The sequence below is a fragment of the Lichenostomus cassidix genome, unplaced genomic scaffold, assembly GCF_008360975.1.
Source record: "Lichenostomus cassidix isolate B80296 unplaced genomic scaffold, HeHo_3.0 HiC_scaffold_842, whole genome shotgun sequence".
In the NCBI taxonomy this organism is placed as follows: domain Eukaryota; kingdom Metazoa; phylum Chordata; class Aves; order Passeriformes; family Meliphagidae; genus Lichenostomus; species Lichenostomus cassidix.
Window position 1 is genome coordinate 1 of NW_028147857.1, and position 57,440 is coordinate 57,440.

At 52.6% G+C, this 57,440-nt stretch overlaps 4 protein-coding genes, 1 long non-coding RNA gene and 1 pseudogene across 5 annotated transcripts; 2 read left to right on the forward strand and 4 right to left on the reverse strand.

Moving 5' to 3' along the window:
- Window positions 1–11,990: 11,990 nt before the first annotated feature.
- LOC146420613 (uncharacterized) lies at window positions 11,991–14,925 on the reverse strand. Its single transcript, XR_014849094.1, has 3 exons — window positions 14,751–14,925; window positions 13,140–13,260; window positions 11,991–12,047 (listed from the first exon to the last, which is right to left on the reverse strand). It is a non-coding gene; the product is annotated as an uncharacterized LOC146420613 (long non-coding RNA).
- Window positions 14,926–15,543: 618 nt separating this feature from the next.
- LOC146420614 (uncharacterized) lies at window positions 15,544–18,548 on the reverse strand. Its single transcript, XM_085048085.1, has 4 exons — window positions 18,049–18,548; window positions 17,015–17,362; window positions 15,777–16,079; window positions 15,544–15,587 (listed from the first exon to the last, which is right to left on the reverse strand). Exons 1-4 carry the CDS (start codon window positions 18,500–18,502, stop codon window positions 15,544–15,546), a joined length of 1,149 nt encoding a protein of 382 aa, XP_084904211.1. The 5' UTR covers window positions 18,503–18,548.
- Window positions 18,549–36,692: 18,144 nt separating this feature from the next.
- Window positions 36,693–38,102, reverse strand: LOC146420615 (uncharacterized). The gene is made up of 2 exons (XM_085048084.1): window positions 38,061–38,102; window positions 36,693–37,872 (listed from the first exon to the last, which is right to left on the reverse strand). Exons 1-2 carry the CDS (start codon window positions 38,080–38,082, stop codon window positions 36,782–36,784), a joined length of 1,113 nt encoding a protein of 370 aa, XP_084904210.1. The 5' UTR covers window positions 38,083–38,102; the 3' UTR covers window positions 36,693–36,781.
- A 3,517-nt stretch (window positions 38,103–41,619) lies between these two features.
- LOC146420616 (endogenous retrovirus group K member 9 Gag polyprotein-like) lies at window positions 41,620–42,896 on the forward strand. Its single transcript, XM_085048086.1, has 2 exons — window positions 41,620–42,501; window positions 42,822–42,896. The coding sequence occupies exons 1-2, from the start codon at window positions 41,620–41,622 to the stop codon at window positions 42,894–42,896; spliced, it is 957 nt and encodes a 318-aa protein (XP_084904212.1).
- Window positions 42,897–47,532: 4,636 nt separating this feature from the next.
- Window positions 47,533–49,025, reverse strand: LOC146420617 (uncharacterized). The gene is made up of 2 exons (XM_085048088.1): window positions 48,643–49,025; window positions 47,533–48,455 (listed from the first exon to the last, which is right to left on the reverse strand). The coding sequence occupies exons 1-2, from the start codon at window positions 48,692–48,694 to the stop codon at window positions 47,533–47,535; spliced, it is 975 nt and encodes a 324-aa protein (XP_084904214.1). The 5' UTR covers window positions 48,695–49,025.
- A 4,179-nt stretch (window positions 49,026–53,204) lies between these two features.
- On the forward strand, window positions 53,205–55,724 carry LOC146420618 (serine/threonine-protein kinase pim-1-like; annotated as a pseudogene).
- Window positions 55,725–57,440: the final 1,716 nt, after the last annotated feature.

The following is a 57,440-nucleotide window of genomic DNA, read 5'->3' on the forward strand; positions in this document are numbered from 1 at the left end:
CTGTGCCAGGAAGTTGGCAAGAGCTTCAGCCGGAGTTCGGAGCGGGAGATTCCTGAGAAGCTTCATGAGACTAAGAAGCCCTATGAGTGTGGGGAATGTGGGAAGAGCTTCAGCCAGAGCTCCACCCTTATCTGCCACCAGAGGATCCACACAGGGGAGAGGCCCTATGAGTGTCCCGAGTGTGGGAAAGGCTTCAAACAGAGCTCTACGTTGACCCAACACCAATGGAGGCACCAGTAAGGGAAGCCCTGGGAGTGCCCCAAGTGGGGGAAGAGCTTTGTGCACTGCTCCGAATTCATACCCCTCGGAGGACCCAAATTGGGAAGAGCCCTGGTGACCCACACTGCCAGTGACCCAGTATTGTTGCCTGACCCTGGCCAAATGCCAGCGCCTACAAAATCTGCTTTCTCTTCTCTCCCCTGCTGCAGCTGTGCAGAGGGGAGGGAAATAAAAAGCCTTACACACACACACACACACACACACACATGGTTTATGAGTCGAGATAATGAACTGGGCGGGATGCAGTGAAGGGTAAAACAGGCTGAGAACTTAAAGTTGCAAAGTGATTTATTGGTATCCTAACCCTAAACAGAGTCAGAGGAGGCAAATGAGAACTAAAAATAAGCTCTTAAGACACTGTTTCTCTGCTCACCCCCCTCCCTCTTTCCCACCAATAGCACAGGGGGTTGTGGCGGGCAGGGTATGGGTTTTTTTGGTCAGTCCATGACCAAAATTTCTTCTGCTGTTCAGGGAGAGGAGTCCTCTATTTAGCCATGGGTCCCTCCCACTGGAGACAGTCCTCTGCAAACTTCTTTGCCGTGGGTCCAATCTCTCGAGCAGCAGCCACTGGAATCTGCTGCCCCATGAGTTCTTGTCCACAGGGTTCAGAGCTCTGAGCCCAGGCCAGGCTGTTTCCATCCCAAGGAACAAGGCCTTTCCCTGCACTGGGACTCCCACTGGATCACAGCTTCCTCCAGGCATCCACCTGCTCCTCTAGCGTGAGCACCTCCCCACGGGCTGTGGGTGGATCTCTGCACCCCTCGTGGACCCCATGGGCTGCAGGGGGACAACCTGCTTCACCATGGTCCTCACCACAGCCAGCAGAGGATTTTCAGCTCCGGTGCCTGGAGCACCTCCTCCCCCACCTTCTCCACTGACCTTGGTGTCTCCATGTTGTTTTCCCTCACATATTCTCACCTCCTCCTCATCCTCTGTCTAAAAAGAAGTGCTTGCTCACATTGTTTTGATTTCATCTTAAATATGATATCCCAGAGGTGTAACCAACATCTCTAATTGGCCCAGACTTGGCCAGCAGCATGTCCATCATCTTCAGAGCCATCAGAGATCGGCTCTGCTGGACATGGTGAAAACTTCTAGAACATTCACGCAGGACACACAGGAGCCATTTTTGTGCCCCTCCCCACCCAATAGCAAAAACTGGGCTAAGCAAAACCAACTCATGAACACAGGGGTGAGTTTTCTCCCAACCCTTCAGCCACTTCTTCAGGCCTACCACAACAGCTTTTGAAGGGTTTAAGTTTCCCCTAGATGCCAAAGATGGCTTGCTGATGTTCTGGGCTAAGCAAAACTTACATACTCAGGTTGGGAAGGCACCTGGCTGGTGGCTTCCATGTCCTCCTGATTCCCTGCGGCCACCTGGACAAACACAGGGGCAGGAACATCCATGGGGACTCAGATTGACATCCAAAATGCATTGGGAAGAGCTGATTTATTAATGTTACACCCTAAAAATGGTTACCTCCTGTGTAATTGTTTCTTCTGGTGGCATCAGGAAATGATGGATGATCTTGGAGGTCTTTTCCAACCTAAATAATTTCCTTCTTCACCTTGTCAGAACAACCAAAGCTGAGGTAAAATAAAGAAATTAAACAAAGAGATTTAAAGCTGCACTCTTTTACTGTGCATTTGGGGGTGAATTTGGGGTTGAGGGCTATATTCATGAGGATTTGGATGTTCTGGGGCTGCCCAGGCTGTGGGACAGGACAACAGTCTCATAGTTGTGCTGGCAGAATGTGTCCACCTGAGCCCATCTGTTCAGGAATTCTGTTTTTTTGTCCCAGTCCCTGGCCTGGGTCTCCCCATGTGGGGTGTGCCCCCCAAAGTGCCCAAATCACTGCTGAAGTGCCTGAGCTGCTCCCAGCTGTGGATGTTCCTGTCCACCAGCCTCTCCTGGTCAGTGCCATGGGGGGTGGGAGGGGGTTTAGGGAATCCTAGGGGGATTCGGAGGGGCTTTTGTGGCTTTTGGGGGCATTTCTGGTGCAGAGAGGGAGTTTGGCAGGCTCTGTGAGAGAGGTTTGGGGTCCTGGCAGGGCTGTGTGACTTGGAGAGAATTTGGGTGTGTGTAGGGGAAGATGGGAATGGGGTCATGGTGGCTCTTGGGCCCACTGATATTGCAGGAAGTGGTTTGTGACCCCCCATGCCAGTGTAACCCCCTTCTCCCTCCCCACAGGGCGAGGGGGTGCACAGCCCCCACCGGGGGATGACCCTGAGCCAGTGCCCTTTGTTTAGCACCAACCTGGGCTTGGGGCTGCAGAAGGAAGAGGCCGATGGGAAGCAGATCCTGCAGGTGGGACAGTGCTTGGGGTCAGGGCAAGGTCCTGCCCTGCACACCTGGCTCAGGTGTGACACTACCCCGGGAAGGGAGCGGGACATTCCCATCCCCACGGATCAGGGCTGTGAGCAGCACTTGGAGCACAGACATGGAAATAGTGGGAGGAACTGGGAGCACCCTGAGGGTGGGAATTATCCCCACCACCACCTTTCCAGGGCAGCCCTGGATCTGAGAAATGCTCGTTAGGCCTCAGCCTTGGCCAACAGCCCCTGGGCTCAGCTCCTCTGCAGCTGATCACAAACACTGTCTGCCCCCAGGCACTGCTGCTGTCCAACCAGCTCCTGCTTTCTTTAGGAGCAGCCTTGGGAACTGTTTTCCTTCCCTCAGTGGCACAACATCCCTGTTCTCACAGTGTCAGAGAAAGCTGTTGATGCGAAGTGCAGCCAGGATGAAACATTGCTGTGACTAAAGCCCATCTCTTGGGGCCCTATCAACAGGGCTCCAAAAGGAGCCCCTTGGAGCTCTCCTGGAGCAGTGAGCTCCCTCTGAGTGGGGCCTCTCCGAGCCGGGAACTCTCCCGTTTGCTGCACTCGGGGCATCCCCGAACAACGAGGGACCCTGGGCCGATCCCCCCACTCCTCCAGGCTCAACCCTTCGCCTGCTGGGGAGATGCAAAAGCATCCTCAGTGAGCATTTCCCTGCCCTCCAGGGCAATTTCTGACAGCTCCCTGGCACTGCCTGTGTCTGTCTGTGTGCACACACATGTGCCTGTGCTCTGGAAATGGGGGAGAAATGCTGCTCTGGGAGGTGTTGAAGTGCCTTGGATATCTGAGTGAGTTAGGCCTGTAAGTGAGGTTCAGTCATAAGGTATGAGCTAAGTGAAATGCTGCTAGGGGTTGTTCTTTTGCTAAGTTGTTAAGTTTAAGGTATATGTTAAGGTTAATGTAGAAGTTAAGTTCTGTTAAGTTTGAGGGCTGTTAAGCTCTTAGGCTGTATTCCTTTTATCCTTGCTCTCACTATCCTTTTGTCACACCTACAGACACAGACACACACAGGGACAGTTCTCGGTTCATTTCTGGTTTGATTGCCTGGTTTTGTTGTTGCTTTCTTCTCATGGTGTGCCTGAACTGTGCAGTCAGGAGCAGAGTGACTCTTGCCAAGGAACTTTGTTGTGCTGTCACTGAATATTAAATCTGGTTTTGCTCATCCTTTGCTGGGGATTTTTTAGGTGTTCTCAAGCCCTCGTTCGTAAGAGGGTGAAGGAGCCCTGGGCCAGGCTCTTGCCCTGGGGGACACAGGGACACTACTGGGGGTCCCTGTGCCCCTGTCCCATCCCCCAGGGCCCTGTCCCCCCTGTCCCCATGTCAGGCTATGGGGGTCAATCTCGTGGAACATCCTCTGGGGGAGGCTGTGGCACTGGGGGGCAGGGGGGACCTGGGGGGACAGGGGACCCTGCTGTGCATGAGCAGCGTTGGACTTGTCTGGGGGAACTGTGAGGGGGGCTGGGGCAGAGTGACCTCTCCAGTGATGTCATACAGTTACCCTGTGATGTCACACAGCCACCGTGTGTTGTCATAGCCCACTCTGTGATGTCACAGGCAACTCTGTGATTTCACACAGCCTTCACTATGGTCTCATGAAGCTGTCCTGTGATGTCAAAGCACATTGGATGATGTCACATTGCCACCCTGTCATGTCACACAGTCTACTCTCTGACCTCACAGCCTGCTGTATGATGTCACACAACCAACCAGTGATTCCACAGCCCTCTCTATTATGTCACTGATCACACCCTGCTCTAGGATGTCACAGCCTGCTCTGTGGTGTCACAAGCCAGTCAGTAATGTCACACAGCCAACTCTGTGATGCCATACAGCCACTCAATGATGTTACATAGCTCACTCTGTAACTGCACAGCCTGCTCTGATGTCATACAGCAACCCTGCGATATCACAGCCTGCCCTGTGGTGTCACACAGTCCCCTCTGTGATGCCATAGCTGCTCCATGACCTCACACAACCAATTCTGTGATGTCATAGTCCAACCTGTGACCTCACACAACCTACTCTGAGATGTCACACAGCCCCTTTCTGACATCACAGCTGCTCTGTGGCTCTCTGACACAGCCCCAGAGGTGCCCATGGCTATGACACAGCCCCCTCTGGGCCATGGCACATCCCCTGCCAATGCTGAGCACCTGTGAGCTCTGGGTGTGCCCTGCTGGTGTCCCTGAGATGGCCTGGCAGTGCCCCAGCCCTGCTGGGCTGTGCACAGGATCTGCTCCTGGGCAGAGCTGTCTCTCTGCAGCGCTGCCACTTGCCAGGAGCTCCACGAGGCCTTGCTCTGTCACATGGACTTTTGGTTCCATGAGGTTCTGTACTCTCAGCAATGGTCTCCTTAGTTCCAAAGTGTCACCACGGACCCTTGGTTCCATGAAGCTCTGCTGTGTAACAAGGCTCTCCTGGATTCCATGAGGAATACAAAAGCTTTGCATAAACAATGAGCAAGACCATGGACTCCTTGGATCTGTGCTGTCACAAAGGACAGTTGGTTCCATGAGGTCCCATACTGTCACAATGGATATTTGGTTCCACAGGGTGCCACAGTGTCACCATGGTCTCCTTGGTTCCACAAGGCCCTGCAGTGTCACAGTGACTCCCAGGTTCCATGAGGCTCCACAGTGTCACAAGGGCTCCATGTGCCCCAAAGTGTCACAGTGGTCTCCCTCCTGCAGCAACCAGCAGCAAAACCCACTACCAGGGCCAAATGCCTGGGAAGAAGGAGAAAGGGAGGCACTTTTGGAGTGATGGTTTTTGTCTTGCCAGGTCACAGTGACATGGGATGTGGCCCTGCTGTCCTGGAGATGGCTGAACACAGCCTGCCCATGGCAAGGGGGAAAAGACAACAACCTCTGTCCATGGAACTACAGCAGCAGAGAGGTCAGGCCCCAGAAGGCTGGGTTGAAAAGACTGTCACCAGCAAGGGAAACACCAATGCAGGACATTTTCTGGAAAGCTGACATTTCAGGGCATTCTTTTATACAGGGATGCAGCACCAAATAGCAAAATTGACAGTTTCAGCTTTCCGTATGCCTTGAGAACAGCTGGAGTCTTTTCAGCAGTGTGTGCTGTTCCATCCCTTGCTTAGGGTGAGAATGTTGGATCTCTCAGCAGGCTCTGCTCTCCTGGGGGCTGATCTTCCCAGGCAGGCTCTAAAAGCAGAATAAAACAGCAGCGCAAGGCACAGCACAAAGGAAGCACCGGGCTGATCCCATTAAAAGTGCCCTGCAGGGACATTTCACGGCTGACCCTCAGCAGCCCGGGCTGCAAACAAAGCCCGCTCGGGCCGAGCACAAGATCCCCACAGAGCCCTGAGCAACAGCTGGAGCCCAGCAGGGCCTTGGAGGAGGCAGGGCGAGCCCCGGGCCGGGTTCCAAAGGGGCTGCGGGGCTGGGGGCGATGGCGCCGAGTGCCCTGCCCGTGTGTGCCCTGGGCTCTGCGGCGCCACGGGGACACAGCCCGGGGCCGGGGCTCGGTCCTGCTGCCCCCAGGGCGCTGCCGAGGGCTCCCCGCCCGCCGGGGCCGGGGCGGCGCTGAGGGAGCGGCGCCGCCATTGCTGCCGCCATTGCTCAGGGGCGCTGAGGGGAGCGCGGCTCCCGCCAGCCCTGCTCGGCTGTGAGGGGAGAGAGAGAATAGAGAGAGAGGGAATGGAGAGAGAAAACAGACAGCGAGAGTAAAGATAGAGTAAAGACAGAGAGAATAAAGACAGAACGAGTGAAGACAGAAGGAATAGAGAGAGAGAATAAAGAGAGGGAGAATAAAGACACAGAGAGTAAAGAGAAAAACACAGAGGGGATAAAGAGAGCATAAAGACAGAGAGAATGAAAACAGAATGAAGGCAGGATATAGACAGAATAAAGACAGAGGGACTAAAGAATGAGGGAATAGAGAGAGACTAGAGAGAGAGAGAGAGAGAAAAGACAGAGAGGATAAAGGCTGAGAGAGTAAAGACAGACAGAAAAAAGAGGGGATAAAGACAGAGAGAATCAAGACAGGCATTGCTGCTATAGAAGGTCTGTGCAGTTCCCAATGCCTTCGGACACCTGCCCGAATGGCCGTCCTAAGGGTGTCACCATCACCACTTGGCTGACCCAGGGCCAACATCCCCTGTGGAGATACTGGGACCAAAGTTATGTGAGCTGTGATGCCAGACACAAGGGGTTTAGTCTCTTTGGGATGAAGAAACAAGTTTTTCTGTCCATTTGAGATAGAAAACAACTTTTGATTGCATCAATCTGTTGTATATGGCATTCAAAAGGCATCACAAATACTAAAAAGAAATGATGATAAATATCTGTGGTTTAAAAAACATAAAGAGGTAGTTAGAAGCAACATACATACTGACCAAAGATTAAATAAAAGAAAAACTATTGTGTTAAAAAATCTTATGCAGTTTTGTCAGTGATTGTTCTTGGTTTATAAAACTTTTAAATTTGTTTCCTCTGATCTGCATTTTTGTCTTGCACACATGAAGGTCTGTTGTCCATTCCAGAGAAAGGCATCCATTATGTGAAAAACGAGTTTCACTCTCCTGTTGAAATTTAAAAGTTTAATAAAGGACAATAGGGGATGTTATAAATTGGGTCTCAAAAACCAATCAGAGACGTAGAGCCAATTAAAGAATTTATTAATTGAGCAAGCAGATTGCAGCCAATTTACAGCGCTGGGCGGGCGCGGCGAGCCTCCCTGCTACGCCTGCAGCACCGCGCCTAAAGATTACAAGCCATCAATTTTTATAGCCCTTTTTACCCCCTCCCTTGAGTCCCCTCGTGGGTCTTGACTGGCGTTCTTTTGGGTGTCTCGATTGGCCGCAGAATCGTCGTTCTCTGCGTTGGTTGGTTGTGGTTTGGGGTACGCGGCTCTCGGGGGGGTTTCTTTCTTGCCAGCAGTTAGACTGTGTCCCGTGGGAATCACACAAGGCTTGCTGAGCGGCCTTGCGAAAAGAGTTACAATTGTTGCAAACCTGCAGCAGAAAGGTTTGGCTCTAAAACAGGAACTCTTTCTGTTAAAGCAAAACTGAAAAGCAGAGCTTAGCAAAAGTAAAGAATTAAAACTTATTGATTTTCTAAACGATTTCGTGAACTATACCTTCTGTAATTTATCACATACACCATACAGGTGACATTTGTTTTGCAGTTTGAATATGCAATGTTCATACACAATGCTTATACAAGCATAAATAGCAGCTTTAAATCCTAATTCCTTCTTCACACAAGGATGTGTAACCCATCAGAAATATTTAACAAGGAGCCATATTAGCTTTGGGCTTGATGGTATGGGTTGTTTAAAGTGTGTGATGAGTAATGGGAGCTCGAACAAATACCACTCTTTCTAATTTGGGTTTGTTCTTTATCAGCCCTGCTGCATAGAAATCTCTTCTTTACAGCAGAGACAAAATGAAATTCCTTAATACAGATGAGAATTGTGTAATTCAGGCGGATTAAAGGGGAAGTTCTCTGTTATTGTGAAAAGATAAACTAAATGACCTGTTTGATGTACATCCTGGGAGAGGCTTTGAAGTGAAGAGTGAAAAAGAAAAAATATTTTCCTTACGAAGTATCTTGAAAGAGTTTTTTTGGTTTATGAGAAGCAGCTGCACTGATCATGACCTCCACAATTATAAATGCACAACAACGACTTACTTGATTTAATCTGGCCACAATTCAGAGCTGCAATTCCCAAATCTCATCAAATAGGTTGTTATGCTATAATAACGAATGAGAGCAGAAATAGCAACATTTCTCATCACGGTTTTGGGTTGGAAAGGCCATTTAATTTATGCTCCCTCAGCTGCCAGCCTAAAGTATGCTGTGCAAACCTTAGGTGTACATTGGGACTTTATGTATTTTTTTAGCATCAACTTAGGTGCAAACCTGGTGTAAAACCCTCCACACATCACCCTGATTTCCAGTGACAGAACTACTCTGTTCCAGCACAAAACTGACTTTTCCTGCTCCAGCAGGGAACAGCCCCCATCCCCCGGTGCCACCCCATCCCTCTTCTCCTCAGGAGACACCAGCCCAAGCTGTCGGCAGTGTCCTGCCTCAGGTCTGAGCACAACTTTTCTGTCAACAAAGGATCTCCTGGACCCTGTGCAGACTTGGCTGTGCAGCCAGGATGGAGACCATCTACGGGGAGCAGTGGTGGCTTGCAGAGATCTCACAGAGCTGCATCCTGCACACTCTCTGTATGTATGGGCCAGACCAGGAGATCATGACCCAGAGCCTGCAGGACATCCTGGAGGAACACACAGTGCCACTGGTCCAGGGCACCACTGACATCATTGTGAGGCAGTGCAGAGAGGAGGCCCAGAGGCTTCTGTGCTCCCATGCTGCTGTGGGTGAGGATGACAGCCCAGCAGCCAGCAGCAGCTCCAGCAGCTCCAGCAGCTCCAGCAGCTCCAGCAGCTCCAGCAGCTCCTTGCCTTGGATGGGGACTCCAGCCAGCAGCCCTGCAGTCTCAATGGAGGAGGAAGAAGCTGCCACAACATAGGCTGCCCACCCCAGGGGTCACAGGCACCCCCAAATTGTGGCTGTGTCTGCAGGGTTGGACCAGTCCCAGGAGGAGCCAGAACAGGAGTGGGGATGGTGGTAGGTCCCTCTGCCCAGAGCAACAGGCCCACACCCTCTGTATCAGTATCATGTTGTCTATAATGTGTTTGTTGATTTGTTGGGTTTTTTGTTGATCAGAAGGTTTATATATTTTGGTCTCAAAGAGCAGATAAGGTTCAAATTAAAAGATTGCTGCACATTGTAGATAAATGCTAAAAAAGATTTGGAATAATCTCTGTTATATGGGAATAAGTGGTAGGCAACTCAAGTATCTGTGCAAACATGAAAAGAATAGATATTACTTGACTTCATTTGGGAGGGCTTTCTATAATTATAGTATAGGCTGAAAATTTAGTGCCAATTCCTACTTCAGGACACTTATAATAAAATGTCTAAATCAAATAAATCACCATCAAACCCTTTAAATTCATTAATTTCAAATTTGCAAAACCTTCCTACCTGAGTTCCTGAAGCTCTCACTCACCTCAGCTCAGTTTGGGCACGAAGGGGATGGTTCTGTTTGTGAGATGTGGGGACAGGAGGAGGGAAGACTTTGCAAACGCTGTCACCAGGGCAAGGCTGTTTTCATTTATGGTGACAAGTGGTAGTATTTAAGCTTTTTATTTACTGTGAGGGAGGTGCTGAAGGGCAAAACTTCTCAGGAAGAAGGACAAGTTTCACTTCCAAAGGAGGGTGAGTGAAGGGGAAAAGTGTCATTCATCTTTCATGGAAGGTGTTTCATTTTTAACAAACTATTTTTGCTGAAGATGTACCTAGACAGGACTGATTTAGAGCATTTTAATCAGACTCCCAGAGTATCCTCGCATTTGTTTTGCCCCATTTTCTCTCTCTGTTTCATTGTGAATGATTTCTCCTCCCCGGGTGGCTCCTGCTTGCAGCTCTCAGCTCAGTGGAGTCCCGTTTGCTCAGCAGGCCTTTGCAGCGAGTTATTCCCCAGCGTGTGGCTCTGCTGCCATCCCAAATCTGCGGTTTCACTGCCCAGCCTGACTGAGACTGGGGAGCTGCTGGGCATGGCTGGAGAATTTCCCTCAGTCCCCTTCACTCACTGCCAAAACCCTCCAGCATCATCGTGTTTACATCTGCTCATTGCTTTGAAAAACACAACTTAGTGCTTATTTCAGATAAAAAATCTAATTTATTGAAGATTGTTACAATTGATGCATAAATACACAAATATCAAAATAAGTTAAACATTTAAATTTATAACAGATTTCGAAAACCACACAATCAAATAATATTCAAATATCAATTTTAGTTTAACAAAACTAATTTATTACATCATAGATATAAATTATATTATATTGTATTATATTATATTGTATTATATTATATTATGTTATATTATATTACATTATTAAAATATAGTACAGACATAATATTAAAATCAGACATAAATAAATAGAAATATACCTATATAAACATCAATCTACCTATCTAAATATCTATATATAATTATATAAATCTACAAATATATCCTTAAGGCATTTCAGATGCCCAATCTCCACACGTTCTCCCTCTGTCTCTTCCTCCCGTGCAGCGCACCCCTCCTAGACAGGGATAGCAGATGAACATCTGGGAAGCAAAGGGAACACTGAGTCAATATCGGGACATTTCCCTGGGCAGCAGCTGCACTTGTGTGAGGGAAGAGAAAATCTCAGAGCCTCCCCAGCAGGGTGAGAAAGAAAAAGCAGGCTGAGCCTCAGCCCCAGCCTGCCTCACTGGCCCTGTGGCCTCACCCAAGCTCTCAGGGGGCATCAGCAGCAGCTCCCTGTTCACTGCTCTTGCTGGTGCCCTTCAGCTTCTCCCTGATGGCTCTCGTCACTCTCCGATGTTCTTGAGGCATTTAGGGAAGCTGTGGCAAAATTGTACACACAGGAATTGGTTCCAAGGCCTGGCAGAGCCACAGTCCTGGACCCCTCTGTGCTCCCTGCTGGCTCCCTCCATCTCCTCAGCCCTGCCATCCCCTCAGCAAACCCACAGCCCCCCCAGTTCCTTCAGACCCCCACAGTCCATTCTGACACATCAAGTCGCCTTAGACCTGCCACCCGCCTCAGTCTGTGCCACTTCCCTGTCCCCTCAGCCCCCACCATCCCCTGCAGCTCACCCTGAACCCACAGCTCCACCATTCCCCTTTCCTCCCCCACACCCCTCAGCCCCACAGTCCCCTCAGCCCCACCACCACCTCAAGCTCACTGTCCCTTCAGTGTCACCTCTCCTCAGCCCCCTCAGCCCCTCAGTCTCACCGTCCTTCAGCAGCTCCTCAGGGGACACCAGCTGCTCTCACTGCTCTAGGGACACCTGGGGACACCTGGAACTGCTGCTCCGCCCGGGCCTGCCGCCAGCTCAGACCCAGCACGGGAAGAGGGGACAGAGGGGACACGGGGGGAAAGCAAAAGATGAAAAAGAAAGCAGAGCAGGGAAAGAGGTTAAAAGTAAGCCTATGCCTACACAAATATTAATTCATGTACCTAAATATTAATAAAACTCCAACTATATACATTCCTTAATTTAACTATATGCATATAAAACTTACTCTAATTACATATAAATGTATCTATGAAAATCTATAAATCTAACTACAGATATATAAATTCAATCACAGCTATAACTATATTTATGTAAATGGATCTAAATCAAACTATACAGATTTTTAACTATAAGCACATATAAACACAACTTTATAATTCCAGAAATAAATCTACATAGGTATAAAAATGTAACTGTAAAAATCTAGAAACATAATATATACAGAGGGATCCCACCTGTCTGATCTTCACTGGCTCTCCCTTGGTCTCCGTGTCCCACGCAGGGCAGCCCTCCTGGCGAGGTAGATCAGATGGATGTCTGGGAAACAAAGAGAACACTGAGTCAATATCTGGCCTTCATGAATGTTTCCCTTTGGAAGGAATTGTAGTTCTGTCAAAGATTGTAAAAGATTGCCCGAAAGGCAGACTCTCATGTGGGAATTTGAGGCCTCCTCTTTACACAAGAGGGATCCTTCCAAGTTTTCAGAACTTCGCAAGTTTTGGAGTATCCCAATAAAGTTGTAGCACCCGCAGTGAAAATGGCACCCAGGAGAGCTTGAAACACACACAGTCCCAGCTCACACAAAGAACCCAGCCTTGGTCTTTCTCTGTGCTCACAGAGACACCTCAGTCCTCACTGAAATGGCTGAAGCTGAAGGGTGATGTGAGCTGAGTTACAAACCAGCACTGGTCCCTGGCATCTAAAAAGTGCCCTCTGCAGTGAGCAACAGCTCCTCCAACTCGACCAGCAGCTCTGGGATGAAGAGCTGGCAGGGAAAGAGCTCCCTACGAGGCCTGCAGGCTGCACCAGCTTTGCTCGAGAATGCAGATCCAAAGTGCTCTCTCTCCTATTAGTTCTCGCTAATCTGAGGAAATTAAATTTTGACTTTAGCTACTGCATTTTTGTTCTGTGATTTGTTTGGCCTCAGAGGTTCTACCATTTGTATTTTTAATGTGTCTCACTACAGCTGTCACCAGACCTGTACTACACTGATTTAATGCTTTCAGACACAAAGCTCAGCCTTCTACTCTGGCTTTTTGTGGCGTTTTACACAGTTACTTCAAGAGTCACTCAGCATTGCCTCCAGAGCACTGCCACCCTGCAGCAAACCTATCCACAGACTTCAGCTGGAAACTGGGACACTCAGCTTGGTGACACAAGTGCCAGAAGGTCAGCTTTATTCACTGCTCTCTTGCCACACCACAGGACTCAGGGTCAGTGCGGCCAGAGAAGCGTGGAGGGCAGGGCTCCACCGGGGAGGCTGTGCCAGTGCCCTGTTGGAACTCAAGGCACCAGGAAGCACCAAGCCTGCAGACAAGAACTCAACTCCTCTGATCTCCCTTCCTGCCACAGGCAGGCTCACAGCAGCCATCTCAGACCTCTCTCAACCAATGTGGGCTCTCTCCTTACCAAGCTCCTCGGGCTCCAGGGAACTGTTCCCATGGCTCACGGTGCCAGGCAAAGCTCTCTCTGCTGCAGCCATGTTCTCAGGCTCCCCTCCTGAAGACTCAGGGGCGACACCAGTGTTCCCCTTAAAAGAAAACCAGAAAGAAAGAAAACCCAAAGATCACTCACTGTTTTCTGCAGGGACAGAGTAGTTCAGGGCCTGCAATATTTCTTTCTCTTGAGGAAGAAAATGCTTCTGAGAACTGGCTTGGGTGAGTTTACAGAAGACAAAAGGTCATCACACTTGGCTATACAATATGGACAATTCAAAAAAATCCCATTTCCTGTCTTGAATCTGCCTCTCCTCAACAGTAAATCTAGAGAAGGCAATGGGTCTGCATGTTATATGAAATGGAGGAATCCTCTGGCAAAGCTGTGTAATAATATACAAAAATACCTGTGCCAATACAGACACTGAACACTTCAGGCAAGACTGGAAAGAGGCAAGAGTTAAGAGAAAGTGGATTCCTAAGTCAAAGAGGGAATCTGTCAAACACAAGGACTAATGGTCCCTGATTGAACTGCACTTCAACACAGAAGAAGCCCCTGGGCTTCAAGGAGTCCTTAACCATTTCATGTGCAGCACCAACATTGTCCTTCCCTCCAATTCACAACTCACAGGGCCTCAGAACCAACACATCTGCTCCCTAAAGGCTCCAGGGCTCACTCACTTTCATCTCTTGCTCCTAACAAGGAGGTCTGGCACCCAAAGGCAGTGGAGAAGATTGACTTCTCAAACCCAGTCCAGAAGCTGCCAAAGCTGACAAGGTTGAACGTGGGGTGACACTGAACACATGACGTGGGCACTAAGGAAGGAGTCCTGCCAGCTCCTGGCACAGGGATGTGCTCCTCCCTCCACAGCCCTGAGCACAACAGCCTCATCCAGGCTGCAGCTTTGCCAGGACTGGATGGGAACACACATATCTTCCCACAGAGATGTCCAAGAGGAACATGACAAAGCTCTGGAACATGGAGAGCAAGACTGGCCAGTTTGCCCAGCTGAGGATTTCCCAGATAGAAACTCGACTGGAGGCTACAGAGAGGACCAGAAAGCTGCAGCTGCAGCACATCCCCTCACACGGCTCTGGCAGTGCCTACACACACAGCAGGGCTCACACAGCAGCAGCAGCTGCAGCCCAGCCCTTGCTCTGCCTTGGCCTTCCAACCAAAAGGAGGCAGAGCCCACAGCTGGTGCTCTAACAGAGGCTCCTCTCACATGCCCCTCCCTGGGCGGGACACTTTGCCTTCAGGGGCAATTCTCCAAACACTCTTCTCCTATTTCACATCAAGCTAAGCTTGTTAGAACCTACAAAGCATCACCAGGAATGATGCCCCTGCACTAGGGATTCTTCCCAGGAAAAGGAGAAAGGAGCACCCAAACTTGGCCAACACCTCTCGTCCTCACTAAGGATGAGCCCCCTTTTCCTTCCCTCTTCCTTTGCAAATCTTGCTTTACCAAGCAAATCCTTCCCTGTCCATTCACAGCTCAATTCAAGAAGCCTTTCCTTCTCAGCCATGCAACAACTTTCAAAAGCTCTCAGTCCAGCCCTTTTCATCCCTTTCCAATGCAGTTACCTGAGCAAAGGGAGACCTTTCAGGTGGGGAGCGGGAAATCATCTCCTCCAGCGTCTCAAGCACCAGGTCCAGAGTCAGTGGTGGCAATTCCTCTTCCCCAGGCTCATTCCATGGCCAGCTGGAGGCTGTCCATGCTGCACAACCAGCACTGCCAGTCGGAGCATCGGAGGCTGAACTGCCCACTGTGGCTGCAAGAATCCAAACACTTGGGTCAGGCTCCAGAACAGAGCTTGGCACACAGAGCTCTACTGCTGCCTTGGATCAAACACCACAGGAAGCACACAGCAAACTCAATGCCAGAAATGTATTCCAACTTCCCAGGGGATTGGAAGACTGATTTCTTCCTCGTAAAAAGTATTTATTCTCATTGATGGGTATGTCTGGTAAAGTATGGACTGTAAAACTGATCTACACACACACACACTAAGGCTTTGTAAACACAGCCTTTTCCATCTCCCCATCAGCTTGTGGAATTGGCTGCTTTTGAGTTTTGCTGAACAAAGAAAGTGGATCTCCCTTGGAAGAGCCCAGATCTGCAGACATGCAGGCTAAAATTAAACTGGGATTGTATTGCAGAAAAGCAACCTTGTGGCTGAGGCTGTATTCTGCAGCTGCAACTGTTCTGGGGACACACAGAGCTCCCTGAAATGTAATCAACTTCTTTGCAGGAGAGACAATCTTGAAACTGCAATATCCTATCAGTGTCCAAGTCTGGCTTCACTCAAGAAAACAGGAGAGCTCAACAGACACTGAGCAGTTGTGGGCAAATATTTTTTGCCTCAGTCTTTCTCCCCTACAGAGAGACTGTTTGGAAAACCCCCAGAAAATCCTCCAAATCTGGAGGAAGGACAGGAAAACCAGACAGAGATTGTTTTTGTTCTCAAGGTCCCCCTTCCTGGTCAACTTGACAATTTCTGTCTGATTCTCACTTGACATCTACCCATGACAGAGCACTGCAGAAAAATACTTCAAATGGTATCTTGGCAGGAGCTGTTGGAAAATCAAGGGTAGAAGTTCTTTCCCTACCTGATGGTCTGTAGGTTGGCAGGTGCTGCTCTGAAAATGTGCAGCTGCTGCTCTCTGGAAGGGCCCTGGAAGAGCTCAGATGGTCTATGGGAATTGGTGGAATGATGAGCTCATGCTGGCTTTGAAATTTGCGTGTTACTGGTTCCTCCATTGAATCCCCAAGAACTCCAGAGGTGGCAAACACTTTCTTGGGAGGCTCTGGGGAAGCCTCAGAGTCTTGATCAGCTGCACTTGTGCTGGAAGGGCCTGGAGGCAGCTCTGAATCCTCAGGTGAGGCAGCACTGAGGTCTTGGCATGAGGGAGCTGAGTAGCAATGAGGGAAGAAGAAAGGGAGAAACAGAAGATTGGGTCACTATTGCTCCTTGCCTACATTTCCCTTGGCAACAACTGTACTTTTCTCAGCAAAGAGCAAAACTCAGATCCTCCCAAGTACGGTGAGGAAGAAAAAAATCTCCACATGTTCTGGGGCTTTGCAACAACCAATTCCTGTTTGTCTATTTAGGTCTCACCTATTCGTTTAACCATCTGGCAAAACTGTCCCCTGGCAGTTCCTTGGCAGGGACAGTCAAGAAACCCAACAACCAGGTCATTTCCCCTCTGCTCCAAAGGGACACAAAAACTTCATAATCACAACCTTTCCTACACGCCCATTAGCTTTTGGAGTTGGCTGCTTGAGTTTCTCATCCCAACACAAGAGATTCACATCTCATCCACAGAGTGGATTCACCCTGGACAAGACCAGATCTTCAGGCAAACACTGAAAGTCAACTGTGATTTTTATGCTAAAAAGCAACCTTGTGGCTCAGGCCATATTCTGCAGGTGCAACTGTTCTGCAAACACACAGAGCTCCTTGAAATGGCATGGCCTGAAGGGCACAACACACAGTCTTAAAAATCTGTGATATTCTATCACCGTCCCAGTTTGGCTTCATTCAAAGACAGAGGGGAGCTCACCTAACACTGACCACCTTTCAGCCAAGATTTTTTGCCTTACACTTGCACCTCAGCAGAAAGGCTGTCTGGAAAATGCCCAGGAGACAAACCAAATCGGAAGAAATGGCAGGAAAAGCAGACCGAGAATTCTTTTGCATTCAAGGTTCCTTTCCCTAGTCAACCTGACACTTTTCTACCTGATTCTCACTTGAGATCTACCCATGACAGAGCACTGCCAAAAAATACTTCAAATGGTCTCTGGCCAGGAGCTGTTAGAAAATAAAGGGTAGAAGTTCTTTCCCTACCTGATGGGCTGTAGGCTGGCAGGTGCTGCTCTGATGATCTGCAGCTGCTGCTCTCTGGAAGGGCCCTGGAAACGCTCGGATGGTCAATGCGAACCAGGCGAACCATGAGCTCAGGGTGGCGTTTCAGGTCCATGCGGACCAGTGGAATGGTGAGACGCTTCAGCTGGAATTTGCGTCTGAGTGATTCCTCCCATGACTCCCCCTGATGTCCAGAGGTGCGAAACACTTTCTTGGCAGATGCTGGGGAAGCCTCAGAGTCTTCAGCACCTGCATGTCGTCGCCTGGAAGGGCCTGGAGGCAGCTCTGCATCCTCAGGTGAGGCAGCTCTGAGGTCCTGGCATGAGGGAGCTGAGTAGCAATGAGGGAAGAAGAAAGGAAGCAAAGGGAAGACTGGGTCACTATTGCTCCGGGGCTTCGTTTCCCTTGGCAGCAACTGTACTTCTATCAGCAAAGAGAAAAGCTCAGATCCTCCCAAGTAGGGCGAGGAAGAAAAAAATCCCCACATGTTCTGTGGCTTTGCAACAACCAATTCCTTGTCTGTTTAGCTCTTGCCTATTCGTTTAACTGCCTGGGAAAACTTTCCCCTGGCAGTTCCTCGGCCGGAGGCAACTGCCAGAATCCCAACTGCCAGGTCTTTCCCCCTCTGCTCCAAAGGGACAGGAGGCTCCCTGCAGCTGGGCCTGGCCACCATCGAGCCCTCGGCACTCACACGCACTCACGGAGAGCTCCCCAAGCGTGCCCGTGGCCGGGCAAGGAGCAGCGGCAGCCACGGCGCGGGGCTGGGCCAGCTGCAGGCCGAGCGGGCCAGGCTGCTGTGAGCGCAGCCCCGGCGGGACTGTCCCGCAGCCCCCGGCAGCCCGGGGGGCACGGCACGGCACGGCACGGCACGGCACGGCACGGCACGGCACGGCACGGCTGCCTTGCCCAAGCACAGACAGCCCCTGGGCCAGCCGGGGCAGCTGCGCTGAGCAGCCCCAGCACGGGCAGTGCCCACGGCCAAAGCCCGCGCCACCCTCGCTGCCAGCCCGGCTTACCGGCCCCGCGGAGCTGCTGCAAGCGGCTGCGCTGGCGGCTGCGCACCTCCTTGCTGCACCTCCTTGGCGCACCTCCTCGGCTGGCCTTGCTCCGGCGCTCGATGCGGAGCAGGAGGTCGGGGCGGTCGCGGCGAAAGATTGGATTCCTGAAGTGGAGCCAGCTGCCGCCCTCGCTCGCCACCTTGTGGAAGCCGTACAGGTGGAGCTGTCGCACGAAGCTGCTGAAGTGCGTGGCTTTGAAGGTGCCCGGGGCCGCCGCCGCCCCCTCGCCGCCCAGCCCGCGGGCGCCGGCCGGGCTGAGCAGCTCCCGCTCGAAGAGCGAGCGCTCGACGAGCAGCCCCCGGGCCAGGCTGTCCCAGCGCACGGAGCGGACGCGGGGGCTGTTCACCAGGTGCCACAGCTTGGCGGGGAAGGTGCGGGCGCTGAGCCCCGAGGGCAGAGGGGGCTGCTGCATGGCGGCGCCGCTCACCGACTGGGGCAACAACGCCTCAGCGCAACGGCCGCGGCGCGGGCAGGACTTGGCGGGGACGAGCGACGAGCGACACGAGCCAGAGAGGCACAGCGCGGGCACAGCGCGGGCACAGCGCGGCCGTTTCGCTCCCGGGGCGCTGGCCAGGCTCGGCGGGTTGGGCAAAGCCCCTTGCGAGGCTGCTGGCGGCAGTGGCGACCTCTCTCCCCGCGCTGCATCTCATCCCCGGGTCACCTGTGGTGACAGAAGGAAAGGACATTGCTCTGTCTTGCTTGCTGATAGGATGAAGAGGAGACACTTGAAGACATTCTTTTTGCCTCTTTCCCAGCCAGCTGGCATGTTCTTTCTCCTCATCCCTGCCTGTCAGCAAGGGGCAGCAATTTTGTCAGCATGCTCATCAAAGCTGAACTGCTGCCCCTAGGATGGATGTTGCTTTAGCCAAGGGATGAATGGCTTCCAGTTGGAGTCAGCTCACGCTGGTGTCTCCACAAGAGGCTTTGCCTTTTTCTTTCCTCAGGAATCATTTCTTGTCTTCCTGTTTTCCCCCATCTGGAGAGAGTAACAGTGAAAACCCCTCCTGCAGCCAAGTCTAGTCAATGCAGACTGCTCACAGAGTAGATCTTGCAATGGAAAGAGACTCCTCTGAGTTGGTGTTGGGAGGTGGAGGGGGAAGGTTTGTCCTGTGCTCACTTGAAGTCTTGTTGGGCAGCTGTTTTGCTCTGGCAGATAGACACCAGGGATGTATATCCAAGCCTTGCAGGTTCATTCATGAGCTTCCTGAGAGACCAAGGAGACTGAGGGATTGTTCTGTGAGGGCAGAAATTTCCATCTGGGAACTTTTTCAAATGCTGAAAAAATTTTTTTCTTTCCTTCCCAAATATTGCCAAAATGTTTTGCTTCCAGAGAATCTTTTCCTTCTCTTTGGTGAACTTCCCTCTGCTGCCCTCCCAAATCAGGCCATTTCCCAGGATTCCTTCCCAAACTCAGGAGTATCCCATGGCCTTCCCTCTCCAGCTGGAACAGAAGGAAGCCCAGAGTTTGCTGTTGTGAGAGAGGAGTTTCTCTTTCTGCCCCACTTTCCATTTGGGGTAGGTTTGTGTGCATTCATTTGATCAAGGAAGGTTTAAACTCGGAAGGAGTTGTGTTTCAAACTGCTCCATCCTCAGGGTCTTCTGTGGATATCCTTGGACAAAAGGGCTCTTTGTGTGAGCTCCCAGTGTCCAGGTTAAGGAAGGAGGTTGATATTTCAGGGTTGTTGCTGCTGAAAACATTTGTTTTCCTCTAGGAGCAAGGAGCTGGGAGTGGATACTTTTCTCACCTGCCTGCAGAAGAGGAAGTTGGAAAGTGGCAATTTTGTTTGAGGAGGTGGCCATCGGGAGTGTTCTCCCAGAGATGGGCTGGCAGAGAGGCAGCAGGGGAGGTTTCAGACAGGAGCAGCAGCCCCTGCCTGGGTCATGCTGCAGGGAACCCCAGGAGGGAGGTGTGAGAAGGGTTGTTTCTTTTTGTGCAGATCAGCGATTTTCTCCTCTTTCAAAAGAAAAGGTGGGAAGACTCTCAGGTCTTGTGCTCAACTGGCAGTGCATTTGATATGATGGTGGGTGGGAGACACAGATGCAGAAACCAGCTGAGGTAATAATGTCATTTACTATAATGCAAAAATGAAAAAAAATCAGAAATGGATAAGGTAAGCAATGCACCTCATCATTACTACATGAGGTTGCCTCTAGTGATGAAGGAAGACATCACCAGATACCCAAATCCTTTCCCCTCATCCAGACCTGCACATCAGCTGGGGGAAGCTGTCCCAGCAAAGCCCTGCAGAGCCACGGCTGTACCTGGGAAATGCTGCAGTGCCTCCACCTTTGCTGGCCACGAGGCTTCCGAGTGCACTGTGAGAGCAGCCTGGCTGTGATAGTGCTGAACGACCAACCTGACAGAACTTGTAGTGTGGGGACATCTGACTTCACTCTCCTCTTGGTTTTCTCCCCTTGAGAGAGGAGGGGTAAAAAACCTCAAGGAGAAAAACCTCAAGGTTCCTCAAGGAGGAACCAAGGGAGTTGTTTTGGATCCTTCAGCCCCATACAAGGCCAGATGTGGCCTTGTCTGGATTATTCTGAATGTGGAAAGGTAAATACCTGTTTCAGCAGTGAGTAGATACATAGATCATAATGGTATTAATACTTGGTTAATGAGCAGATATATATATATATATAATTCTGTAAACTCACCCATGCCAGTTCTCAGAAGCATTTTCTTCCTCAAGAGAAAGAAATATTGCAGGCTCTGAACTGTTGTGTCCCTGTGGAAAACAGTGAGTGATCTTTGGGGTTTTTTTCCTTCTGGTTTTCTTTCAAGGTGTCAAGGTTTGAGATTTTGGTAAGATCATTGGTTTCCTAAATTGTATTATTCAGCCTAGCTTATAGGTACCTTTCTTAACTTGCATTTTAGCTATTTTTATAGTTTTTGCAAGCATTTACCCCATAATTGCATTTTAGCTGTTATAGTTTTGCAATTATGCCTTTTTTTGTGTGTGTATGTCAATCTGTTCTAGGTTTGTATGTTCGTTATTTTCTGCCTCTAATAAATGGTATTTTAAATCATATTAGACTAATTGGCCAAATATTGGTCCACCAAGGGACCGAGTCTTGGGGTGCTGCTACCCTGATCTGTTGCCAGAAGCCTGGCAATCCATTATTTCCCATGATTTGGCCAATCCAGGATTTCCCATGATTTCCCAGATTTGCCATCATGATTTTCCAATCATGATTTTTCATGATTTCCCAATATTTGGCCATTCCATGATTTCCCACAATTTGACCAATCCCTGATTTCCCAGGATTTCCCTTTATTTGGTCAATTCTTGATTTCCCATGATAGCCAATCCATGATTTAGCCACTGCATGATTTAGCCAATTCATGATTTCTCAGGATTTTCCAATATTTGGCCATTCCATGTTTTCCCGTGATTTGACCAATCCAGATTTCCCAGTTTCCCATATTTGCAATCCAGGATTTGGTCAGTTCTTCATTTCCCATGATTTGGCCAATCCATGATTTCCCAGGATTTCCCATGATTTAGTCACTCCATGATTTCTCCCGATCTGGCTAATCCATGATTTCCCAGGAATTTCCATTATTTGGTCATTCCAGGATTTCCCAATATTTGGCCAATCCATGATTTCTCCCAATCTGGCCAATCTACGATTTCCCACGATTTGACCAATCCATGATTTCCCATGATTTGACCAATCTATGATTTCCCGTGATTTGGCCATTCCATGTTTTCCCATGATTTCCCACGATTTGGGTAATCCATGATTTCCCATGATTTCTTCAATCCATGATCTCGCATGATTTGACCAAACCATGATTTCCCAATATTTGGCCAATCCATGATTTCCCACGATTTTGCCAATCCATGATTTAGCCAATTCATGATTTCTCAGGATTTTCCAATATTTGGCCATTTCATGATTTCCTATGATTTGTTCAATCCATGATTTCCCAGGATTTCCCATGATTTGATCAATATGTAACTTCCCATGATTTGGCCAATCCATGATTTCCCAGGATTTGGCCAATCTAGGATTTCTCATGATTACTCATGATATGACCAATCCACAATTTTCCATGATTTGGCCAATCCATGATTTCCCATGATTTCCCATGATTTGACCAATCTGTAATTTCCCATGATTTGTTCAATCCATGACTTGCCAGTATTTCCCATTATTTGGCCAATCCATGATTTCCCAGGATTTGGGATTCAATTGTATTTAACTGTATACATTTAACTTGTATTAGTTTAAATGTAAGTGGCATTAAATATTGTTTAATTGCATTAGCTTTAAATGGTATGAATTTAAATAATTCAGGTTGCATTCATTTGTCTTTACTTGTATTAGTTTTAAATGGTATGAATTTAAACTTGTATTGTGTTAAACTGTATTTTATTGTATGAATTCGAGTTGCATTAGTTTAAATGGTATTGTCAAAAAATTAGTTAAAATTAGTTCAAATTACTGTCAAAAATTTAGTTCCATTAGTTTAAATGGAACAGTCAAAAATTCCCGGGAGAAACAAGAAAATTTCAAAGGAAACCAAATTTCCAGGAGAAAAAAACGAATTTCCAGGAGAAAAAAACAAATTTGCAGGAGAAAAACCCAAATTTCCACAAGAAAAATTCCAAATTCCCTCGGGAATGGCCCCGTGGATCCTCTGGTGTTTCGTCTCCATCCCTTGGATTTGTCGAAATCGGTCGAAATCCGCTTTTTCCGGGCGTTTCCAGGTGTTTTCCAGGTGTTTTCCAGATGTTTTCCCTTCCCGAACACCCCGCTGACAGAGCCCGCCACACCGCCGTAAAGCGCGGCGCCGCCGCGTCGCAACCCCTCCCGCCACACCGCCGTAAAGCACAGCGGCGGCGCCATTCCCGGCATTCCCCGCGCCGCCCTCAGCCGCCGCCGCTCCGGTGAGTCCCGGGATTGGGAGGGGCGGGGGGATCGCAGCGGGACCGGGATGGGCCGGGAGAGCCCCGGGAGAGCCCCGGGAGAGCCCCGGGAGGGGCCGGGATCGCCCTGAGCCGCCGTGCCGCCCGCAGGTCCCGGATCGCCCCGCGCCCGGCAGAGGAAATGGTGAGGGAATGGCTGCTCCCCCCCATCGGCGGGAATGGAACAGGCCGGGCCTGGGACATCCCCCCCACCTCCCAGTGCTCCCAGTGCATCCCAGTGACCTCCCAGTGCATCCCAGTGAGCTCCCAGTGCATCCCAGTGACCTCCCAGTGCTCCCAGTGACCTCCCAGTGCATCCCAGTGCATCCCAGTGCATCCCAGTGCATCCCAGTGACCTCCCAGTGCATCCCAGTTCATCTCAGTTACCTCCCAGTGCATCCCAGTTACCTCCCAGTGCATCCCAGTGACCTCCCAGTGCATCCCAGTCCCTCCCAGTGCTCCCAGTAAGCCCCTAGTGCCCTCCCAGTAACTTCCCAGTCCCTCCCAGTGCCCCCAAACCTCTTCCCAGTACATCCCAGTTGCTACCAGTACCCTCCCAGTCACTTCCCAGTATATCCCAGTATCATCTGTCACCTCCCAGTAACTTCCCAGTCCCTCCTAGTGTATCCCAACCCCCTCCCAGTACATCCCAGTCCACTCCCAGTAGCTCCCAGTGCCCACCAGTAACTGCCCAGTAACTTCCCAGTCCTCCCAGTTTATCCTAACCCCCTCCCAGTGCTTCCCAGTTCCCTCCCAGTTCATCCCAGTTCCTCCCAGTACCCACAATTCCCATCCCAGTTCACCCCAGTGCTCCCAGTCCATCCCAGTAACCTCCCAGTCGTTCCCAGTGCCCCCAGTGCCCACCAGTAACTTCCCAGTCCATCCCAGTCCCTCCCAGTGCCCTCAAACCCCTTCCCAGTCCATCCCAGTTGCCACCAGTGCCTTCCCAGTAACCTCCCAGTACTCCCAGTGTCATCCCAGTCCTCTCCCAGTCCCTTCCAGTGCCCACAAACCATTTCCCAGTACATCCCAGTTGCCACCAGTCCCTCCCAGTGTCTCCAAGTAACATCCCAGTGCTCCCAGTATCCCCCAGCACCCTCCCAGTCGCTCCCAGTTCCCTCCCAGTACCCACCAGTAACTGCCCAGGAACTTCCCAGTCCATCCCAGTTTATTCCAATCCCATCCCAGTTCTCCCCCAGTGCCCACCAGTAACTTCCCAGTCCCTCCCAGTGCCAGCCAGTAACTGCCTAGTAATTTCCCAGTACATCCCAGTCCATTCCCAGTATCCTCCCAGTGCCAACCAGTAACTTCCCAGTATACCCCAGTTCCTTCCCAGTAATCCACAAACCAATTCCCAGTTCCTCCCAGTCCATCCCAGTAACCTCCCAGTCCACTCCCATTGCTCCCAGTGCACACCAGTAACTGCCCAGTAAGATCCCAGTTCCATCCCAGTTTATCCCAATCCCCTCCCAGTCCCTCCCAGTTTATCCCAATCCCCTCCCAGTGCTCCCAGTCCATCCCAGTTCCTCTCCCAGCACAGCCAGCTCAAGCTCTGCCCCCCTGATGCTGCGTGGTGCTGACAGCGCGAGGAGAAACTGAGGCACTACTGGGAGGCCATGGGCACCTTACTGGGGGTACTGGGATATACTGGGACATACTGGGAGGGACTGGGACAAACTGGGAAGGACTGGGACAAACTGGGAGGGACTGGGAGGGAGTTAATGGGGTTTAAAGGGAGGGAAAAGAAAAATGGGGATTTGGGGTTACTGGTTTATACTGGGGGGGAACTGGTTTGGTACTGGGAGGGACTGGGAGTTTCTGGTTTGAACTGGGAGGGTCACTGGGCCATACTGGGAGTTACTGGGATGGACTGGGAAGTCTGTGGGAGGCTTACTGGTTTATACTGGGAGGGAACTGGGATTTGCTGTGGCTATAGTGGTTCATACTGGTTTATACTGGTTTGAACTGGTCTATACTGGTTTCTACTGGTTTAAACTGGGATTTCCCTGCACAGCAGTGGGTGCCACCCACCCAGGTGCTTTTCCTGATTTAAACTGGGATTTACTGGTTTATACTGGGTAGACCTGATGCCCTAAATTCCCCATTCACAGTAACTTCCCAGTCCCTCCCAGTAACTTCCCAGTCCCTCCCAGTGCCCTCAAACCCCTTCCCAGTACATCCCAGTTGCGACCAGTGCCCTCCCAGTCACATCCCAGTGCTCCCAGTAACCTCCCAGTCTGCTCCCAGTGCCCACCAGTAACTGCCCAGTAACTTCCCAGTTCCCTTCCAGTCCATCCCAGTCCCTCCCAGTTTATCCCAGTCCCTCTCAATCTCCTCCCAGTACATCCCAGTTCATCCCAATGCCTCCCAGTGCCAACCAGTAACTGCCCACTAACTTCCCAGTACTCCCAGTTTATCCCAATCCCCTCCCAGTCACATCCCAGTTCCCTCCCAGTACATCCCAGTGCCGACCAGTAACTGCCCAGTAAGTTCCAAGTTCTTTCCCAGTCTCTCCCAGTTTGTCCCAATCCCCTCCCAGTCCCTCACAGTCTCTCCCAGTTTATCCCAGTCCTTCTCAGTACCCACCAGTAACTGCCCAGTAACTTCCCAGTGCTCCCAGTTTTTCCTAACCCCCTCCCAGTTTATCCCAGTTCCCTCCCAGTGCATCCAAGTTCCTCCCAGTCCTCACAAATCCCTTCCCAGTTCACCCCAGTGCTCCCAGTCCATCCCAGTTCCCTCCCAGTGGTTCCCAGTGAACCCCCAGTGCCCACCAGTAACTTCCGAGTCCATCCCAGTCCCTCCCAGTGCCCTCAAACCCCTTCCCAGTCCATCCCAGTTGCCACCAGTGCCTTCCCAGTAACCTCCCAGTATATCCCAGTGTCATCCCAGTCCCTTCCAGTGCTCACAAACCATTTCCCAGTACATCCCAGTTGCCACCAGTCCCTCCCAGTGTCTCCAAGTAACATCCCAGTGCTCCCAGTATCCCCCAGCACCCCCCCAGTTCGTCCCAGTGGCTCCCAGTGCCCACCAGTAACTGCCCAGGAACTTCCCAGTCCATCCCAGTTTATTCCAATCCCATCCCAGTTCTCCCCCAGTGCCCACCAGTAACTTGCCAGTCCCTCCCAGTGCCAGCCAGTAACTGCCTAGTAATTTCCCAGTCCATCCCAGTCCATTCCCAGTATCCTCCCAATGCCAATGAATAACTTCCCAGGACATCCCAGTTCCTTCCCAGTATCCACAAACCAATTCCCAGTAACTAAAATCCTTGGAACTGGGATCTTACTGGGCAATTACTGGTGTGCACTGGGAGCAATGGGAGTGGACTGGGAGGTTACTGGAATGGACTGGGAAGTCCCTGGGAGGGAACTGGGATTTGCTGTGGCTATAGTGGTTCATACTGGTTTATACTTCTTTGAACTGGTCTATACTGGTTTCTACTGGTTCTACTGGCAGGGGGTGTCACCCACCCAGGTGTTTTTCCAGATTTAAACTGGTATTTACTGTTTTATACTGGTTTATACAGGGTAGACCAGATGCCCTAAACTCCCCATTCACTTTAACAGGTAGACCTGGTGTTGTGATCCAAATATTAAGGTTCTTTGGAAATAGCTCTGCCTGAATTAAGGTGCAAACGAGACCATATGCCAGTCAATAGTATGAGTTTTATTTGATAGTAAATATGAGAGAGAGAGTGAAGAAGAGAGAAAAGAGAAGTAGGAAGAGAGGTGGGGGGGACAGAAAGAGGGTGACAGAGACAGAATAAAGAAAATATCACCATCCATGGATCCCAACAATGTTGCATTGATCCTCTCCAGCTGCTCTTCTCGGTGGTGATGGTCCCCCGAAAGCACAGAATGCCATGGGTTAATATGGACTCAGGCCAGGTGGCAATGTCCAGGCATGTCCCCCCGGGGCAGGGGGCAGTCTCTAGCAGCAGACTCTGCTTGCATCACATGCACTCCTGTGGTGCAAGGCCTAGCATTTGGGGGTCTTTGATGGATTGTGACTCCCCCTCAGCTGCCTCTCACGTGAAAGTCCCGTGGATGTGGCTTGTGGGGTTGGGGGTTCCACAGCTGGGCAGTTTGTGTAACGGAGGATGTGTGTTTATTGCCTCTGACCAGAGGTTACACCATGCACCCCCAACCTCCTCCACCTCGGCTGGAGGTGAGCTGTGCTCACAGAAACCTGGCTTCTGTGAGCTGTGCTCTGCCCTCACTCCAAACTCAGCCAAGGATGATTCTCAGAGCAGCTGGTGGCTTTGGCCTTTGTGGATGCATTCCTTTCCCTCAGCCTGAGATGACTGAACAATAGGTTTCTCTTTATCTAATCTCAGCAGTTTGACTTTCAGTCCAAAGTCCCAGTCAGGTATCTTCAGGGAGGCTTCTTTAATTGTAGCTTCTTTATACAGTTTTTGTTATAATGAGCAAAACTTTATATCAATGTTTGAGGCATGAACTATTTCAGTCTCTGACAAATGGGGACCCCCAGAGGGGGGACCACCAAGAGCCCTGGCAGCCTGGAGAGAGAGATGGGAGAGAGGATCCCTGGGACCCCCAAAACCCCAGGCTTCCCTAAGCAGGACTGCAGAGAGAGGAGACCCCTAGAGTGGGGAATTGGGCAAGGGGGAGCCCCTGGGATTCCTGGGACCCCCGGCATTCTGGGGAGAGTGGGGATGCTGGAGAGTGGGGACCCCCAGTATACATGGGACCCCTGCAGCCCTGACAGCGGGGAGGCCCAGAACCCCAAAGTGGACAGACCAGTGATGGGGAACTGCTAGGAGTGTTTTTTGGTGCTGAATCTTTGTGATCTGGAGGATTTTATGGACCTCAGATGCCCAATGCCTTCAAGAGATGCAATCGGAAAGGGTAACCTTCAAACACAATCTAAAATAAGTAACCCCTTGTTTTCCCCTCAACCAGGATTTCCCATTCTTAGACCTTGTCCAGATGGAGGAGGAAGCTGCAAGGAAGAGGAAGATGCCTCAGGACAGCCAGGCAGGTGACGAGGCAGTCACTGCCCCTTTCCTGCTCTCTTCTCCTCCATCTCCCAGCCCAGCATCGCCCCTGGCTGCAGGACAACCCTGCTGCTGACTCTGTCCTGGTAGGGATGGATTGGGGGGATCTCCTTCCCCTTCCCTCTGGCGTGGAGGCAAATCCCAAATTCTCTCCTTGTTCTTTCTTCCCCAGACAATGAACTGAGGAGAGAGACCTGGGAGGAGAAATCATTGCAGCAGAACTTCATGGAAGAGGCCATTTTGAGCAGCTCCATGACCCAGGAATCCAACCGGGAGGAAAAGCCCCAGAGATGCTGCACAAGGAGGGGCTGCAAACCCAGCCCAGGGTGCTCTGAAGAGCAAAGACCCACCCTGTGCCAGGAAGGCAATCAGAGCTTCATCCGGAGTTCGGAGCTGGAGATTCCTGAGAAGCTTCATGAGACCAAGAAGCCCTACGAGTGTGGGGAATGTGGGAAGAGCTTCAGAACGATCTCCCAGCTTATGGTCCACCATCGGATTCACACAGGGGAGAAGCCCTATGAGTGTGGGCAATGTGGGAAGAGCTTTAGCCAGAGCTCCACCTTGATATATCACAAGAGGATCCACACAGGGGAGAAGCCCTATGAGTGTGGGGAATGTGGGAAGAGCTTCAGTCGGAGCTCCACCCTGATCTGTCACAAGAGGATCCACACCGGGGAGAGACCCTATGAGTGTCCCAAGTGTGGGAAGAGGTTTCAGACCAGCTCAGATCTCCTCCTCCATGAGCGGATTCACACGGAGGAGAGGCCTTTCCGCTGCCCTGAGTGCAGGAAGGGCTTCAAGCTCAACTCCACCCTCGTCAGGCACCAGCGCATCCACACCGGGGAGAGACCCTATGAGTGTGGGGAGTGTGGCAAGAGCTTCAGCCAGAGCTCCAGCCTGATCATCCATCAGAGGATCCACACAGGGGAGAGGCCCTGTGAGTGTCCCGAGTGTGGCAAAGGCTTCACCCAGAGCTCTCACTTGACCAGACACCAACGGAGCCACCAGTAAGAGAAGCCCTGCACAAGCCCCAACTGCAGGAAGAGCTTTGTCTTCTGCTTCAGCCTTGTTACCTAAAGCCTCATGGTTTTACTGCTATTTGGGAGGGGTGTTTGGTGTTCGGGAGCTATTCTGGATGATTTGGTGGTTGGGGTATTTGGTACAGTTTCTTTCTCCATTTTTGTTTGAAAAGCCTGGAGGGTTCATCCATTACCTCAAAACTACTCAATTCCATGGGAAAGTACTCAATCTTACCCCAAAATGGCTCAATCCCTGCCCAAAATGACTCAATTCCGCAGTCTCTCAGGGTGGGATGGCATAGGAAGGGGATTGGGCAGAGTGGTATGCAGTTCCAGAGGGGTGAAATGGGCATTGGGTGGGGCAGGATGGGTGGGATGGGCATTGGGTGGACTGCCGGAAATAGGGCTTGGGAAGGGGGTCTTGATGTCCAGGAGGGGTGAGATGGGTTGGGGTGGGGATTGGGAGTATGGGACAGGGTCTGGAATGAGACAGCCAAAGGTTGGGGTGATGAAGGGAGAGGAAACCTGTTCCTGAGTGGGTTTTGGGTATTATATACCAGGATTATTTCTCATGAGCCTTGAGGCAATAAAGAAAAAGGTGGTTCATCCTTTTGGCGTGGTGCTGTGTGTTGGCATTTGGGGATTGATTTCTTGTTATTGTTGTTACTATTACTTGTTTGTATTATTTATTAGTGTTATACTTCTAAATCCCACCGATTGTTAATAGTGGCTGGATGGCAGCTCACTGGGAAGTTTCCCTTCCTTCTCACAGTGGGATTGAGCTGTATGGTCACTTCCAAGTTGCCAGTGGCTTCTAAAGATGCAAAATCTTGTTTATGTTGGTTTCAGTGTGGTTTGGAGTGGGGGAAGGGTCTCATCCCCTCCCAGAGGTGCTCTGAGCCTGCTCTGCACCACATCTGCACTTGTGGCACCTCACAGCTGCCCTGCCCTGGGGACATGGCAGGACTCCCTCCTGCCAGGGCTGAGGCTTTGCATGGCCTCTCATGACCCCTCATGTCCAAAGCTCTGTGCTGGCACTGTCCTGAGCGCCAACATCACTGCAGCCCCACGGCCTTTGCTGTCCCCCCGTGTCCATTCCCTGTCCCCGAGTCCCGCCCGGCTCTGGCAGCAGCAGGAGCCGCAGCGCAGTGGGCGCCAGCCTGGCCCAGCTGGGGCTCCCAGCAGGAGCAGCAGCAGCATTGCCAGCCCTTCCCAGCTGCTCCTGCCTTGGCTTCCCCAGGGGTTTTTCCAGGGGAATTGTGGAGTACAGCAACAATCACCCACAAACTGGTCACTGGGCTCAGCCCTTGGCCTTTCTGCTTCCTCCAAGCAACCCAGGCTTCTCTCAGCATTCCAGTTCTCTGCTCAGAGCCTTTGGCTCCCTGCAATCCTGGCCCCAAGGATCTGCTCTCACGAGTCCCTGGGGAGCCTTTGGCAGTCTCTGCCCTCAGTGGGGCGCATTGATGCTCCAAGGGACTTGGAGTTTTGCTTCTGACTCCTTGAGCAGCTTCTTCAACCTTCTCTCAGTCCCTGAGGGTCACAGACTCAGCTCCAAATCCACCTTGAGGCTCATTAAAGTACAGAAAGCCCCCAGGAGCTCCTTGTCTTCCTTCCATTGACTTCAAGTGTTCAGGGATTGTACAGCTATTGGAGTCAGTTTGGAGTCTTTTAAGGAGGAACATTTCAAAGTGCACCCCATGACTTTTCTTTTGAATCAAGGAAATATTTTTTTGTTTTCTGTTCAGAGAAGAGGTGATGGAAGCATTCCCCAAGTGACTTTGATGCTGAATCAAAGGAGGTCTGGGCATGTAGAATAATGAGCCCCTTGAGGGCTGACCCTGTTGGGACAACCTGCTCCTCACCCCCAACCTCACCATGGCTGACATTGCCCACCTGGCACTGACATCCCTGTTCCCTGCATCACAAACTTGTCCCCTGAGCTCTGCAGCTGGCTGTCTCAGCCCATTGCTCCATGTCCCACCTGCTCTCCTCAGGGCTCTGCCTGCACACAGGCCCAGGAGAAGTTTTCCTGGTTGTGAGGAAAGAATGGAAAAGCCTGAGCAGGTTTCCTACACAACAAACCCCACTCAGGAACCACATGCTCAGTACAGGCTGCCTCTGATGATGTCACCTTTCTACAAGGGACAATGTGACCAGAAGTGATCTCTATAAGCAGAATTCTCTGTCCCTGTCCTTTCCCTTGATCTCAGTTGCAGATGCAAGTTGATGATGCCATTCTCACCTTTAACTCCTCTTTTGAATACAAACAGATGTGTCCATCTGTGCTAAGAAGGTGTTTCTCAATGTTTATGCAAAGCTTTTGTGTTCCCAATGGAATCACAGAGATCATTGTGACACTTTGTGGCCACATGGAACCATGGAGACCAAAGTGACACTGCAGGGCCTCATGGATGAAGGGAGACCACTGTGACTGTGTGGCATCTCATGGAACCAAGGGGTCATTGTGACACAGAAGGGCCTCATGGAACCCAGGAGTGCATTGTGACACTACAGAACCTCATGGAATGAAGGGGACACTGTGACACTGTGGGGCCTTGTTGGAACTCAGGAGACCATTGCTGACAGAACAGGAGCTCATGGAATGGGGAGAGCCAGGCCCAGGGGACATGGCTGCAATGGTGATGGCTGTGAGGTCACTGCCACTGCAGCAGCCTGCTTGGCCCTCAGCTGACATTTTGGCCAGCAGTGTTGTGAGGTCATCCAGCACATCAGAGAACCAGCACAACAGAGAACCAGCACAACAGGAATTCCATCCTTGGGGAGAGGAGGGGTTTCACTATGTCTGGTGGCACAAAGCTCCTGTCCTTGGACAATTGCTGGGATGGGGCAGCAATTTCACTGGAAAAACAGTTGATGTTTTGTGACAATCTCATTGTAAAATATTCCTTCCTTATAACAAATGTAAATCAACTCTCATTTAGTTTAAACATATTGACCTTTCTTCTGTCACTGTAAACTTTGGGAAAAAATGACACTCCATTTTCCTTGCATTTTGACCAATATTTTTCCTTTCTCAAAAACCTTGGAGAGGACTCAAAAATCTCCCAAGATGGAGTTTGGAGGCCTCATCACATAAGCAAGCTGTGCAGTTACAGAATGAGCTGTGTAACATCATTGATCGGCTGTATGACACCACAGAGTTGGCTGTGTGACATCACTGACTGGCTTGTGACACCACAGAGCAGGCTTTTACATCCCAGAGTAGGGTGTGATATGTGACATCATAGAGTGGTCTGTGGCATCAGAGTGTGGCTGTATGACATCACACAGCAGGCTGTGAGGTCATAGAGTGGACTTGTGACACCACAGGGTGGTGATGTGACATCACAAAGGGGGCTGTGAAAACATGGAATGGCTGTGTGACATTATAGAGCAGGCTGTGACATCATGGAATGGGCTGGGACATCACAGGGCAGCATTATGTGATCATAGCAAAGGCTGTGTGACATCACTGAGGGGGCTGGAAACACAGGGTGAAGTGTGACATCACAGGATGGATGTGTGACATCACAGAATAGGCTGTGACATCCCAGGGGGCTATGTGATGTCACTGGGGAGGTCACTCTGCCCCAGCCCCCCTCACAGCTCCCCCAGACAAGTCCAACGCTGCTCGTGCACAGCAGGGTCCCCTGTCCCCCCAGGTCCCTCCTGCCCCCCAGTGCCACAGCCTCCCCCACAGGATGTTCCACCAGATCGACCCCCAGAGCCTGACACGGGGACAGAGGGGACAGGGCCCTGGGGGGTGGGACAGGGGGACAGGGACCCCCTGGCAGTGTCCCTGTGTCCCCAGGGCGAGAGCCTGGCCCAGGGCTCCTTCACCCTCTTACGAACGAGGTCTTGAGAGCACTTAAAAAATCCCCAGCAAGGGATCAGCAAACACCAGATTTAATATTAAGTATGACAGCACAACAAAGTTCCTTGGCAAGAGTCACTCTGCTCCTGACTGGACAGTTCAGGTACACCAAGGGAAAAAAGCAACAACAAAAGCAAGCAAATCCAGGCAATCAAACCAGAAATTAACTGAGAATCGGCACTGTGTGTGTGTGTGACAAAAGGACAGTGAGGGCAAGGATAAAAGGAATATGGCCTGAAAGCTTAACAGCCCTCAAACTTAACAGAACTTAACTTCTAGATTAATTTATACCTGAATTTATACCTTAAACTCAACAACTTAGCAAAAAACAACCCCTAGCAGCATTTCACGTAGCTCATACCTTATGACTGAACCTCACTTACAGGCCAAACTCACTCAGATATCCAAGGCACTTCAACATCTCCCAGAGCAGCATTTCTCCCCCATTTCCAGAGCACAGGCACACGTGTGTGCACACAGACAGAAAGAGGCAGTGCCAGGGAGCTGTCAGAAATTGCCCTGGAGGGCAGGGAAATGCTCACTGCGGATGCTTTTGCATCTCCCCAGCAGCCAAAGGGTTGAGCCTGGAGGAGTGGGGGGATCGGCCCAGGGTCCCTCGTTGTTCGGGGATGCCCCGAGTGCAGCAAACAGGAGAGTTCCCGGCTCGGAGAGGCCCCACTCAGAGGGAGCTCACTGCTCCAGGAGAGCTCCAAGGGGCTCCTTTTGGAGCCCTGTTGATAGGGCCCCAAGAGATGGGCTTTAGTCACAGCAGTGTTTCATCCTGGCTGCACTTCGCATCAACAGCTTTCTCTGACACTGTGAGAACAGGGATGTTGTGCCACTGAGGGGAGAAAAACAGTTCCCAAGGCTGCTCCTAAAGAAAGCAGGAGCTGGTTGGACAGCAGCAGTGCCTGGGAGCAGACAGTGTTTGTGATCAGCTGCAGAGGAGCTGAGCCCAGGGGCTGTTGGCCAAGGCTGAGGCCTAACGAGCATTTCTCAGATCCAGGGCAGCCCTGGAAAGGTGGTGGTGGGGATAATTCACACCCTCAGGGTGCTCCCAGTTCCTCCAAGTATTTCCATGTCTGTGCTCCAAGTGCTGCTCACAGCCCTGATCCGTGGGGATGGGAATGTCCCTCTCCCTTCCCAGGGCAGTGTCACACCTGAGCCAGGTGTGCAGGGCAGGACCTTGCCCTGACCCCAAGCACTGTCCCACCTGCAGGATCTGCTTCCCATCAGCCTCTTCCTCCTGCAGCCCCAAGCCCAGGTTGGTCCTAAACAAAGGGCGCTGGCTCAGGGTCATCCCCCAGCAGGGGCTGTGCACCCCCTCTGCCCCCTCCCCAAATTCCCTCCTGGGGGGAGCAGGAGCTGGGTCAGGAGCCCTGTGGGGAGGGAAAAGGGGGGTGACACTGGGATGGGGTGTCACACATGCTCTCAGGGACACACATGACCCCTTTGGACACCCTTCACCCTCTCCCGCAGAGCCAGGAGGATGAACTCCAACATGGAGCCCCCAAACCCCAGCAGCACCTTGGGGGGTGAGATATGGTGGCAGCTTTGGGGGTCTGGGTTTGTCATGACCACTCAAAAATGCCCTCCCCGACCCACAGGCACTCCCAGGCCCCTCAAACCACCCAACATCTCCTCCTAGGATGTTCCCAAACCACTCCCTGCAATATAAATGGGCCTAAGAGCAACCATAACCCCATTCCCATCTCCCCCTAAACCCACCCAAATTCTCTCCAAGTCACACAGCCAGGCCAGGACCCCAAACCTCTCTCACAGAGCCTGCCAAACTCCGTCTCAGCACCACAAATGCCCACAAAAGCCCCTCCCAATCCCCCCAGGATTCCCTAAACCCCCTCCCACCCCCCAGGCACTGACCAGGAGAGGCTGGTGGACAGGAACATCCACAGCTGGGAGCAGCTCAGGCACTTCAGCAGTGATTTGGGCACTTTGGGGGGCACACCTCACCTGGGGAGACCCAGGCCAGGCACTGCGACAGAAAACCGGAATTGCTGAACACCAAGTGGGCTCAGGTGGACACATTCTGCCAGCACAACTATGAGACTGTTGTCCTGTCCCCCAGCCTGGGCAGCCCCAGAACATCCAAATCCTCATGAATATTCCCCTTAACCCCACATTCACCCCCAAATCCACAGTAAAACAGTGCAGCTTTAGATCTCTTTGTTTCATTTCTTTATTTTACCTCAGCTTTGGTTGTTCTGACAAGGTGAAGAAGGAAATCATTTAGGTTGGAAAAGACCTCCAAGATCATCCATCATTTCTTGATGCCACCAGAAGAAACAATTACACAGCAGGTAACAATTTTTAGGGTGTAACATTAATAAATCAGCTCTTCCCTATGAATTTGGGATGTCAGTCTGAGTCCAGATGGATGTTCCTGCCCCTGTGTTTGTCCAGGTGAGCACAGGGAATCAGGAGGCCATGGAAGCCACCAGCCAGGTGCCTTCCCAACCTGAGTATGTTAGTTTTGCTTAGCCCAGAACATCAGCAAGCTATCTTTAGCATCTAGGGGAAACTTAAACCCTTCAAAAGCTGTTGTGGTAGGCCTGAAGAAGTGGCTGAAGGGTTGGGAGGAAACTCACCCCTGTGTTCTTGAGTTGGTTTTGCTTAGCCCAGTTTTTGCTAGTGGGTGGGGAGGGGCACAAAAATGGCTCCTGTGTGTCCTGTGTGAATGTTCTAGAATTTTCACCATGTCCAGCAGAGCCAATCTCTGATGGCTCTGAAGATGATGGACATGCTGCTGGCCAAGTCTGGGCTAATTAGAGATGTTGGTTACACCTCTGTGATATCATATTTAAGAAGAAATCAAAACAATGTGAGCAAGCACTTCTTTTTAGACAGAGGATGAGGAGGAGGTGAGAATATGTGAGGGAAAACAACATGGAGACACCAAGGTCAGTGGAGAAGGTGGGGGAGGAGGTGCTCCAGGCACTAGAGCTGGAAATCCTCTGCTGGCCGTGGTGAGGACCATGGTGAAGCAGGTTGTCCCCCTGCAGCCCATGGGGTCCACGAGGGGTGCAGAGATCCACCCACAGCCCGTGGGGAGGTGCTCACGCTAGAGGAGCAGGTGGATGCCTGGAGGAAGCTGTGATCCAGTGGGAGTCCCAGTGCAGGGAAAGGCCTTGTTCCTTGGGATGGAAACAGCCTGGCCTGGGCTCAGAGCTCTGAACCCTGTGGACAAGAACTCATGGGGCAGCAGATTCCAGCAGCTGCTGCTCGACAGATTGGACCCACAGCAAACAACTTCGCAGAGGACTGTCTCCAGTGGGAGGGACCCATGGCTAAGTAGAGGACTCCTCTCCCTGAACAGCGGAAGAAATTTTGGTCATGGACTGACCAAAAAAACCCATACCCTGCCTGCCACAACCCCCTGTGCTATTGGTGGGAAAGAGGGAGGGGGGTGAGCAGAGAAACAGTGTATTAAGAGCTTATTTTTAGTTCTCATTTGCCTCCTCTGATTCTGTTTAGGGTTAGGTTACCAATAAATCACTTTGCAACTTTTAAGTTCTCAGCCTGTTTTACCCTTCACTGCATCATTCCCAGTTCATTATCTTGACTCATGAGCCCTGTGTGTGTGTGTGTGTGTGTTACGGTTTTTTTTCCTCTCTCCTTTGCACACCTGCAGAAAGAGAAGGAGAAGAGAAGAGAGAAGAGAGAAGAAGAAAGGGAAGAGACGAGAAAGCAGATTTCGTAGGTGCCTGGCATTTGGTCAGGGTCAAACCACAGCACTGGGTCACTGGCAGTGTGGGTCACCAGGGCTCTTCCCAATGAGGGTCCTCCGATGTTGGATGAATACAGAGAAGTGCATGAAGCTCTTCCCCCACTCGGGGCACTCGCAGGGCTTCCCTTACCGGTGCCTCCGTCGGTGTCTGCTCAAGTGAGAGCTCCTGGAGAAGCTCTTCCCACACTTGGGACACTCATAAGGCCTCTCCCCGGTGTGGATCCTCTGGTGGCAGATCAGGGTGGAGCTCTGGCTGAAGCTCTTGCCACATTCCCCACACTCGTATGGTCTCTCCCCAGTGTGGACACGCCGGTGGGTGATGAGGTGGGAGTTCTGTTTGAAGCCTTTCCTGCACTCAGGGCAGCGGAAGGGCCTCTTGTCTGTGTGAATCCGCTGATGACTGAGGAGTTCTGAGCTGGTTGGAAACCTCTTCCCACACTCGAAACACTCATAGGGCCTCTCCCCAGTGTGGATCATCTGGTGGGTGACGAGGTGGGAGTTGTGCTTGAAGCCCTTCCTGCACTCAGGGCAGCGGAAGGGCCTCTCCTCTGTGTGAATCCGCTGGTGCAGGAGGAGATTGGAGCTGCTCTGAAACCTCTTCCCACACTCAGAACACTCATAGGGCCTCTCCCCGGTGTGGATCCTCTGGTGGCAGATCAGGCTGGAGCTCTGGCTGAAGCTCTTCCCACATTCCCCACACTCATAGGGTTTCTCCCCAGTGTGGATGCGCCGGTGGGTGATGAGGTGGGAGTTATGTTTAAAGCCTTTCCTGCAGTCAGGGCAGCGGAAGGGCCTCTCCTCTGTGTGAATCCGCTGATGACTGAGGAGATGGGAGCTGGTCTGAAACCTCTTCCCACATTCCCCACACTCATAGGGTCTCTCCCCGGTGTGGATCCTCTTGTGATAGATCAGGGTGGAGCTCTGCCTGAAGCTCTTCCCACATTCCCCACACTCGTAGGGCTTCTCGGTCTCATGAAGCTTCTCAGCAATCTCCAGCTCCGAACTCTGCCTGAAGCTCTTGCCAACTTCCTGGCACAGGGTGGGTCTTTGCTCTTCAGAGCACCCTGGGCTGGGTTTGCAGCCCCTCCTTGGGCAGCATCTCTGGGACTTTTCCTCCCGGTTGGATTCCTGGGTCATGGAGCTGCTCAAAAGGGCCTCTTCCATGAGGTTCTGCTGTAAGGACTTGTCCTCCCTGGTCTCTCTCCTCACCTTGTTGTCTGGGGAAGGAAGGACAAGGAGAGGATTTGGGATTTGCCTCCATGCCAGAGGGAAGGGGAAGGAGATCTCCCCCGTCCATCCCTACCAGGACAGAGTCAGCAGCAGGGTTGTCCTGCAGCCAGGGGCGATGCTGGGCTGGGAGATGGAGGAGAAGAGAGCAGGAAAGGGGCAGGGACTTCCTCCTCACCTGCCTGGCTGTCCTGGGGCATCTTCCTCTTCCTCACAGCTTCCTCCTTCTCCATCTGGCCAAGTTTTGGGAATTGGAAATCCTCATTTGGGTAAAAGAAAGGTGTGAGTGCCTTGGGTTGGGGGTTCCTCCTGCCCAAGTCTATCTCTAGAAGTCACCGGTTGTTTTGTGTCTATAAAATCCTCCTAAAATAAGAATGAGTTCAGAAAAAGCCTCCCAGGGTTCCCCCTTTCCAGTCTTCTCTCTTTGGGGTTCTGGGGTTTCCCATTCTCAAAGCTGCTGGGGCTCCCATGGGTCCTGGGGATCCCCTTCTTCTGGGTCCTGATTAGGGATGCTGTGGGGTTTCGGTGCTCCCAGGGGTCCCTTCTTCCCTGATTGTGCTTTGGCTCCAAGGGCTCCCAGGGTCCCCCTCTGCAGGCTCCCCCCACTCCAGGCACTCGGGGCTTCCCCCTCTCCCCCTCACCCCTTTCAGTGTCACAGTGTCCCAGCCCTGCCTCATCTCCAGCCTCCCCCACCCCTCCAGGCTGCCAGGGGTCCCCCAGGTCTGGTATTGCCCCTCTCTGCTCTCTGCACTCTGGGAGTCCTGCTTTCCACCCCCCTGGGCTCTCCCAGGGATCCCCAAAACCAATGACCTGTCCTAGCAATACCAGGAAATTCCTACATGGACCACCCCCAATATTCCACCAAAGGTGCATTTATGGCTCAGCTTTGGAGTCCTGCAAGATCCAAACATACCCTCTGGCCCAAAAAATCCCCCCCAGGGGCATGCAAAGATATCTGGGGCTCACTTCCAGAATCTGCAAGTTCCAAACACCCCTCAAAAACTAACACCCTCCCAGAGACCCCCCAATAGCTTTGGGGTGAGCTCCCCCTCCCTGGTGACCTGTGGAATGCAGGGGGGGCAATGATCCGAGAGCCAGGGGTGCTGCAGACACAGTGGGTGGTGAAATCTCATGGTTCTTCTGCTCCTCCTTTTCCTGCTCCTCCTCCTCTCTCCCTCCTCTTCCTCCCGCTCCTCCTCTGCTCCCACCCCAGAACCCCATTCCCCACCCTCCTCTGCCCCACGGCTGCTGCAGCACTGACTGCTGGGTGGGGGGAACCCCCCGATCAGCCCCAGGGATGGGCAGGGGGCTTGGGGACCCCCAGTGCAGATCCACCTCCCCCAGAGCCCCAGGGAATTGCTCCAGGGATCCTGTGCTGGGGGACAGGGCTGGACCCCCATGGAACTGCCCTGCTTCCGTGCCAACCCCACCTTTCCCTCCCCTCTCCTCCCCTTTCCCATCCTTCTCCCAATCCACAGACCCCTCCCGACTCCATTTGGGTGTCCCATCCCCCTCCCGCTCTCTTTGGGGGTCCCAGCCCCCTCTTTTCCCTTGCTCTTCTGCCCTTGCACCATCATTCCCTCAATCCCCAAACCCCCCTCCCCCCTATGATTGGTTTTGGGGGTTCCAGGCCCTTCCTGCCCACTCTGGGGGTCCCAATACCCATCTCGTTCCATTTGGGCTCCCAGCCCCCCTTCTTACCGCGCCCCCCGCTCACCCCGCGGCCGGGGGGACTCCCAGCGCCACCAGTGCCACCAGTAGGGCCCCAGCTGCCCCCACACGCTCTTGCCGTGCCCAGCGCCGGTTTTGCAGGTGCCCAGAGCCCCAAAGCAGCCCAAAGCGCTCTGCCCTGGGGGGTCCCCAAAGCGGCCCCGCCCCGCGCGGCACTGGCAGCACCAGTCCGGAGCAGTGCGCAGCGCGGGCGGGCTGCATCAGCCGTGCCGGGCAGGGCCGGGCAATGCCCGCGGGGCTCCCCCCGCACTCGGCCCCCAGTTGCCGGGACAGCAAGGGGGGCCCGGCCTGGGCGCCCCCCACCTCCCCCCTCCCCAAATTCCGCTCCTGGGGGCGCTGGGGGCGAGGGGGGGCGCAGGTGGGGTCCAGAGGTGGCGGAGCCACGTGTCCCCCCGCTGCCAGTGCCACTCCCGGAGGATCAGGGGCACCCCAAAACTCCCTCACAGCTGCCGGATACCCCGCAAGCCCCTAAGGAGTGGGGTCCCCCTGCTTCATCACCCCTAACCTTCGGCTGCCTCATCCCAGGACCCATCCCACCCACTCCCCTACCCCAGACTTCATCCCACACCCCAATCCACATCCAACCCTTCCCGGGCCTCATCCCATCCCATCCCATCCCATCCCATCCCATCCCATCCCATCCCATCCCATCCCATCCCATCCCATCCCATCCCATCCCATCCCATCCCATCCCATCTGTGGAAAGCTGGCTTCTAGAGAAGGGACACGCAGGTGTAGATAGATTACTACTTAACAAGCTGCTTCTTAACAATAGCCATATTCAGCCAACTATTAATTAGATACCTTCGTCCAATCAGCGATCAAAGGTCACCATGACTTTCCTTCAACATGGAGATCGTAGGAGCCGTCGAGAATGCGTTAATTGGCAACAAATATGCAGAAATCAGGCATTATAGGTAAACATAGATACATGTTAAGGCAAGTAGCCAAACTTAGGGCATGGAAGTATATAACCAATAGTATTGTATGATTACAGAATATGCATGAGTTAGTTACCTACACTATAAATTGTATGCTGTAGATGAATAAACTGAAGCTTGTGGTAAATTCATATTGGATTGTCAAGCCTCCGTTTCTCGGCAAATGGTGACCCCCGACGTGATACGAACAAGGGTCCTGCTCCCCATCTGGCTGGACCTGCTGGGGAACAGCGTGGCCACGGCCGAAAATCCAGACACCTGGCTCTGATACACCCCGGAGGGTCAAAGCAGTGAGCGCACATACAGGACGACCGTTATCAGGGCGGGATCTGGACACTGCCGGACTTGTGAGGTGAAAATCTCGCACCAGAGAGGAAAAGTGGCCGAACATCTCGGAGGGTGAAAAAAAAAAAAAGTGAGTGCGCCATGAAGAGACAAGCCACTTTTGATGTGTTTTATTGCTTTTTAGAAAAGCGGGGGATTAAGGGTAAGGATATAAAGAGTGATTTAGTGGCGTTGACAGCATGGGGGTTGGCTAAAGGTTGTTTTATTGACCCTAACAGCATTTTTGATCGTGATGAATTGCAGAGAGTAGGAGATAAGTTGTGGGATGCTATTCTTGAAGATGATAAGGTTGGAGAAAAACTATGCAAAGTGTGGAAGATAGCTAGTAAGGCTCTGTATCAGTATCAGGCAGAACAGAGGGCGGCTAGGGCTTCTTCTGAGCGGCTGAGTCCACCTCCCCCGTCTACTTCAGGGCAAGGTAATGAGCGATCATGGCCGCTCCCCCCATTAACAAACACAGTACATATTCCCCCTACTAATCCATTTGCTGAGCCCTCTGAGGATGCGTTGAAGCCTTCCGCTCCGATCGAGTCTTCTGACCCAGTATCTCACAGGGCAGTTTTTCAGTCACCCAGTTTGGGGAGCCCCGAACTTCCGCCTACCGGGGGTCTGGCCAGTCCCGGTGGTGCCGGTTTGGGGGCTGCATGTCAGCATGAAATTTATTGGAGGCTATTTACCTCACAAACGGCTCAGGAGGGTGACGTGGAAGCTGCGACTGAGATGTTGGGGGTGTTCCCAGTGATTTACAGCCCAGGAGAGCAGGGAGGGCTCACTGCTTCTATTTTAACCCTAAACTGGAAAATCTTATTTCAGTTACAAGCTACCGTGAGTGAATTCGGAATTCAGGGAGAGCCTACTAGAGAAATGCTAGATTATATCTGGGAATCAGGACTTCTGCTCCCCAACGATATCAAGGGCATTGCACGATTGATACTTACTCAACATCAACAATTGCTGTTCAATGCTCATTGGCAGGCATTCTGCCAGGAGTCGGTGGGTCTGAATCGCCAGCAAGGTGACCCGCTGCATGGAGTCACTCTAAATAAATTGATGGGGTTAGGTCCTCATCTAAGAAGTGAGGATCAGGCACTCTTGGGACCAAACAAGATTAGAGAGTCTATGGATTTAGCTCGGAATGCTCTGGATAAAATAAAAGCCCCCGGAGGCATCCCGTCATATATGTCCATCAAGCAGGGGCGGGATGAGCTGCTGGGATCTTTTGTAGATAAGGTTGCTGCAGCGGTGAAAACAGCAGGAATGGCAGAATGCATGCAAGGGACTATGTTAAAGCAGTGTGTATTGCAAAATGGAAATGGGACAGTCAGAAATCTTATCATGACCATGCCAGAGAATTGGTCCATAGAGGACCTTTTAGAGAAAGCTTCACAGTTCCTTATAGACAGTCAGGCTATGTTGATCAATGCTATTAAGGAGCTGGGGGAGGGATTAAAAGCGCAGGCAGAATGCTCTCAAAATCAAGTCCTCGGCGCACTCACACCCCTCCGGCAGCCAAGGCCACCTCCAGCATCTCGAAAAACAAAGCTCCATTGTTTTTGCTGTGGACAGCCAGGGCACTTACGGCAAAACTGCCCTGCTGGAGCAGTGTGGTGTTCTCAGTGCCAGTCTACGTCACACAGCTCTGAAGCTTGTCGGAGATCCCAGGGAAACGGGAATCGGAGCGCGAAAGGGACTATGACACAAATAGTAGCACCTGTCCAACAGGACCAATTGTAATCAGAGGACAGCATATGGGTGCTCTTTTGATCGGGCGTTCATCTGCAACCATGAAAGGACTGGACATTTTAACTGGATTAATCGATACTGATTTTCAGGGTACAATTGACATTATGGCTCGGACATTTCATCCACCTATTCATATTCCTGCTGGATCTAAAATTGCTCAAGTGATCCCTATACCACAGTTGCTCAAAGTCCATCTGGTCGGCCTCATCGAGGAACAGGAGGTTTTGGCTCCACAGGCCCTGCGGTTATGCTAACAGTGGATTTGAAGCAACGTCCACAAAAACGGATATCTTTGGAATATTCTGGCTATCGGATACAATTATCAGCACTTTTGGATACTGGAGCTGATGTCACGGTACTGGATGAAAACAAATGGCCTGCTCACTGGCCAGCATATGCATCTGGAGCTACTGTTTCTGGTGTAGGAGGTATCACCATGGCTCGTCAGTCACCACGTTTAAAAATTACCATCGATGACAAAGTTGTGGACTGTGTGGTACAGTTGTTACCACTTCCCCCAGGAGTAAATGCTTTAGTAGGCCGTGATGTTTTGGCCCAAATGGGAGCCTTACAACCAGGGCTCCCCAATCCCAGCATGCTACCAGATGAATGGTTTCTACTTGTTGTGGACTTAAAGAACTGTTTTTTCACCATTAGACTACATCCAGATGACATGCAGCGCTTTGCTTTTACGCTGCCCTCAATTAACCGTGAGGCACCAGCACAACGTTTTGAATGGACTGTATTACCACAGGGAATGCGGAACTCACCGACACTTTGTCAACTCTATGTGGATGCTGCTCTCAGGCTTCTTTGGACGGCCTGGCCAGAAGTAATCATCTATCACTACATGGATGATATATTACTGGCACAGAGCGCACCTTTTACTGCAGATCAGTTACACACCCTGACTAATCACTTGCGTGCTCAGGGCCTTACAATCGCCCCTGAAAAGGTACAGAACACATCACCATGGCAATATTTGGGATGGACAATAACAGACCATCAGGTTCGTCCTCAAAAACTGCAAATTCACACAAACATCCAAACCCTACATGATGCTCAAAAACTGATGGGTGACTTACAATGGCTTCGTCCTGTCATTGGTATTCCTAATGAACTGTTGAATGTTCTGCGGCCTCTACTGAAAGGCACTGAGCCAGCTACAAAAGTCACCCTCTCTACAGCACAGCAGGCGGCGATCCAGACTATCTCAGAACGTGTTGTACAAAATCATACATCGCGTCGTCTACTGGATGTGCCACTAAATATCACTGTGCTAACTGGCCCTCAATACCTTTTGGGTGCCATCACTCAGCATAAAAAGAAAACGGGGGAAAATACCCCCACCACAAATGAGGATTACAATGTTTTGGTGCTGGAATGGTTAGCACCACCCCTTCAACCACGAAAAACGATTCAGGAAAACATAACTACAATGGCAAATCTCATCAAACGTGGCCGCCAAAGGATAAGGGAGATCCAAGGAACATCGCCAGGGGAAATACAAGTACCACTGAAGCTGGATGACTTGAACTGGTACTTACAAAATTCTATGGATCTTCAGGCAGCGTTGCTGGAAGAGGGAACCCTCATCAGTATCCGACCTCTCCAGCCTTCTACGCTGGCATGGATGTCTAATCACCGATGGCTAATAAAGCCATTGCGGTCATCCTCTCCGCTTTCAGGAGCAGTGACTGTTTATACAGATGCTGGCAAACGCTCCCGTAAAGCTGCTGCGACGTGGATGGAGGAGAAGCAATGGCGACACGAAATTATTCCTGCAACATCGGAGGACTCTTTACAAACCTTGGAACTATCAGCAGTGGTCTGGGTCTTTACCAACTGGATAGACCAACCTGTTAACATCGTCACAGATTCTCTCTATGTCGCAGACATTGCTAACAGAATTGAGGAAGCAATGGTTAAGGATGTGCAAAAATGCCAACTAGCGGAACTATTGATGGTGCTTAAACGCACCATTGGCCAAAGGACTGACCCATATGCCGTGTTGCATATAAGAAGTCATCAGTGGTCAGAGGGCCTTGGAGAAGGCAATGCCAGAGCGGACCGATTGGTAGCGGTGGCGGAAGCTCCAGTATCTTCCTTTGAGAGGGCCCGCCACGCACATATGAACTTTCATTAAAATGCAAGGGGTCTCCATAAGGGTTTTGGAATTCCACTAGCAGAAGCCAGGGCCATAGTGCGGGCCTGCCCTATTTGTAGTTTTCATAACCAGGGTGTTGGTTTGGGTATGGGAGTGAACCCCAAGGGGGTTACAAGCTAATGAGTTATGGTAGATGGATGTAACACATTTCCCTGAATTTGGTAGATTAAAATATGTCCATGTTTGCATTGGCACATACAGCCACATGATATGGGCAACACTACAGCCCGGTGAAAGAGGCCGGGATGTTATAAGGCACCTTACTAGTTCCTTTGCCGTATTGGGCAAACCCAAAGCTATCAAAACAGACAATGGACCAGCTTATTGTAGTGCCTTGGTGAAAAAATACATGCAACTTTGGGATATAAAACATACTACAGGAATTCCTCACTCCCCAACGGGGCAGGCAATGGTAGAACGAGCAAATGCAACAATAAAGGGTTACCTGGCAAAACATAAGGAGGTCTCAGATAGTAGAGAAAGGCTTTCTAAAACCCTGTTTGTGCTAAATCATCTGTGTATATTTGGAGATCAGGATTTACCACCTTTCTTAATTCATCACAAGGGAGTGGCACAGCCACCGGTACCACGCATGAAGGTCCTATATAAGGACCCCAAAACAGGCATCTGGGAGGGTCCAGTAGAGGTCATATATTCTGGCAGAGGTTATTTTGAGTATCTTCCTCCACAAGCCCCCTTTGGGTTCCTAGCCGCTGGGTGAAGCCTGCACTTGATCAACCTGGCACAGCTACAGGTGCCCCCGATACCGCCGATCGATGAAACACCACGACTGATCCGGCTTCTACATTGTGCTCTTGATCCTATCTTGCGGCGAGCTGGGGTTCCAGTCGAGTGTTGGCAGACTTTATTAGAATTAAGAGATATTATAAATAGATTAGGCTCTGTACACCCTTACCTGAATAGATACCCTTGTAGAAATTGTGCTAATCTGTGGTGTCAGGCATGGTTACTTATTAAGTGTGGTATTTGTAAGAAACGGTGGTGGGTCCATCAAGAAGTGTATAATACTTGTTGTTTGGCTTGCATTAATACACGCATAACTCATATTGACTTTGCACATAACAGGCTGCAGCAAGCTTTAGCTGCATTTACAGGGCTGCCTGATTGGCAAGGTTTGCAATTACTTGAATCCGAAGAGCAAAAATTTATAGCCTGGTTACGTTGGGAGGCCCAAGATGCAGTAAATTGGGCAACATCAAACTCTGGGTCTCAAATTTTGAGAGCAGTGTGCACCGATTGGGCTTTAGAAAGGATCCCAAAGTACTGGGTTATCAGAGAACATGAATGGGAACGCACTAAAAGGCGTTTTGCTCCTGTACATACTGTGCATGTTAGGCGTTGTTCTGGCAGATGCTACCGATGCAAACGCCAATAATCCCTTCCATTCAACTGAGCCCAGGAAAAATTTGTGGGTCACCTGGGCAAATCAGACACGTACTAGTGCTTTTTGCCTTGCGCTTGCATCAGCCACTAACCCTTTTCGCACATGCTTATTTGGTATCCCAAGCTTTGATAATACTAGCTTTGCACGGTTTTCAACTAACAACTGCTCACAAGCTGCCAATGTTAGCCATTGTACTGCTCTCTTGTTGCCGGGTCTTAATACCTCATTGCCATGAGATCCTCAGGAGTTGGATCTCTTGGGGAGCCGAGCTCTTAATGCAAGTGGCAATGAAACAGGCTGCATAACTTTTGGTAGCCCCATAGTGATTCCTAAATACATAAGCAACTTCAATGGCTTAAGGAGCATACAGCAAAGATAACAGTGCAAAAGGACGATGGCCTATTCGGAATTCCATGGGGTGACTGGGGTATAACAGGATGGCTTCGCTATATCTTGCAAGTAGGATTAGTGATTTTACTTGTCCTTGTTGGCATAGCTGTTATTCTACCTTGTGCTTTGCAATGTTTGAAAAAATCATTATCACAGACAGTGAATGAGCTTTGGCTCACACAAACGCGTAAAGAAAACAGGGGAATTGTGGAAAGCTGGCTTCTAGAGAAGGGACACGCAGATGTAGATAGATTGCTTCTTAACAATAGCCATATTCAGCCAACTATTAATTAGATAACTTCGTCCAATCAGCGATCTAAGGTCACCACGACTTTCTGCAACATAGGAGTCGTGGGGGCCGTCAAGAATGCGTTAATTGGTAACAGATATGCAGAAATCAGGCACTATAGGTAAACATAGATACATGTTAAGGCAAGTAGCCAAACTTAGGGCGTGGAAGTATATAACCAATAGTATTGTATGATTACAGAATATGCATGAGTTAGTTAACTACACTATAAAATTGTCTGCTGTAAATCAATAAACTGAAGCTTGTGGTAAATTCATATTGGATTGTCAAGCCTCCGTGTCTCGGCAATAAATCACTTTGCAACTTTAAGTTCTCAGTCTGTTTTACCCTTCAGTTTATCCTGCCTGGTTCATTATCTCGACTCATGAGCCCTGCGTGTGTGTGTGTGTGTGTGTGTGTGTTAGGGTTTTTTCCCTCCCCTCTGCATACCTGCAGCAGGGGAGAGAAGAGAAAGCAGATTTCATAGGTGCCTGGCATTTGGCCAGGGTCAAATCACAACACTGGGTCACTGGCAGTGTGGGTCACCAGGGCTCTTCCCAGTGTGGGTCCTACAATTGGGATGAATATGGAGCAGTGCATGAAGCTCTTCCCCCACTCGGGCCACTCGCAGAGCTTCCCTTACCGGTGGCACTGTTGGTGTCTGGTCAACTTAGAGCTCTGGGTGAAGCCTTTTCCACACTCGGGACACTCATAGGGTCTCTCCCCACTGTGGATGCGCTGGTGGGTTATGAGGGTGGAGTTGTGCTTGAAGCCCTTCCTGCAGTCAGAGCAGCGGAAGGGTTTCTCGTCTGTGTGAATCCGCTCATGGATGAGGAGAGCTGAGCTGGTGTGAAACCTCTTCCCACACTCAGAACACTCGTAGGGACTCTCCCCAGTGTGGATCCTCTTGTGACGGATCAGGTGAGAGCTGTGGCTGAAGCTCTTCCCACATTCCCCACACTCATAGTGTCTCTCCCCAGTGTGGATGCGCTGGTGGGTGATGAGGGTGGAGTTGTGTTTGAAGCCCTTCTGGCACTCAGGGCAGCGGAAGGGCCTCTCCTGTGTGTGAATCCGCTGATGCAGGATGAGAGCTGAGCTGGTCTGAAACCTCTTCCCACACTCGGAACACTTGTAGGGCCTCTCCCCGGTGTGGATCCTCTTGTGACAGATCAGGGTGGAGCTCCGGCTGAAGCTCTTCCCACATTCCCCACATTCATAGGGTCTCTCCCCTGTGTGGATCCGCTGGTGGTCCATAAGCTGGGAGATCTTTCTGAAGCTCTTCCCACATTCCCCACACTCGTAGGGCTTCTCAGTCTCATGAAGCTTCGCAGCAATCTCCAGCTCCGAACTCCAGCTGAAGCTCTTGCCAACTTCCTGGCACAGGGTGGGTCTTTGCCCTTCAGAGCACCCTGGGCTGGGTTTGCAGCCCCTCCTTGTGCAGCATCTCTGGGGCTTTTCCTCCCTGTTGGATTCCTGGGTCATGGAGCTGCTCAAAATGACCTCTTCCATGAGGTTCTGCCGTAAGGACTTGTCCTCCCTGGTCTCTCTCCTCAGCTCGTTGTCTGGGGAAGGAAGGACAAGGAGAGGATTTGGGATTTGCCTCCATGCCAGAGGGAAGGGGAAGGAGATCCCCCAATCCATCCCTAGCAGGACAGAGTCAGCAGCTGGGTTGTCCTGCAGCCAGGGGCAATGCTGGGCTGGGAGATGGAGGAGAAGAGATGGGGAAAGGGGCAGTGACTTCCTCCTCACCTGCCTGGCTGTCCTGGGGCATCTTCCTCTTCCTCGCAGCCTCCTTCTCCATCTGGCCAAGTTTTGGGAATCGGAAATCCTCATCTGGGTAAAAAAAAGGTGTGAGTGCCTTGGGTTGGGGGTTCCTCCTGCCCAAGTCTATCTCTAGAAGTCACCGGCTGTTTTGTGTCTATAGAAACCTCCTAAAATAAGAATGAGTTCAGAAAAAGCCTCCCAGGAGTTCCCCCTTTCCAGTCTCCTCTCTTTGGGTTTCTGGGGTTTCCCATTCTCAAAGCTGCTGGGGCTCCCATGGGTCCTGGGGATCCCCCTTCTCCTGGGTCCTGATTAGGGATGCTGTGGGGTTTCGGTGCTCCCAGGGGTCCCTTCTTCCCTGATTCTGCTTTGGCTCCAAGGGCTCCCAGGGTCCCCCTCTTCAGGCTCCCCCCACTCCAGGCATTCGGGGCTTCCCCCTCTCCCCATTGCCCCTTTCAGTGTCACAGTGTCCCAGCCCTGCCTCATCTCCAGCCTCCCCCACCCCTACAGGCTGCCAGGGGTCCCCCAGCTCTGGTATTGCCCCTCTCTGCTCTCTGCACTCGGAGTGCTGCGTTCCACCCCCCTGGGCTCTCCCAGGGATCCCCAAAACTGATGTCCTGTCCTGGCAATACCAGGAAATTCCCACATGGACCACCCCCAATATTCCACCAAAGGTGCATTTATGGCTCAGCTTTGGAGTCCTGCAAGATCCAAACATACCTCTGGCCCAAAAAATACCCACCAGGGACATGCAAAGACATCTGGCGCTCAATTCCAGAATCTGCAAGTTCCAAAAACCCCTCTAAAATGAAAACCCTTCCCGAGACCCCCCGATAGCTTTGGGGTGAGCTCCCCCTCCCTGGTGACCTGTGGAATGCAGGGGGGGGCAATGATCCCAGAGCCAGGGGTGCTGCAGAAACAGTGGGTGGTGAAATCTCATAGTTCTGCTGCTTCTCCTTTTCCTGCTCCTGCTCTCTCTCCCTCCTCTTACTCCCACTCCTCCTCTGCTCCCACCCCAGAACCCCATTCCCCACCCTCCTCTGCCCCACGGCTGCTGCAGCACTGGCTGCTGGGTGGGGGGAACCCCCCGATCAGCCCCAGGGATGGACAGGGTTCTTGGGGACCCCCAGTGCAGATCCACCTCCCCCAGAGCCCCAGGGGATCCAGTGCTGGGGGACAGGGTTGGATCCCCATGGAACTGTCCTGCTTCCATCCCAACCCCACCTTTCCCTCCCCTCTCCTCCCCTTTCCCATCCTTCTCCCAATCCACAGACCCCTCCCAACTCAACTGGGGTGTCCCATCCCCCTCCCGCTCTCTTTGGGGGTCCCAGCCCCCTCTTTTCCCTTGCTCTTCTGCCCTTGCACCATCATTCCCTCAATCCCAACACCCCCTCCCCTATGATTGGTTTTGGGGTTTCCAGGCCCCTCCTGCCCACTCTGGGGGTCCCAATCCCCATCTCGCTCCATCTGGGCTCCCAGCCCCCCTTCTCACCGCGCCCCCTGCTCACCCCGCGGCCGGGGGAACTCCCAGCGCCACCAGTGCCACCAGTAGGGCCCCAGCTGCCCCCACACGCTCTTGCCGTGCCCAGCGCCGGTTTTGCAGGTGCCCAGAGCCCCAAAGCAGCCCAAAGCGCTCTGCCCTGGGGGGTCCCCAAAGCGGCCCCGCCCCGCGCGGCACTGGCAGCACCAGTCCGGAGCAGTGCGCAGCGCGGGCGGGCGGCATCAGCCGTGCCGGGCAGGGCCGGGCAATGCCCGCGGGGCTCCCCCCGCACTCGGCCCCCAGTTGCCGGGACAGCAAGGGGGGCCCGGCCTGAGCGCCCCCCACCTCCCCCCTCCCCAAATTCCGCTCCTGGGGGCGCTGGGGGCGAGGGGGGGCGCAGGTGGGGTCCAGAGGTGCCGGAGACACGTGTCCCCCGCTGCCAGTGCCACCCCCGAAGGATCAGGGGTACCCCAAAACTCCCTCACAGCTGCCGGATACCCCGCAAGCCCCTACGGAGTGGGGTCACCCCGGCTTCATCACCCCGAACCTTCGGCTGCCTCATCCCAGGCCCCATCCCACCCATCCCCCTCCCGCAGACTTCATCCCACACCCCAATCCACATCCAACCCTTCCCAGTCTCATCCCATCCCTCCCGGCAGACGCCACCGTGACCCCCGAAAAACTCGCGTCTAGGGGACTCCCCAGTACTCCCCCAAGAGGCATTTGCGACTCTCATTTGGAGTCCTGCAAGATCCAAACATCCACCCAGTCCCCGCCCCCCCACCCCCCGCAACATACACAGAAAAACCCCAACCGTCCCAGGAGCAACCAAAGAAATTTGGGGCTCGGTGCTGGAGTCCTACAAGGTCCAAAAATCTTCCTCTCCCAAAAAGAACCCCAGGCACCACCCAAGATATTTGGGCCGAGCTCCCCCTGCCCGCTCACCTGCGGGATGTCCCGGCGGGGGCGATACTCCCGGGCCGAGGGTTGCAGACACAAAGAACAATAGACACACGTGGTGATTCCTTCTCCTGCTTCTCGTGCTGCTCCTCCCCTCCCCTTCCTCTTCTTCCCCGCTCCTCCCCCTTTATCCCTCCCCTTCCTCTCGCTCCCCCTCTTCCATCCCTCCTCCCCACCGGCTCTTCCTCCTCCCCAGCGGCTCTTCCTCCTCCTCTGTCTTTCCTCCTCCTCTCCTGTCCGCTCCTCCTCTTCCTTTTATTTCTGACTGCCATCCCGGCTTTGTCTCACATCCCCCCGGTCCATCCCGTGCTCAGCAGAGCATCCTGTGCTCTGTCAGCACTCTCTACTCCTTCGGGAAGGATTTGGGATTCATGCCAGGCACAGACACTGAACCTCACCCCAAACTGCCCCGGTGCCATTGCTGTCCCCTCGGCGCTGGGCAGCTGCTGTCCCAGGGCAAGCAGGGACACAAACGAAGCCAAGTGCAGCCCAGCTGCCTGCGCTGATCCAGACGAGCCCCAGGGACAAGGTCCTGCAGAGCCACACGGAGCCCTCGGCTCCTGGCTGGGAACGGCTTGTGTTGTGGCTGCCCCAGCGGCCAGAGCGAGTCCTGGAGCTCCCCAGCTCCTGCAGCAGGACCCAGGTTCCACCTGCTCTGCCAGGCCCTGGCCAGGGGCCAGCAGATCCACTGGCTCCATGCAAAGGGGGAAGACAAGAAGGATGGATTGGATGCAGCCCCCAAGGACCTTGAGCAAATTGTTCAGGAACATCCAGACCTTGAGCTGATTTTTGCAAAGCTACAACTGGCAGAGTTCTGGGGTGCAGGAGACCCAGCATGGGAAGAGGAGATCTACAAGGAGCTGCAGGAGAAACACCCTGAGCCTCAAAGGCTGTCACACACCAAATCTCTGCTGGAGAAAGTTCTTCCTCTCCAGGAAGAGATCCTGAGATGAGGCTAAAGCAAAGTCTGTGACTGGTGACAAATTTCCAATTGCAGAGAGAGCAGAGGAGGGACTGCAGGTGGAGGCTGGGAGCCTGGGAAGGAGGAAGGGGTGGGGAAAGTGTTTTGTTAGGGTTTGTTTTAGTTCTCCTTCTCATACTGTGATTTGCTTGGAAATGAATTCCATTAATTTCCCTAGCTTGTGTCTATTGTGCCCCTGACAGTGACCAGTGAGTGACCTCTCCCTGCCCTTATCCCAGCCCACGAGCCTTTCCTCCTGTTCTGTGTCCTGCACCTGTGAGGAGAGTGACAGAGCGGCTTTGGTGGCACCAGGCACCCGGCCAGGGCCAGTGCAGCCCAATAATTCCTGCAATTCATTCCCTCCAGGAAAGGTTCTTGAAAAGAGCAAACGACTGTGGAGAAGATTCCTGGAAAACTGAAACAGCTTTCCAGAAGTGAAATGAAAATGCAAAGAAACAATCTGAGATGTTTTCCTCTATTTATTTCTATGCTCCCCTTTTCCATGTTGCACTACTTCTCCATGCCATTAATTGCAAATGGATCTCACCTCGAAGATCCATGACTTAGCATGTTTTAGACTCTCTGTAATACCATGAGTTACACACAGTTTGTCTTCCCCCGTTCTGCTTGGAAAGCAATGCTGGAGACACAAGTGCAGTGCTTGGGTCAGGTATGAATTCTAGAGACCGGGAATGTGCTCTGCTAGTGTTTGACCCTCAGCAGGGACAATGCACAGAGCAGCCAAGGGGATTGCTGTGCCACTGTGCAGCAGTCAAGCCTCTGGATGTGGGCTGAACACGGCAAAGTTCCCGTGTTTGGACAGACTCAGGGGCTGCTCCCGGGGGCGCGCGGGGCTCGGCCGTGGGGCGCGCAGGAGCGAGCGGGGAACGGACAAACGGCCACTCGGACAAACGGCCACTTGGACTAACGGTCACTCGGACTAACGGAGACTCGGACTAACTGCCCCGGAGCTTCAGTTGCAGCGGCGGCAGCGGCGGCAGCTAAGGAAGAGTTTCTAGGACCCTCTCCGTCCCTTTCTCCTTCCTGCTCCTCCTCTCCCTCTCCCCCTGTCCCGCCTCCTCTCCCGGTGTCCCTTTCCCTGTGTCCCCTCCCTTTCGCGGGCTCCCTCTCCTCCTGCCGGGCGGGGCCATGCGCCCGGCCCGCCCCCTGCCCCGGCCGGGGCTGCCCCCTTCCCGCCCCCGGGCGGCCCGCCGCGCTCTCGGCTCCGCCCGGCTGTCGCCGGCATGGCTGTGGCGCTGCTGGGCGGGCCTCAGTGGCCACGGCTGGGGCAGCATCGCCTGTCCCTGGCTCCGCCTGTGCGGGCGGCGGTCCCGGCGGCGGCCCCGGCAGTCTCGGCCCCAAGCCCGGCGGCGGCCCCGGCTCCAAGCCCGGCGGCGGCCCCGGCTCTTCCAGGGGCCCGAGGCGGACACACGCGGCTCGGCCGCTCCCGCCGCCTCCGCTGCGCCTTCCCCGGCCCGAGCTCCGCCGCTCGGCAGTCCGGCCGCCATCCCCGAGCCGCCCGTGCCCCGTTCAGAGGGGCATGCCCGGCCCGGGGTGGTGCAGAGGCGGTCGGGGGCCGTGTGTGGCCCCGGGCCGAGCGGTGACGGCCGCGTGTCGCCCGCAGGGAAGGCGCAGGAGGCCCTGCAGGAGCGGTACCGGCTGGGTGCGCTGCTGGGCACAGGCGGGTTCGGCAGCGTCTACGCGGGGACGCGGCTAGCGGACGGCGCCCCGGTGAGTGGCGGGGCTGGAGGAGGAGGAGGAGGAGGAGGAGAAGGAGGAGGAGGGTGGGGCTCGGCAGGGCGGGCGGCGAGCTGAGCCCGCTGCTGTCTCTTGCTCGCAGGTAGCCATCAAATGTGTCTCGAGGGACCGCATCCATCATTGGGGCGAGTTGGTGAGTGAACGGGGCCAGCGGCAGAAGCCGGGCCGTGCCGGGCGGGGATAAGCCGGGGCCCGGCAGGGTGGGAGCTGCCAGGACGCCTCGAGGGAGGTAGAGCGGGCGTGGGGTGAGCGGGGGGCGCAGAGCATCCCGGGCTGGGTGAGGGGTCCCAGAGCCCTGGCATGGCCTCAGCCCCACTGATGGCATCGTGTTCCTCCCGCAGCCCGATGGCACCCGTGCGCCCCTGGAGATCGTGCTGCTGCACAAGGTGTCCACTGGCTGTGCTGGTGTCATCCAGCTCCTGGAGTGGGTTGAGCTCCCCGACGACTACCTGTTGGTGCTGGAGCGTCCGGAGCGCTGTCAGGACCTCTCGGATTTCCTGGCAGAGCGCAGGTTCCTGCCGGAGGAGGAGGCACGGGGGATGTTCCGGCAGGTGCTGGAGGCCGTGCAGCACTGCACCAGCTGCGGGGTGCTGCACAGGGACATCAAGCCCGAGAACATCCTGCTCGACCTGGCCACCATGCAGCTGAAACTTATCGACTTTGGCTGTGGCGCCTTCCTCCAAGACACAGCCTACACTCAATTTGCAGGTGAGCCTTCCCAGGGGATGCTCCTGGGCATCTCATGGTCCAGCCTGGATGTAGCACTGGGGCTTCTGCTATAGCTGCCAGGCATGGGATTAACTCTTCAGCCAAGTTACTTTTGGGTGGAGGTCGAAGGGGGCAGCTTGCAGCCCTGTTGACCACCTTCACCACCCACTCTGCCCTTGGCAGGGCTGAGGCTGGGGCAGTCAGTGTGACAAACTCCAATGAGTGTAGCAGTGAGGGGTGTCAGACCCCATGTCCCAGCCACTTTGGTAGGCAGGTGAGGAAGGTCTTGGACTGCTCCACTTCCCTTGTTTGCCTTGGCTTGTAATTGTTTTTTGGGGCCAAGGCAGAGAGGGATGAGAGTGGTTTTTCCCACCTCTGGGAATGGTTTCATTTTGCATGTCGTGGTTGGACCTCCCCAGGGCTTCTGCTGCCTCATTCCAGCACCAGTGGCTTCTTTTCCAACCCCAAGTTTGTACATGAGTCACAGGTGCTGGCGAGAGGGCAGCAGGTCACCCTGTGTGCCACTGGTGCAGCCCCTGCATGCCCAGGGATGTGGGGTGAGGCTCTGGGAGCAGCAGCATCCCCTGATGAACTCCATCTGTATTCCACAGGAACCCTGTCCTACAGCCCACCAGAGTGGATCCACCTCAAATTCTACAACGGTGGGGCAGCAACGATCTGGACCCTGGGCCTCCTGCTGTACCACCTGGTCGTCGGGAAGCACCCATTCAGGAGGGGCCAGGAGATCATCTGGGGGCGGATCTTGTTCCCACGACGGCTCTCTCAAGGTGGATCCTCATCTCTGTGGCACAGGGGGAATACCAGTGCTGGGAGAGAGCAGCAGGCTCATGAGCATCCTGCTCTGGCAGCTGCTGAGGAGGTGGCACATGTTCTGCTCTCCTGCCCTCCTCCAAAACAGAGAATGCCTGGGGAAGTTTAGGCACAGTTCTAGCACACCCAGCATGGCCTGGGCATGGGAAGTGGGAGGGAAAAGTGGACAGGAACCTTCTCCAACTGACTGGCAGTTTCTGGTTTCTCTCCTCAGAGTGCCAAGATGTTATTAAGAGGTGTTTGTCCATGCAACCCATGGACAGGCCATCGCTGGAGGAACTCTTCAACGATCCTTGGATGCAGGGTGTTCGTCGGCCCTAGAAGACAGAAGAGATGCACATGCACAGTTTGGTCCAGGGGCCTGGCAGGTAACAGCTCCACACATCTTTTGGCAACCAGAAGTAAAGCAAACTAGACGTTTTTTTGACCTGCCTGTAGCTCTGAGCAGGGATCATCAGAAGGGAACTCACAGCTCTTGTGCTGGAGCTGAGTTGGCGATCTGCTCTGGCAAGCACTGGTGGCCACCATCCACCCTGGTTTTGCTTGTCCTGGTTCATTGTTGGCTGGGGCCATGGGCAGAACACTGACAGCCTGGTGTGGCCCCCAGGGAAGAAGCAGGAGCCCCTGGAGATGCTGCACCAGGTGGAGCTGCAGCTGGAGACACCAAGGAGGACTTCAAGGATGACAACCTCTTCCTTGTCCTGGTGACATGAAAGCTGAAGATGATTGACTTAAATTCTGGCACCTCCTTCTCTTTGGTAGGGCTTGCGGGGATGGTCTGGGCTGGTAATGAAATGGGAGTTGGCTCCTGGCCCTGCCAACAGTCCCCAGCACCCACTGTGCCCTGGGCTGGGGCTGGGGGCAGCCACCCTGACCAAAACAAACCCCCATGGGGGGAGCAGAGGTGGGACTCCAGAAGCTGTGCAGCAGCAGGTTTGTTAGGCAGGGGAGGAAGGGCTTGGGCTGCTCCACTGCCCTTGTTTGCCCTGGATTACCATTATTTTGGGGGAGCTATGAAGGGGGAAGGAAGAAAGCCCTGGTTTACCCCAGCTGTGAGCGGGTTTTTCCCTGGCATGGAGGGGTTAGTCCTTCCTTGAGCTCCTGACAGTGATAATGTTGTAACTTTTTTCTTGTTTCCACCTTTTCTTTGTAATCTCATTGATTTGCTGTTTGGTTTTTAAAGGAAGAGCTCTCACTGGTGTCTGGTCTGGATGGAGCAGTGCTGGGACCAGCTGCAGAATGGCTCAGATGTGCCCTTGGAGAGAGGTGAGGACATCCTTTGGGAGCAGCTTTTCTTCCAGCAGCAGATGCCATGAGGTGGATCCCCATCTTCTCGGCAGGGGTGGGATGAGGGCTCTGGGGAGATGGCAGCGAGCACAGGAGCATCCTGCTCTGGGCAGCTGCTGAGGAGGTGGATCTGCCATGGCTGGCTGGAGGCTGGGCACATGTCCTGCCCTCCTGCTCTCCTCCTACAGGCAGCAGTGATGGGGAGGTTTGGGCACAGCTCTGAGCTCAGCCAGCATGGCCTGGGCACTGCGGGCAGTTGGGACAAGGGGACAGGAGCCTTCAGCTGATGGGCAGTTTCTGGTTTCTCTCCTTCCAGCTGAGCTCTGTGGATGTCCACAGGATGTTTTGTCTGTCCCACTCTTCATTCCTTTTGGGTTGGAATTGTGCAATTGCACTTTCTTCCTCCTCTAGAAGTGCCACGAGTGAGCCAAACCTGGCGAGTGGGCTGTTGTTCCTAAGGCAGTGCAGTCTGGATTTGGTGAATGAAGAATTGCCCTTCTCCACTTCCAAACCAGAGCAAAAAGCGGTAAGTGGGACTCTGCACCTTTAAGAAACCTCTGACAATTTCAAAGGGAATGCACAGCTCATTCACAGGGTGAGAAGGAAGGGCATCTTGCTAATGAGATGGGGATCAACAGAATCTAGATTCCCAGTCCTGCTCGGAGCTGGCAGAGCACAATCAATTTCTTACTGCTTCAACCACAATTTAAAATAACTTAATATTGGAAATAAACCCCAGAATCTGTTAAAAAAGGCTGCTGAAGTCAGTAAGATAGATCCATGCTATCAGCACATTGGCAA

What these genes read in the sequence shown, in the direction of transcription:
- LOC146420614 (XM_085048085.1), bottom strand. Translation starts at nt 18,502, where the DNA reads ATGCAGCAGCCCCCTCTGCCCTCGGGGCTCAGCGCCCGCACCTTCCCC. An exon ending in GCAGCAGCTCCGCGGGGCCG is followed by an intron (nt 17,363 to 18,048) that starts GTAAGCCGGGCT and finishes ATTGCTACTCAG; the next exon opens with CTCCCTCATGCCAGGACCTC. An exon ending in GCCAACCTACAGACCATCAG is followed by an intron (nt 15,588 to 15,776) that starts GTAGGGAAAGAA and finishes TCCTTCCTCCAG; the next exon opens with ATTTGGAGGATTTTCTGGGG.
- LOC146420615 (XM_085048084.1), bottom strand. Translation starts at nt 38,082, where the DNA reads ATGCCCCAGGACAGCCAGGCAG. An exon ending in GCCCCAGGACAGCCAGGCAG is followed by an intron (nt 37,873 to 38,060) that starts GTGAGGAGGAAG and finishes TTCCTTCCCCAG; the next exon opens with ACAACAAGGTGAGGAGAGAG.
- LOC146420616 (XM_085048086.1), top strand. Translation starts at nt 41,620, where the DNA reads ATGTTGGGGGTGTTCCCAGTGATTTACAGCCCAGGAGAGCAGGGAGGG. An exon ending in AAAACTGCCCTGCTGGAGCA is followed by an intron (nt 42,502 to 42,821) that starts GTGTGGTGTTCT and finishes CCTATACCACAG; the next exon opens with TTGCTCAAAGTCCATCTGGT.
- LOC146420617 (XM_085048088.1), bottom strand. Translation starts at nt 48,694, where the DNA reads ATGGAGAAGGAGGCTGCGAGGAAGAGGAAGATGCCCCAGGACAGCCAG. An exon ending in GCCCCAGGACAGCCAGGCAG is followed by an intron (nt 48,456 to 48,642) that starts GTGAGGAGGAAG and finishes TTCCTTCCCCAG; the next exon opens with ACAACGAGCTGAGGAGAGAG.